General features: G+C 38.5%; 1 long non-coding RNA gene across 1 annotated transcript; it reads left to right on the forward strand.

The window, feature by feature from the left end:
* The first annotated feature begins 19,936 nt into the window (after nt 1-19,936).
* LOC140610077 (uncharacterized) lies at nt 19,937-35,912 on the forward strand. The gene is made up of 3 exons (XR_012011855.1): nt 19,937-20,043; nt 32,671-32,770; nt 34,873-35,912. It is a non-coding gene; the product is annotated as an uncharacterized lncRNA (long non-coding RNA).
* Nucleotides 35,913-66,766: the final 30,854 nt, after the last annotated feature.

The raw sequence follows: 66,766 nt of genomic DNA on the forward strand, positions 1-66,766 counted from the left end.
TTCTCTCTGTCCCTCCAAATTTGCTCTCCACCCTTTCTACCCTAATTTCTGCTCTAAGAGGCTAGCTGTATGAATGCCATCTGCAGGCTGTGGCACCCTATGCTTTCTGTTCAGGTTGGCCAACAGGAGGCCCTGCATAGCTGAGAGAAGGAGAATGAGGGTGGGGTATTTATTTCCTGGTTCTGGTGCTGTGAATTTGTCTTGGTTAACTGTGCTTTTAGCCACATGTCCTGGCCTCTCACAGGTTGCTGAGACCACTCCTATACAACTCACTCTCTCTTCCAGCTTGGGGCAATTCATCCCTCCCCTCGTCCTTGTAGGTAGTGACAAAATACTCCTATTCTTAGGTCTCTGCAAGCTCCCTAGTGGTTCCCTACACCCAACCTACAACTTTAAAGATAGCCTTTTTGCAAATAAGCCTTCCTCCAGGGGCTTTAACCTGACTATGCTATTTGTTTTCTGTTAGGCTCCTGCTTGATATGCAGGGATAATCAGATTAGCTACCTCCTGCTATTGGAATTTACATATAGGTAGAGCTTCTAGGACAGTATCTAGCATGTATCTGAGATTTGTATCAAGAAACTTGCCTGAGGTCACAGGTGTGATGCACCTTTCCTCGTCTCATCCATTCCAGATTTCAACTGGAAAGCTCCAGTAGATGGGGGAAAGCTGATTCTGCCTTGGGAATCAGCCAATGACTTAAATTAAGCCAATCAGCACGTTCCAAGCTCCTATTGGCCATGATTAGTCTAAGTGCAGGTATTTGACTTAATCCAGTCCAATCCGTGTGGCTGTCAGGACGTTTGTTGGAGATTCTGGAGCAAGATGTACTGATATGCTAAGCATTGGGTGTGGTTGCAGTAGGTCCAGCTAGAAGAAGCACTTTATCGCTGACCTGGTTTCAAATTGCCACTGCTTTGTGATGATAATAATAGATCCATTTTTGTTGCTTTTATTGTCATTTTAAAATTCTCTGCAGATAACATGCCCCCTATGGTCCGCACCGTGGTAGACCTCCCTTGCTCCCTGCTCTTTGTACACCAACGTACAGATGCTGTGTGCTCTGGGTGTGAGATGGACCCGCATTAAGCTGCTGCAGGAAACCAGTCTGAGGATGAAGCTGCACAAAGCAGAGGAGAACCTAGAAGGCAGTGGAAACAAAATTGGAGCCCTGCTCCAACCACATTCAAACCCCTCCCTGTCGCTGGACTTTTCCAATTATGCCGACCAATAATTTTCTTATTGTTGAGATTTTTTAAAAATCTTAAATCATACTGGATGGCATTTGGATTTGAAACCAGGCTTTTCTGGCTCTGGAGCTTGACAATATTTTCATCTATTCATTTCCCTCATCATTCAACTTTTATAGATCTAACTACACCTTGTTTTCCTTCAGATGAGGTTTTTCAAGATTCTTTTTATTCTGTGAGTTTCAGGGTGGAGGCTGAGCCTGTGCTGGAATCTCACCTGGTCACCTTACTGACCATGGGCAAATCATTCTCCCTCAAAATCTCTGCTCTTCCATCTGTTAGGAGGGGAGGTTGGGTCTAACATTCTGTGAGCATCCATGTGTGTGATGGAAACCAGTCTTGGAGTTGGTACAGCCTGCTTGGTCAGAGGCTAATGCAGGTCTGTGCCAATTAATAATAAAAATGAAACAACCCTGCTCATTACTATTAGAAACATGGACCATTTTTTCTACATTAATTTCCCTGAATTCAAGTTTCTTGAAATAGTTTTGCTCCACATTTTAGCAGATTAGTACATACTGTCTTGGAATATTCCTGAATCACCTCATATGTTAAAGTTTCAATTTGAGGGGCAAGATCCACTCTAGTTGTTTCAAGTGCTGCTATGTCTAATTCCCTTCCCAGACCTGTCACCTCCATGGCCCTTAGACACCTCCGAAGAACCTGTCTACACTGAACCTGGTTTTTTTCCCTCCCACTCTGCCTTCCTTGTGTGTTCAATGTTTCAATGAAAGCACCATCATTTGCCTACTTGGCCTAACCAGAAACCACGAAATCTTCCTTCATGCTTACTCAGTCAGTCCTGTTGATGTGGTTTCCTTAACGTTTCTTTAAATCTTGAATTCGTTTTCTAGAGCTGCTGTAATGAATAACCACAAACTGGGTGGCTGAAACAACAAAAATTTATTTTTGCACATTCCAGGAGTTTAGAAGTTTAATCATCAAGGTATCAGTAAGGTTGACATACTACATACTTCTGTCCCTTGGAGTTGGATGCATCACCCTCCTTGTACATGGATATGTTCATGTACATGGAAGTTCTCTGAACCCCATGCTATTTGGATTTTTAGGATTCTTTCTCTGGAAAATGGGGGGTTGGGCTTGAAAATTCTAAGCTTCTAATCATCACTTGGTCTTTCTGGTCACTAGCTCCCATCCAGAAGCCCCATTTGAGTCACATCATTAAAACAAAAGATGCTCCATCATCCAGGAAATGACAAGTGTTTGGGACCTCTGTGCCGGGAATATATTCTCTATTATCTCACAGTAGGAGATAAGTCCCCAGAGGAAGGGATCAGGTCTTTTATTTTTTTATTTATGTCCAGTGCCTTGCACAATGTTGGGCATTTAGTAGATTTTTTTTTTCATTTAGTAGATATTAAATAAATGTGTGAATGAAGGCTGACAGGATCATGGGAAAACATGATGCCAAGCACCTAGGAGAAGAAAGAAGTTGTATTGAATTGTGTCACGTTCCATCCTTTGTTATGCACGTGATTTTAAAAACCATATGTAATCAAAACTTGATGTGAGACTTCAAAGCAGATTAGTCATTCATTATTTAACAAACATTTATCAATTGATTATGATACATTTTTTGAGGGTACATTTTTTGTTCTTTTTAAATTCATATTTGCATTCCTAATGCAATGTCTAGCAGCTACATGATTTTTTCTATTAAATTAGACAAAGGCACAAATCAGTGCTATGAGCTTTCAGAGGAAGGTGAAGAGTAAGAAAAGAACAGCAGAGGAGGTGGCATCAGTGGAGCTGGATGCATAGTGACGTGGGGGCTGGGACTCTAGCAACAGAGCCGGTGTTGGCAAAGTTATGAAGATGAAAAGGCACAAAAAGTGGTGTCTAGTCCTGCTCAATGGAATTTAAGAACAAGAAAGTTAAAAATATGAGATGAGTCAGATCGTGGAAATCTTAGAATGATAAACCACTGGTGCTCTCTCAGTCTGATTACCTGTAGTGGAGGGTACTGCTTGCCTTCCCTATGTCTGTTCTCCCCTTCCTTTTGGTAACAGGACCTTGACGTTGAGCTGGGCAAGTTTTGTAGCATCATTTGCAGCTAGGGATGCCCATGTAAGTTCTGGTCAGTGAGATATAAACAAAAGGGTCTCATGACACTCTTGGAACTCTATTTAAAGTGGTGAGTGTGCTCTTGCTTGCACTTTCCTGCTTGCTGCTGCTGGAGTGAGGATCTAGGAGCAGGATCTGCTCTGTCACACTTGGAGGGTGGGGCTGATTTCTAGGTATCTCCTCGAGGCTGAATAAGAGGAGCCTGGACCTGGATGACTTCTTAGAGATGTCAGACTAGTCCTCAAATGACTTCCTCCTATGGGGGAGTTTCTACACGACAGAGAAATAAGCTTGTTTTCCTTTAAGGCTGTATTACTTGAGGGTTTTCTGTTTTGTATAGCTGAACCTAATTCTAATTGATACATCACCCAACTTTTAAGTGTTATGAATGTAGAGGAACCAAGATGAATTTTCCATGGACTTCATTTTTTTACTCCTAGACACATTCTCCATGCCTGGGTGTCTTCCCTTTTCAAAGCTATGACAACATGTTCATTTTTTTTTTTAATTAAAGTATAGCTAACATACAATGTTACATTAGTTTCAGATGTACAACATCGTGATACGTGATTTGACAACTCTAGATCTTATTCTATGCTCACAAATGTAGCTACCATCTGTCACTATACAATGCTATTACAATACCATCAACTATATTCCCTATGCTGAGACAAGTACATCTTTTTGAGGGTTCTCTCTCCCTAGGACTGGTTGTGGGATGGAACCAAGAGTCCTCAGCCTGCCCCACTCCTTTGCTGCCCTTGCAAATGAGCACATGGTCCTTCTCTTTTGTAAGGATGTTTGTAGTTAATCACTATGGGGAAACCAGCCAGGAAGTAATAAATGGGGCAGTTATCAGTGGTGTAATACCACTTTCATACCTTCAAGGCATGTTAATGGTCCTCATTTCATTGAAAGTTACTAGGGAATGTATTATTTATTGTATTTTGCATTAATTGAATACAAATTAATGTGTTTGTTTTAACAAATTACCCTGAAAATGAGCAGTTTAAAATAATAATTGTTTATTATTTCATAGTTTCTCTGGGTTGCGAATACAGGCATGGATGGCGGGGTGCTTCTGGTTCAATTCTCTCATGAGGGTGTAGTCCTCATGTGGCTGGAGCTGCAGTCATTTCAAGGCTCATGGGGGGTCTCAAGAATCCACTTTCATGTTCACTTATATGGCTGATAGTAAGCTTCTTTTTTAAAAAAATATTTTATTTATTTGACAGAGAGAGAAAGAGAACACAAGCAAGAGGAGGGTGAGAACACAAGCAAGCAGATTCCTTACTGAACAGGAAACCCACTGCAAGGCTCAGTTCTAGGACCCTCGGATCATGACCTGAGCTGAAGGCAGATGCTGAACCAACTAAGCCACTTAGGCACCCCTGACAGTAAACTTCTAAAGATCTATTTCTAAGTTCCCTTTTTAGGGGCCCCAGTTTTTCTCCATCTAGACCTTTCCATAGGCTGCCTGATTATTCACCTGTGAGAGTGGTCATCTGAGAGAGTACCAGAAAGAGACAAACTCAGAAGACAGCCTTTTTCTCACCTAGTCTTGGAAGTGGCATCCCATCACTTCTCTTGTATTTTATTTACTAAAAGCAGACCAGTAAGTCTGGTCTATAATCATGAGAAGGATTATACAGAATGTGATTATCAGGAAGTAGAATTGTTGAGGGAAATTGACTTATCTCTCTGCCCCATTCTTTAATTCCTGAAGATCATAGCTCTTCGGACATTCTCACGTCGTAAGAAGGCTCCTTTTCTGATTTGATGAACCCAATGTTACATGCATTCATTCAACAAATATTCCCTGAACACCAGTGTGTTTAGGACTGGGGATAGATTGGTCAGGATGAGACGTGGTCACTGCCCTCAAGTCCAGGGGAATGTCTCAGGCACCACAGCATATAGGAACTCATTATATCATGTTTCCCCATCACTCTGAGCATCTCTAGATAATCACACATTTTGTCTTTGAACCTCCAGCCTTAATCATCTATGTCTAGTGTGTCATTAAGGTGCTTCTGGACTCAAGTGACTGATTAGAAACTTTTCTTCCAGCCTGATACCTCCCACCAGGAATATAGTTGTAAGGGTTGGTAGGGAGATAACTTTCTGGAAAAGGCTTAGATTTTTCTTTTCTTTTTAATATTTTATTTATTTATTCATGAGAGACACACAGAGAGAGGCAGAGACATAGGCAGAGGGAGAAGCAGGCTCTCCGCAGGTAGCCTTGATGCGGGACTTGATCCTAGGACCCTGGGATCACGACCTGAGCTGAAGTCAGACACTCAGCAACTGAGCGATTCAGGTGCTGCAAAGGCTTGGATTTTAACCTCAATTTCACCCCTTACTAATTAAATGCTGTTGTGTATTCCATTTCTCTAAACCTCATTTTAGGGAAACCTGGGTGGCTCAGTTGGTTAAGCATCTGCCTTCTGCCTTTGGTTCAGGTCATCATCTTGGGGTCTTGGGATTGAGCCCAGAGTCAGGCTCCCTGCTCAGCAGGGAATCTGCTTGTCCCTCTCCCTCTGCTCCCTTGGCATCCTGCCTCATGTGCATACCTGGTCTCTCTCAAAAAAGTAAATAAAATCTTTAAAAAAAAGAAAGAAACCCCATTTTACTTTTTAATGAAATGACAAAAATACTGTCTACTCATAGGGTTGTTGTGAGGGTTACATGAAAAAATGTTTGCACAGTATTTGGCAAAGAGTCTGGAGCTTGGTAGGCAGTACAAAGATGTTAGTGATGCTGAATCATTACTTCGCTGTTAATTTTACTACTATTATCCATTTGGAAGTGGCAATCGACATAGGAAAAGAATGCATCCCCGGATAATTCAGTTCATCAAGTCCTGTTTGAGCTACCTCAAATCCTCTTGCCGCACGCAAGGCCGGGTATAAATAAATTAACTAATGAAGAAAAAGGGCTATGTATTTTAACTTGTTATAACTGTAATCCTTTTTGCAATTGGGAAATAATCTTTGGGTAAATAGAGAAAGTGGAACATGTTCAGAATAATGGCACTCAATCAAAATGGTCAAATATTTAGTATGCCTTGATCTTAGCCTCCAGGACCCTCAGAGTATGCCCTCCCTTTGTGGCATGCATTCCGGCTTCTAGATGCATGTCTTGCCTTTCCAGTGCTTCTTGCTTTAAATGTATTCGGAGTTTTCACACATGCTCACACGTCGGGAATGATGAACAGCAGTTTTAAGAACACATCGTAGAAATGCCAATTTCCAGATGGATTTGTTTTGCTACAAAGTTAGTTAACATTTGATTCATGAAATAGTGGGTGCAGAGGAGATGTAGCATGAGCACTTATACCCACGTAAGGTAAGACCTGCCAAAGCATGGAGGACCAAGAAGAACCAAAAAAACTGAAGCAAGTATTTGAATTATCTTCTGAAGGTAACTCATGAAAGCCACAGAGAGAAAGGGAAAGGAAACAACCAGACAAAAAGCGTGCAAACTAGTGAGCAAACCCTTTTTAACAATGAAGCTGTAAAATAAAGCTGTGAGTTGGTTCTGAGACTGCTTGTTTTATTCTCAAACGGTTAAATGTGTAGTAAAACAAGAGCCTTAAATCTATTTGACAATCTCTTTTCCTCCCCCTTCCCTTTCTTCCTTTTTAATTCTTTTTTTAAAAAGTAACATTTCGTGGGAAAGTCATGATCCAAGCACACATAAAAGCATTTAGAAGGAATCCTTATCTAGCAGACCCTTTCTGTATTTAGACATGCTCTAAATTAAGCCCTGAAAATGGGGGTATTTTGTTGCTTTTCCCAGTTACTCATAGACCGACTTTCTCTGTGAGACGCTCAGTAAGAAATGTTGTAATAATAAATGGATGATGCCTGGTAGGCAGACATTTTCTGCCTCTTCCAAATTTTTTTGTGTTCCATTTCTGTCTTCTTTTTAAACCCTTCTTTTAATATTTTTTTCTTTTTCAGTTGTCAAAAAATTGTATACACTTCCTGTGGAAAATATAGACACCCAAAAAAGTTAAAAGAAAGCACACAACCACTCATACCACCAGAAGATAAACATTGTTCATATTTCAGTAAATCTTTTTTTCCTCCATTGTACAAACAAATCAATATAAAAATATTTATTTATATTTATATTTTCTCTTTAAAAAACAGAGTCACACTGTAGATAACATTAACTTAGCTGCTCTTTTTTTTTACTTAATATTTTATCAACAGTTTTCTAAGTTCTTAAATATTTTCTCTGACACCTTTTATAATGGCTATAGACTACTATTCCATCATTAATAGGCACTTTTTTAAAAAAGCAAAGTATCATTTCCACTCCCTATTTAAAACATTTTTTTTCACTGCAATAATGCTTCCATGAAATCCCTGCAGGTGACTTTTTCACACATCGGTGATTATTTTCTGAATGTCTTCCTTATTTAAACTTGTACATGCACATATCGTTCCTCCTATTAACCAAGCTTCCTGAGATCAACATTCAGGTTAATCCATCTTTGTTTTCCTCAGAGTTCTTCAAAATGAGGAGGAATGCTTATCAAATGAAATAATTTCTTGATCTAAATTCTTCCTTAATGAAACAAGAGATAGCAAAATAGGAAAAGAGGTCAAGTTAGCCAATTTACGGCTGACTTGGGAGAGCAGCTTGTGCCTCAGTCTTCTGTCGTGTGGGCTATCTATGTGTCCCCACTCCCCCCTGCCCCAGCTTTCTCAGTCAAAAACATCTGGCTGCATTTTAAATTGATTCACACAATTTATTTCACCAGCCTCTAGGCCCCAAACTGTTTGTAGATATGCATCAGCAGCATCTCTGGTGGTAGTCAATGGGGGCTGTGCCTATGCATGGGAGAATGTAATTCTGCCCTTGAGTCATTATGTTAAAATGATTCCCCAACATTAAATTGTTTAGTGTGAAATAGGATTGTTTGCATTCCATTTACTCTTTAGTTTCTTAATTAGAGTGACCTCCAGCTTCAATCCACCAACTGTTGGATTTTATTATATCTTTCCAGGAATCCTTCCTGTAATAAGGTTAACTTTAAATACTGCATTTCCTCCAGGATGACATAAAATTCACTCTCCTTTAGAGAAAATAAATCCAAGTCTTTAATAAATGACTACAGACAGAATTCTAGGAATATTGGAGTCATGTAATTTTGGAAGCTCTGACCTTTGTTGTTGCATAAAAATAGTGCTTTCAACAGACTTGCCTACCTTCTAGGAGGCCCTGGGTGTTACAGCCTGTCTCTAGGGGATCAGACTCCTTTTACTTGATGAGGGCTAAAGAGCCCTTTTTAATGTTTTTTTCTTTTGAGTCCAGAAATCATTGCATGACCCTTCCTTTCTATACATTTCCTATAAAAGAAAATCAAAACACATTGGCAGGTCAGATGTTTGGGAACCATATTATATGGGTTGATAAAAACACTTGGTCTTTATATTTCTGCCTCTGAATTCAGCTTCACTGACACCCTCTCCAGTATTCAAGCCTACCATGTGATAGAGGCCCTGGGATGAAGTGGACAAAACAATTATCAGGACTTCTTCCTACCCCCAACAACCATAGTTTCTGACGGTCAGATAGCTTCAACTTTCTAACTGATGTCTGTAGCTCCCACCAGGTCTTAGCTCTTAAATTGGCCGTCCAGTACTTTATTAATCTCCTGACTTTAGATGTGACCTATCTCTTTTTCCTTGATATCTCCCTTTACTTGTCTATAAGCACTAGTTTCTTCCCCCACTGCCACCATGGAGAGTGATGATTTCAGTAGTGACCCTCCCAAATTCTGAAGTCCCATACAAACAGAAGCATTGCCATGTCTTTGTGTGATGTGGTCTTGCTAACCTATCACCTATCCTGTCGTCTACTTACCTTTGACATTTTATGTTTTGGTGACCAGGAGAGAATTCACTAAAAATTTAATCGAACAGGCATTTATTTGGCATTTCAATTTGGGAGACAGAGATTCAAGGAGAAACCCTATCTGTGTTCCCAGGAAGACAAAGAGGGGTCAGGGCTATAAAGGCAAAAGGTTCTAGAATATAGTTCTCAATCAGGTCCGTTAGCAAAACAGGAATAAGAATCGGTTAACTGGAACTGGTTGAGTCAATATGCAAATGAAGAACGGAAACTTTGTCAGATTGCATTGGCTCTTTCACAAATGAAGATTGCCAATGACTGGGATGCCTGGGTGGCTCCGTGGTTTAGTGTCTGCCTTTGGCTCAGGGCGGGGTCCTGGGATGGGTCCGAGTCGGGCTCCCTGCATGGAGCCTGCTTCTCCCCATGCCTGTGCCTCTGCCTCTGTCTCTGTCTCGTCTCTCATGAATAAATAAGTAAAATGTCCTTAAAAAAAAAAAAAAAAAAAAAAAGATTGCCAACGACTCAGGTGTTATGGTAAGTAGGGGGTTAAGTACAGGCTGAGGGCTTGCAGCTGGCAAAAAGTTCATGGTTCTTCTAATGAGGAAAGACATAAATTTCTCCTCCCTTGTGGCCCCCTGACCCTGTTTTCAGAAAGACTCTCTTAACCAGGCTTGCTTGATCCGTTTTGAAATCTTCTTTTATAGTTCAGTGGGGCAGGGGCCATTTGTGTGTATTCCTCCTTCTGCTTGCAGTTCTCCCAATGCTGGTTCTCTCTCATGCTTTTGTCATCTCTTTGGGGAAGCCTTCCTAAACCACCAAGTGTGACGGTCTACACATTTAACCATCCTTACACATAGGTACCAACTACTCAGAACAGACTCCAGTATTAACAAATAGTTTCCTTGTACTAGTGCTAACCAGGTGAATACCAGTTCTTACTGACCTGCCTATTTGATTCACAGCAATACTACAATCTGTAAATACTCATTTATGTATTTGCTCTTTCTATATATTTCCTTGGTAGAATGTGGTTTCCAATAGAGCAAGAATTTTTCTGTGTTTGTCACTATCAGGGAGGAAAAACTTTTTCTCTATCCTCTTAAATTCAGTGTTTGAGGGCCGTGAATTAAACTGCCAAAGCTTAGCATGAGAAAAGACATATTTTTATTCATTTATGGACGGGGGAGTTAACAGAAAAATGTGACTCACAAAATAGCCAAAGGCTCATACACCCACTTCATAAGGGAAAAGGGAGTGGGGAGAAAAGGCTTTTATGGAAAGAACAAATGAATTTCTTTAGGAAAAACAAATGGGATAACAAAATGGAAGGTTGGAAAGTTTGTAGTAATGTTTGTTTTTGCAGGTGTAAGTATTCCTCTCCCTTTTTTTCTGGCTAGTAACAACATCCCCAAGAGGCAAGTTATGGCAGTTTCACCCTCAGTTTTGTCTCTGGGAGTGAAGGTACCTCAAAGAGGAGATTTATGGCAGCCTCATATGATCCCAGAAGTTTAGAGAGGGGAAGCTTTAAAATAATTATTTCTGGATTTGTTGAATTTCCAAAAAATCACCATTTGCTTATGGTGGCCAGTAATTTATTGTGTTTGCTTGATCCAGGGATGTGTGTGTGTGTGTCTGTGTGTGCACATGCGTGCATGGTGGTAGTTGTGGTGGTGATGTCATCTATGTGAAACTTCAGAAAAAAATATTCATAATGCCCTAGAGAAAATAGATTCCTTAATTTTATAATTTAAAATACATGTATACATGTTTTGTTGGAAAGTTGGTAAATTCCATGACATGATGCAGATGTAGCTTGTAGGTAAGATTCTTGATGATGTGGGTCTTCTCTGGCATTTTCTTTTATTTTGCAGAATGAGATCACCATGGATGGGCAGCTACTGACAGCGAGGGTTCTGAGAATTCTCTAAGGGTCACTGAGGGTGACCCTACTGGTAGGTGGTTGGGTATGTGGAAGATGGAGGTCTTCTCAAGAGCCTGTGGAATGGGCCAAGTGGGCAGCTTCTCTCCTGGGCTCTGTCTCTATTTGAAGGGTTAATAAATGTGATGGCAGCTGCTGTCCCATTATCTACTGGAATAAGATTCTTTAAACTTTCTTTTCTTTAATGGAAACTGTCAAGCATACCCAGAGTACAGAGATTCATATCATGCACCTATATATACCATAACCCAGTGTTAACAATTATTTACATTTGAATAATCTTTGTTCATCTCTAACCTAACTACAATTCTCCTATTTCCCTCAACTCTCCTCACCAGATTATTTTAAAGTAAACCTCAGACAGCATATTCTTTTATCTATTAATACTTTAGATCTTTTTTCCAACAGACAAGCACACATTTAAAAAATTATGATTAGGGACACCTGGGTGGCTCAGCGGTTGAGCATCTGCCTTTGGCTCAGGGCATGATCCTGTGGTCCTGGGATCAAGTCTCACATCGGGCTCCCTGCATGGAGCCTGCTCTTCCCTCTGCCTACGTCTCTGCCTCTCTCACTGTGTCTCTTATGAATAAATAATAGAAATAAATATAATATATATAATATATAATATTTATATAAATATGAATATAAATAATAAAATCTTTTTAAAAATAAAAATAAATTAAAAATTATGATTATACTTATATTTTTGGTGGGTTTGTTGATTTGGTGTTTGCTTTTTTATTGTGACAAAATAACATAAATTTTTACCATTTTAACCATTTTTAAGTGTATAATTCAGTGGCATTAAATACATTCATATTGTTATGCAACCACTGTCCATCTCTAGAATTTCTTCATCTCTACAACCTGAAACTCTGTACCTGTTAAACAATAACTCAGCATTCTCTAATCCTCAGCCCCTGGCAAACACTGTTCCACTTTTTTGTCTGTGTGAATTTTGACTCCTCTAGATATTTCATATAAGTGGAATCATACAATATTTGTTCATTGTGATTGGCTTACTTTACTTAACATTTCTTTGAGTTTCAGCTAGTATAGCATGCATCAGAATTTCCTTCCTTTTGAAGGCTGAATAACATTTCATTGTGTGTTTATACTGCATTTTATTTGTCCATTCATCCTTTGATGATCACTGGATTGCTTCCACCTTTTGGCTATTGTGAGTAATGCTGCTATGAATATGGGTATAGGGGTATCTTTTCGAGTCGCTGCATTAAATTCTTTTGGGTGCATATCTAGAAGTGGAATTGCTGGATCTTATGGTGATTCTATGTTCAATTTTTGAGGGAGCACACAATTTAAAAAAATACCACCAGTTCTATTGCACAGCTAAGATTTTTAACAATAATTTTTTAATGGCAGAAGCTTCTCTTTCAGTTATTCAAGACACAGTACTGTAGTGGTTAACAGCTGAGTTGTCAAACCTGGCTACCTGGGACCTTAGGTAAATCACTGAAATATTCTGTGCCTCTGTTTCCTCCTTTGTGAAATGTGGGGGATAGGTCCTGAGTTAATATACATAAAGCACTACAGACAAGTGCCTGTTCATTTTAAGCACAGTCTGTACACATTGGCTCCACCATATACTTGTCAGGTACCAGTGTTTCCCATGAGAACTCTCATATGAGTCTGATTCTTGTTTTATGTAGATAGTCCAGAGCTGAATCCCAGAAATGAGAGCCTAACATTTGTAGGTAAAAGGACTATAAACCTAGACACACACACACACAAAAGTAAAATTTGGTATGAACTTTATTTAAAATCAGAGAAAAGAATCACAACAAATGACCAGAATCTTAGAGATTTAATTTTCTTTCTTCTGAGACCTCTTTGACCAGGTCATCCAAAATGCTTACAGGGGGTCCTTGTTGGTTTGAGCCTGGCTCCCCTTCTCACCAAGGGCTGTTGTGAGGTTTGAATGAGTTATTATATGTCATGTGCTCAGAACAGTGCCTGGCATAGGGCATGTGGTTTATAAATGTAAATTATGATATCTGGTGGGTCCATTTTCTGATAGAGAATATTGAAAGAGGAAGAGTTTAGAGAGGACGTTGGGGAAGGAAGTGGTCAGCCCAGTTTGAGGCAAGAGTTTGCAATGCCTTTGAGAGATCTGAGAAATGATATCAGATAGTGCTCAGTAAGTGTCTGATGATGGTAATGAGGATGATGATGATGATAGTGCTGATAGTGATAATGATGGTGATGGCAGCAACAACACTGATGATGACCACAATGATGGCTCTTGTCTATGGCTCAGTAGGTCTCTGTACTGACAGCCTTAGAATGGACAGACTGCCTGGGCACTCTGAGTGTGAGGGTAAGGAGTACTACTTACCTGATTTCACTTCAGAGAGGGAATGAATTCAGGAGGCAGGGAGCTGGATTCTAAACTGGGGCTTCCAAGTGCCAGGAGGTGGAGGTTTGTGCTGTGGGTCAGCCTGCATCCATGCTAGCATTCCTTCCTCCCTAGGCCTTAGGTCAGCTTCTTCAGATAAGAGTCCTCTGGTTTCTCAGCCTGGAGGTAAAATACTGGGGTTGGAGGGTAATGGCAGTTGGGTGAGATATAGCTTTGTTTGCTTGAGGATGGAGGAACTGGAAGGGAAGTGTGGGAGCCATGGTTGCTCTGTCAACCAAGTGCTGTACCACGGCAGCAGGGTTGGGAAGGGGAGGATGAGAGAGGGACCTAATGGAAATAGTCTCCCCAAAGATGATTTCAGTCAACCTCTCTTTCATTCCTAGCCTCTGCTGATCCTGGCTATCTTGACTATAGTTTCTAAGCTTCTTTTCTCCTTCCTCCTATGGAGTCTCCTCCTACACACCCTGCAGCTACTTCCCTGCTCCTTCTCCTTCATCCACCAATAGGCTTCCATCCTCTACTCATCGATCAGTTGTCCCAGTGCCTTATTCATTGATAGCCACCCCCCTTCAGTGCTTGTCTTTGTTATGGGTTCATTCTTTTACTATCATCTATTGGGTCTTGGCAGGGAGAGATGATGAATGCTTATGGTCAACCCTCTGATTCCAGTGGATGCATTTCTACAGATGTCTAAAAATACCCAGTACTCAAATATTCCATTTCTAAGAAAACAATCTATTCTCTGGTGTCAGAAGTGAAGGGCAAGACTATGTTGCTTGTAAAGAATTATCTAAATCAAATATGAGCAGTGACAGTTGTCCAGGGCAAGATTCTGTTATCATTAAATTCACTTCGCTGAAGTGAATTTTTGTTTATGGGTTTCACAAACATGGGCTCTAATTCCGGCATCTCTCAGGCCACTGAAGATATTTCAGTTTGCTCTCTGCCTTCTGATCTCTGCCAGCCTAAGACAAAGTTTCCTTTCTTTTAAGTCAGTTGATTAAAAATGCCCACGTTTTCCAAAAGCATGGGTTACCAGTTTTGCTTCCTGCTTCTACCACTCAGTTTTAGAACGATTGAGAACCTGGAATAGACCTGGAATAGACCCCAATCATTCACAGGCAACGTAGCAACACTGTATGGAAGTAACATAACTGTCCTCCAGACTGGGAACTACCACAAAAAGCTAGCAGACTCTAGCCCCCAAAGCTACATACTTCCTTTACTTGGAAGACAATATGTGCCACAAACAGACACTCTATAGGGACATGATGTAGGTGTAGCCCAGGGCTGACTGGAAACCATTGCTTTTGTGGGATCATTTCTCTAGAATTCTCTTAGCTTTAGTTAAACCTACTGGGGAATGTTTCTTCCTGGCTTTGTGTATTATTTTTGCATTTTAAAAAGCAGAAAGAAAAAGGGAGGGAGAAGCCTAATGAGGAATAAATAATGGAAAAGGGTGAAAAAAATCTTTGTTTGTAAATGTATCAGACCTTATAAACTTGTATAATCCATGGATCATTTCCGTGGTAGACTGTTACGGTTCCAGAAGAGCCATTGTGCTAATGTAGCAGCTGATGATCCTATATGGAGACTCTGCATACTAAATGCCCTTATGAGATTGGGAATGAAATATGGGAACTGAACATGGCCAATAACCATTTTTAAAAATAATGAAGTACTTTACCACCTCACTCTTCCATCAGCCCCCACCAAAATCACAAGAGCTGAGTCAATGTAATGAACTAATTGCCTGAAAATGTAATTAAAAAAAGAAAAGAAAAGAAAGAAAAGAACTCTGTATGTGTAGCAGGAAAAAAACAAAACCAAAATAGGGTTTGTGTTTTGGAACATAAAACATACTTTTGCACTTGGGGAAAATGAATGAGCCTAGCCACATTTCATTTCAGCCACTGCTCTTTAAGTCTTAGAATTAAATCATAGATGCCCTGGGTTTTAGAGAAGGGATGGAGGTGGGGACCTGGCTTTGCCAAGGCACTTTGGGCCTTAGTAGCAACACTCTGCTTGGTCATGCTGGAGAATAGACTGCCAATTGTGCCAAATTATATGATGCTTTTGAGATGTGCACAAATAGCCCATTACACTTTTCACAGCGTTCCTTCATTAAGCTCACAGAATTGTTTCTTTATGTTTTCCTCATAATAGCTTCAAAAAGGTCAAGAATTGCTTACTTGACTTTCTGATGCCCTTCAGGGAATTATGCTGTTAACCATTTGTGGCTTCTGCTCCTCCAAATTGACATTTGCTCTAAGGTTTCCCATTGGTTGTCAAGTTGTGGAGACTTGTCTTCTTCCTCCAACACCACACACACACACACAGAGAAGCCCTCAGCTCAGGACAGGTAATAGAAGGATGATTGTGGAATCCCTGCCAGTTGAGATTTTGCTTGACTTCCTAATCAAGTCTATGTCCAGCTCTGGCAGCATTTGGAAAGTGGTAGAGAGTGGTGGTTTGAGAGTGGATCAAACAACCTTAGTTCAAATCCAGATCTTTTGGATCCTTCCGAACTGGGTGACCTGGGGCAAGTCATCTCAGCTCTCCAGAACTCGATTTCCAAATGTGTAAAATTTGGGGATAACAGTAGTATGACCTCAGATAGTGCTTTCCTGGCATAAAGTAAGCATTAAAATGTTGACTCAAAACAAAAACCACTAGCCTTGGAAGCCTGCTGAGAGTAAATAAGCTTTGACTGGCAGCCTATGTACAGACCTCCATTACCAACCAGATGGTTCATGCCCAGCCCTCACACAGATCTGTAAGGAGACAGAAGCATTCATCAAATGCCTTCTATGTGACAAGAGCTTACATATGCTTATCATTTAATTCTTTACACATTCCTGGAAACCAGGTACTGTTATTACCATATTATGCATGAAGACATGGATACTCAGGGCTGAAGATAATAGCTGTTTATTGAGTGTTTACTATATACAAGGCATTCTCTTAGATACCCTCATCTGATTTCTTATCAATAGACATTTCGGTCATTTCCATTTTGTTGGTATTATGAAGAATGCTTTCATGGGCCTTCGTGAACATGTCTTCATGGGCATATGAACAGGACATTCTCCTTGGGAGTTCACACCCAGGAGTAGAACTGCTGGGCTGAAGGTATGTGCATGTTCAATTTTACCAGATAATAGGAAATTATTTCTTGAAGTGGCTATAGTAATTTATACTCCCACTAGAACATGTCAGCCTTCCTTGTTGAACCACATCCTCCCTTTTACTTGGTATTCTTATTTTTCTTAAGCTAACAGGTATAAAATGCTATTTTGGCCTTGATCTAGTTTTCTCTGATTACTAATAAGGTTGATCATCTCTTTTTATATTAATTTAAGGCCATAAGTGTCTCCATTTCTGTGAATTCTCTGTTCCTGTCTTTTCTGTTTCATTGTTTGCTTTCTTTTATTGATTTGTAGAAGTTCTTGATATTTTTTCCATACTAATCTGTTGCCTGTTGCAATAGTTAATTTTACGTATCAATGTGACTGGGCAAAATAATGCCTGGGTTGCTGGTAAAATATTATTTCTGGATATGCCTATAACGGTGTTATGTCTGTAATGGATATGTCTATAAAGTAGGGTGAGTGGGCATCATCCAATCCTTTGGGGACCTGAAGAGAACAAAAGGTGGAGAAAGGGTGAATTTGCTCTGTTTGAGTTGGAGCATCTGTCTTTTCTTGCCCTCAAACACCTGTGCTCCTGGTTCTCACACCTCAGGCTCAGACTGAATTATGTCACCTGCTTCTCTGAGTCTCCAGCCAGCAGAGGGCAAATTGTGGTGCTTCTCAGCCTCCATGATCATGTGAGCCAATTACTCTAATAAATCTCATACAGATATAATCTCTTTCCTATTGGAGAACCTTGACTAATACAGTGGTTATATCATTGCAAATATTTTCTCCCTGCTTATGACTTGCCTTTTCACTTACTTTAAGGTGTTCTTAGCATAAGTTCTTAGTTTTAATGGGGTTGAATTTATCAGCCTTTTTTTTTTTAATGATTAGTGTTCTTTGTATCTTAATAATTTCAATCCTCTCTATTTCCTTCTGGCATTTAAGTCTTTGCTTTATCTGTAATTGACTTTTGAGTATGATTAGAGATAGGGACCTAAAATCATATTTTTCTATTATGGGCAACTGGTTTCTGCCAGCTTAATTTATTGAATTATCTCTCCCCCGCCCCTAACCTCTCCCCTGACTCTGCCATATTCTCTTTCTCATATATCAAATTTCCATATGTATTTCTGGGCTCTCTATTCTGTTCCATTGGTCAGTTTGTCTATTCCTGAGCCAATACACATGGTTACTATGATTTTATAATAAATCTCTATGTTGTAGAATTATACCCACTCTTTCTCTTCTTATGAAATTAGAAAATTGAAAAAGTACAGAAAACTCCAGAGAAATTAAAATGTAGTTATAATTTCATAACTCTGATGCAAATTTGGTACATATTTTCTCTATAATATACAATACACACTCATGAAAATATACACAAATACATATATTTTATGTTTATACATATATACCCACATTCATTCTTTTTTTCTTTAAAGATTTTATTTATTTATTCATGAGAGAGAGAGAGAGAAAGAGAGAAAGAAGCAGCAGAGACACAGGCAGAGGGAGAAGCAGGCTCCATGGAGGGAGCCCAATGTGGAACTCCCAGGTCTCCAGGATCACACCCTGGGGTGAAGGTGGTGCTAAACTGCTGAGCCACCTGGACTGCCCCCCACATTCATTCTTTAACAAATGTGAAGAAAATACTGTTTACCTCCTACAGTCGAGGCTCTATGATGAAAGCTTTATTGTTGCCAAAGCTGAGCAAGTAGTTAGGAAATACGATAACGTTTAAGATACTAATAATAACGTTAGAAGGAAATTTGCTTTAAATTTGACACTTAGTGTGATTCCTTGTTTTGGTACCTCAGTCCAGGAAAGCATTTATTTTGAATCCCCAAGCTTTATTACTGCCCTAAACTAAGAAAATAAATCTCTCTCCATCCCTAAAGTAACACACTTATCCGCCAAAGCAAACAACTATCTGCTTGTTTAATAAAACAAGAAAATATGGTATATTACATTTTTAAAGAGTACTTTTAAAATACCTTGACCTTAAAACCAGACTCGTGTTTGAATCCTCCATGTGTGACTATTACCTTTTTGACCTTGGACAAGTCATAGAACTTCTTGGGGTCTCAGTTTCTTCATCTTTAAAATGATGATAATATCTACCTTGCAGAGTTGCCAGGGGCATTAATGTATTTTTTAAAAGCCTCATAAAATGCTTGCCAATATTTGCTTTTGAATTTTTAATCACCTTTTATTTTATTACAAAAGTAAGATGAGCTTCTTGTAACATTTTTGAAAAGCACAGAAAGGTATATTGTGAAAACTAGAAATCCCTTCCCTCTGAACGTATCCTATTCTCCCTGTCGTCCCTGCCAACTCCCCATCGATCTCACTCTTCTGAAACAACAGCATTAAATTATCAGAACATGTGATTATTAAGAACATTATAAGATTCCATAAAAGATGAAAATCCTTGAGATCCTATGTAAACATCACATAACAGGCAAGCTAAAAATGTCCAGAACATGTCCCTTTAAGACAGCTTTTATTTTATTTTTTTTATTTTTATTTTTTTTTAATTTTTATTTATTTATGATAGTCACACAGAGAGAGAGAGAGAGAGAGAGAGAGAGAGAGAGGCAGAGACATAGGCAGAGGGAGATGCAGGCTCCATGCACCGGGAGCCCGACATGGGATTCGATCCTGGGTCTCCAGGATCGCGCCCTGGGCCAAAGGCAGTTGCTAAACCACTGTGCCACCCAGGGATCCCCGACAGCTTTTATTTTAAAGTTTTTCTAACAGCTTAGAAACAAATGAACAAGTAGAAGTATTCAAATTAAGAAGGAGATTAGAGAGTGTTTGAAAACTGAGTGAACATTTGATTATGGATATTTATTATTTTTAAATTTTTTTGTTATAATGATAGTGCATTCTTACTAAATATCAAATAATTGTTAGGTGTATAAAGTTAAAAAAACCCACTCCCCAAAAACAACCATTGGGAGCAGTGTTGATGTCTTAACTTTTATACTCTTGATCCACCACACCTGAAAATGTCTCAGCTTAATTGCATAGCTTTGCTCCTTTAATTTTGCTTTGGTTAGCTTAGTCATTTCATTAATTCATTCCTTTATTAAACATGTACTAGGTCCCTTTTCTGGGCCAGGTCCTGAGCAAGGTGCTGGAGACTTCTGAAGTGTTGGTCCTGGTGCTCTCATCCCTAGTGGATAATTACAGTGTTGTGTCATAAGTGCTTTATTATTGTCAGTTAGTGCAGGATACTGACCATAAGGGAGGGATACCAAATGCAGGTGATCTGGGAAGGCTCCCTGGAGGAAGTGATCTCTTAGTTGAGAATTGACAGCTGTATTGACATTAGGCTGTTGCAAGGACCAGAGCTTCGGGCATGATAGCACATTGGAGGTTGGTGAGAAGCTAGAAGGAAGAGCACAGCTGTATAGGAGTGAGGGCTGAGGATGTCAGAGATGGGTGAGGTGAGAAGGTAGAAGAAAGGGGTTCAATCATGAAAAGCTTGTATGCACACAGGGCAATGGGACCCATAAAAGGATCATGAGGAAGGGAGAGAGCCATGCTTGTATTTTATGAGTTTCTGTCTGCCTGCAGTGGGAAGGAAGAAGTGGAGGGGTGAGCCGAGACGCAGGGCAATAGGAGGTAGTGTAATCACCTAAGTGAGAAATACTGGGGATCTGGAGTAAGGAAGTGGCTGTAGGTGGGAGAAGGAGAGATTTCAAGAAGAGAGGGGGTCTTCTTCATTCAAGGAGAACTGATAGCTGGAAGAGGTCCCTGAAAGTAAAGCCATCTAATGCAGGGATCAATTTTTTAAGTAAATAGTGAGAGCAAAAGATGAAAACTCTAACTTGAAAAGTTTAACTAAAATTGTTTTTAAATCTCCATTTTAATATAACATAATTATTTATCATAATTATGAACTAATCTTTAAGATAAAAAAGCATGTCATGATTTTATTTTTTTTAATTTTTTAAAAAATTTTTATTTATTTATGATAGTCACAGAGAGAGAGAGAGAGAGAGAGAGAGAGGCAGAGACACAGGCAGAGGGAGAAGCAGGCCCCATGCACCGGGAGCTCGATGTGGGATTCGATCCCGGGTCTCCAGGATCGTGCCCTGGGCCAAAGGCAGGCGCCAAACCGCTGCGCCACCCAGGGATCCCTTTTTTTTTTAATTTTTAGCATGTCATGATTTTAGAAGGCATAATTTTCAACACAAATTGACAAAGTGACATCTTTCACTTCATTTTAAGTTTTGCAGCAAGTTCATAATAAATAACATTTTCAGGGAAATATTTGGTTTTTGTCAATTTTCCCACGGGTATCTTATTTTCATATTCAGATCATTTTCTTTTTTGTAGTGCTATTATGTCATCCCCTTATGGTTTTAAACATTGAAAAATAACTGACAAAAAACATTATTTTAGTTTCAGGTGTTCAACAAATGACTCCATGTTTGTATATACTGCAAAATGATCACCACGATAAATCTAGTTAGCATGTTTATTATACATAGTTATACATTTTTTTCTTGTGATGAGAGTTTGAGATCTACTCTCTTATCAACTTTCAAATATGCAATATAGTGTTATTGACTATAGCCACCATGTTGTATATTACATCCCAATGACTTACTTATTTTATAAGTGGAAGTTTTTGCCTTCTGACCCACTTTGCATATTTTTTTCAGCTCTTAACTAGTTTTAACTAGGCTGATTTATCATTTGCCAGAGACTTTGCTTACACTTGGAGCACTTCTCCTAGATCACTTTTATTGACCTCAAGAAACTTTGCATCCTTTAGGAGACTTTCAATTTGTCTTTGCTATTGATTTGCTTTTTTTTTTTTTTTTTTTTAGTAAGTTCTACTCACAATATGGGACTTGAACTCACAACCCCAAGATCAATAGTTGCATTCTTTGCTGACTGAGCCAGCCAGGTACCCTAATAGTTGATTTGTTTTGAATTCACAGTTTAGTATGGGTATTTGCAATTGATAAGAAATACTTAAATCAAATTATTATAGATATTATAAATGGTAAGTTCTTTGGTAAATATTTTTGGGTTATACTTTTCTGTGCAACCTGTTGGTTGGGTAATGAGAAAACCCTGTAATTATCTGTCACCTACTCACCAGGATCATGCCCCAACAGGGAAATGTGAAACAAAGTTCTCCTTAGGAAGAAGGAAAACAGATAAAGTCTTCATCTTCTAGGACTAAATCCTTTGTGTACATCAAAGATGCAACAGAGGAGAACATGAAATGCCTTCTTCAAATTTCTCTCCCATACTTGTTCAGCTGAAAGTATTTTCTCAGCAGTGCTCACATCAAAGGCCATGAGATTTGCTTGAAGGATCTCTGTCACTCTCTGGAAGAAAGCCCATATCTCATTACCAATAAGAGCATCATCTTAGCCACTGATGTTTTCTGAAGGAAAAAAAAAACAACACTTTTTCTTCTTCGATGGGAACATAATATTTTCTTCACCCACTTCCCAGTCCCCCTATCCACCAAAAGATCCAAGGATATCCTGAATTATGTTAATATTTTCATCCTTATAAAGATTTAATTGAATGGGCTATGTGCATTGATCCTGAGTATACATCAGGATCTTTTGATTAATGATGCACTGGTTGATTATCAAATTATCTAATTCTCTCCCTTCCTCCTTTTTCTCCTGATTTTCTTTCATAATTGTGTATTGAGTACCACTGTGTGCCAGGCACTATACTGTATGCCTGGGCTCCAACACAGACATCATCCCAATACAATGGGAAACATCATAGGGGAGTGACCAGATCCAGCTTATGTTGATTAGCAGTATTGCCCTCACTCTGAATCTTTATTCCTCCCTTATAAGGCATGACATGTAAGGAAACAGTGGTTTTCATAGAAAAGCCTAAGGAATGCTAGCTCTAGCCAGACATTTTATTCCACCTTTGCTATTTGACTTCTCATTTACTGTCCTTTGTTTGATAGGGATCTTTGTGAATGACAGCAGTTCCCAGGAGCTCACATTGGAGTCAAAGTGACCCTGAAAACATGGTCCTGTGTGAACAATCCCAGCCACTTGGAAGGCACAAGGGCCTGTGTATGCCTGGGAAAGGCTCAGGGGATATTTTAATCACATCACCTAACAATTATTTCTCTAAAAGCAATCCTCAATACTCAGAGTTTTTCCACACCCTTCTCTGCTCATTGTTTTCCTTTCTTTTCTTTTCTTTTCTTTTCTTTTCTCTTTTCTTTTCTTTTCTTTTCTTTTCTTTTCTTTTCTTTTCCTTTCTTTTCTTTTCTTTTCTTTTTTTTCTTTTCTTGGTCACAGGTGTGCCAGCCCAGCATTTTTGTGCTCCCGGGTCTTTCCCTTCCTGTCACACATACATCTTCATTCCTTTAGGAAAGCACTTCAGCTCTGACATGGATGCACCAATCTTGCATCCTCACAACTGGCACTTAACAACATATTCTTCAAGAGAGTTAAGAACATGCCCTATAGATAGTGACCTTATGGACAGACAAAGAGAGATGCTCCATCTAGTTTGCAACCTTGTCCCTAGTGTCTTCTCCTCATTCATTCATTCATTCATTCATCCATCCATCTATCTCATTCACTGATATTGTGAGGTGCTGTTAATTCTCCCAATAGCCTGAAACAAGGGCTTGGGTGCAAGGAGTTTATTTGGGAGGTAATCTTAGGAAGCAGGAGTGAGGAATGGGGAGAGTGAGCTGGGAAGGACAAAAAAACCAGTAAAGATACAGTATTGACTGGTTATTACTGTTGACATTGGAGCCAAATCTCTAGGGGACTTTCTGAGAAACCATGTGGAATGCCCCTCAGAGCTGTCCTTCTGAAGGATGCATGGGTGGGACATTTATCCACCAACTTCTCTCCCCCTCGGATTGAGGGTCAGTCTTCAAGGTGGTCACACCCAACCTTCTGAGCTAAACCCCTGCAGAGGGATGTTGTTAGCAGGCTTGGAGCTGCCCACCACAGTAGCACTGGTGTCAGAGAATGGCTGATGGCCTTGGGCCTGGGGCTCCACCAGCAACTTCTCCAGATAGCACTCACCACAGAGGTGCTGTCGTCATTCCCTTCTGCTTGGTTCCTCACACAAATTAACAAACTTCATCAAGGCAAGGATAATTTCTCTATCTTTGTTTCCAGGGTTCCCAGCAGTGCCAGGCTTGTGGGATATGTTGAGGTCTCATTTCCTGAATGAATGAACTAATGAAATAACGATGCCCTGAAACCAGAAACCTGAGTTCTAGCCCCCCTTGGGTCACTCCTTCCTGTGTGACCTTGAATATATCAAAACCTTGCATTCTGGGGTCTGGGTTCTTAGGAACTTACAAATCTGTGTTTTAAAAAGTCTCAATATCGAAGTATTATTGGAAAAGGAGAAAATTTCCCATCAGTGACTGACCTGGGAATAGAATATTGTTCTCTAACTGGCTCTCCCTCAGTCTAGGTTTAGACTGCTCTGAGGTGTAAAGATGAACACTGTTGAAGCAGTAAGGGTATGTCACAAAGTTAGTTATCAGAAAAACATTTTGTTTTCTGCACAGTACATGGCTTAGAAAACCTTCACTAACACTCTCATGTGAAGAGTGATAAAATGCTAATTTCCCACAGATTCATTATCACCATGAAATGAAATTTCGGAACACATCAGAGGTAAGTATAATGTGCAAATATAGAATTCAACAATTCAAGTTTTAGCTGCCTCATGTTTTTTATACCTCTGTCAACAGGACGCTCATTAAAGGCTTTTTCCCATTATCTTACTTGAGAAGAAAACTGAAGAGAATATTATAATACTCAGAATGGAAAGATGTTCTTTCAGTTAACCCTTTATGAAGAGAACCCATCTGTTTTCATTATTTTTTCCCTGATCACAAATATGTATTGTGCTTGGTACTCCAAGGTCTTGGATACAATCTTCACAAAAACCATATTTAGTTGTGGAGCTTATAGTTTGGTAGGGATGGACTATATTAATTATTTAAAATGAGCATCAAATTACATTCTGAAATAAACACTTCTGGGAAAGAAATGTTATTTTATTAGACCAAACTACAATGGAAAGCATATGGTCTGGGATGTTAAAGAAGGTTTCCCCCCATAAGTGGGATTTGAGTAGAAACTCTGCTTACTAGAATGAGTAAGAAAGTGAAAGGCAGGACAGCATGTGCAAAGATCCAGTGGCAAGAAAAACATGATGCTTTAGAAAAACTGAAAGAAGGCTTGGGAAGCTGGCTTGTCCAGAATGGGGAGGAGTGTGGTATCAGTGAGGCTGGAGAGGTGAGCCCAAGCTAGACTAGTCAGGCTTTCAGAGCAGGCTAACCATTCTGGTCTAAGAGCAACAGGAAGCTTTTGCACAGTTTCAGCAAAACCTGGTGGTGTGATTGGATCTGCATATTTTTTAAAAGGCCTCTGTTTCCATATCCTTTTATATTTTCTATAATTAAATGAGTAGATTGAGCAAAAACATTCATTTTTTCCTGAATTATGGTGATAATTGCAGATCCACACACACCATACACACACACATACCCCTTGTTTCTCCAAAAGATGTCAATCTGATTTGCTTCAGTATTATCAGTGTTTCTCCTTGTCATTTGGGTAACATTTAGTTTGTACTTCTGGGTGGACTACATTTACCCAATGACTAAATTCCATGCTGGGGTGTCATGGGGAATAGAGAGTCCTATCCCCATATATTAAGTGTGCAGGTGAAATTGCCCTTCACTGTTGGAAAGGATGAGAACAATAGCCATTGCATCAACAAGATAGGTCCAAAATGAATTGTCTGGTGATATCTGCAGGGCCTCCCTAAACTATGTCTATAACATCCATTACCTTCCCCAAATTTCTTAGCATATCCAAAAATGGATTAAGTTGCTTTGACAAGCTCTATTTTTTATGAACCTCTTTGGCTATTACTTACTATGTTATTTTCCTCAAGGTGCTCATGGACTGATTTATGATTTCATTTAAGGTTTTGACTGGTAGTTTGGATACGCTAACTAGCCCACCTTTTCCCGGATCTGCTTTTGGCTGCTTTATCTCCAACACTAAATCAGCCTGCTTAAATTTTTCTGCTACATAAGTCTCCACGACAAACACTAGTATTGGAAGTACGTCCTGCCTTAGCCGGTTCGTTGAATATGTTCAAATGAATCTCATCCAGCTCTGCTGATTTATAAATATTTAAATTGTATAAGTATTCTTTTACCTGCCTCTTATTAATTCTGTTTCTTGATATTCCCAGAGACTCATTAATATTTATCTTATGGAGCTCCTGCTTCCTCCATTCTCGTGTTAAAGGCAGAGACAAAATAGTGGTTCCATATTCACTCGTCTTTGCATCTTTTATAATATGTTCTCACTCCTGGTTTAGCAAAAGTAGCCTTTATTTTCTTGGGCATAACATCCCATTGTATTTTTAAGAGGCTTTGACATATTTTCTTGCTTTTTTTGCTTCTCTCATTCTGTTTTTCAGCCTTCTCCTGGAGTTATATTTTCTTCATACTGGGTGTTCTTTCCCCTGAACTCTACATACAATTGGATTTTTGCTTTTTTTCTTCCAAAAGGAAACATTTATGCTGTAAGCCTCCTCTATCAGAATATGCTTGTTGGTTACATAATAGCACCCACCAGCCACTTGTGTGTTCTTTTTCTAGAGGATGTACTTGAATGCCCACACCCATGTTTTTCATTTCAATGGATCTACACAAGTAGCAATCATTTAGTTTCTGAAAGATGGTTGGATGTAGTCCATTAATTTCGGAGCATGTCCAGAAAATTGATCTGAAACAAACAGTGAGTGAAAATGTGAAACTAAGACAAGGGATTTCCAATTATAAGTACAAAAAAAAAGGGGGGGGGGCAAGTTCAGGAATATACCTTATAAGAAACACACTGGAAATGTTAACATTTTAAAATATGTCTTCAAAAGTGCACATACTGTTTACCACAATTTAAAAAAAAAGGCACACTCTGTACCACTGTATTTATGTGAGTTTCTAGTATAGGCCCAGCTGAAGTGTGGTGGATAGAAGTCACAATAGTATTGGCTGAAATGGGCCTGAGGATGCTGGAAGTGATCTGTGTCTTGATGTGGCTAATGAGTCCACAGATGTGTGCATATGTATGTATGTAAGAGTTTATCAGCTTGTACACTTGTGGCTAGAGCACTTAAAATTAACAGACTTTACTGCATATTAAACCTCAATTAAAAAGTAAAACAAAACAATGGATGGGTTTACAAAGGCAGTTAGCAAAAGCTGAAATAAATACTTGTATTAGTGTGTACTGTATCTGAAGCTATCTGAAATATTATTTTAAAAATTTGATTTATACTCACATAGATTTGTTTTTGGACACACCTGTTCAGTAGGCTGGCAGAATGAGAATCACCATGGCTACAATCTCCTGAGTGCCTGCTGTGTGACAGGCATTGTACCTACAGTTTGTCATCTCAGTTTAGGAAAAGTGATATTTTTCCCATTTTCCGTATGAGGACATGGAATCAGAAGGATCTTAGGTAGTTGCCAAAAAGCACATAGCTGAAGAAAGAAATTAGAGACTTAAACTCAGATTTCTAAAACTCTATAGCCTATTTATGTTCTCCCACTCTGTGTGGCACCCAGACATCCTAGATGGTTATGAGTTGTTATTTTTATTAGTCTTTTTTTAACTACAGGCAATGTATATCTGCTGTGTATAGCTTTTAGATATTACTCTATTGTTTTAGGAAATAAGTAATGTAGATATATTGAAATGAGTTATAAATAGTATTAGCTGATGTTTATTACGTGTCTAAAGTGTGCCTCATCTTATCCCAAAGCATCACCTAATTTAATAAGCACAGAAAGTCTGTGAGAGTCAAAGTATTTATTTCCCCCATTTTACAAATGAGGATGCTAGGGCTCAGGTTGAAAGATCAGATAGTAAGTTTCAATCTGTTGGTAGTGCGATTTCAGAGCACACACCCTTTACCGGTCCATTATATTGTGTCTTAATGATTCCTGAAGAATGTAACTGAAAAAAGAAATAGACTGATCAATTTTTTAAAATCTGAAAACAACTTACAAGAACAATAAACATGAGTAGAAGGAATATTTGTCAGATTTGCATCCATTATTAAGATGAATTTGAGAAGCAATATTGGTTTATTGGATCTTTCTGCTGTTTGGAAAGCTTATAAACTTGAGTTCAGCCATTGGAGGCTATTAGACATTTTGGTGAGAGGTCACACAATTGATGCCAGTGCTTCTGGGAGCAGCTGAAAGCCTGGGTTTCCAGCTCTGCATCTCATCTGTCTATGGACTCATCATTTAAGTAGACAGGTCCAAGATATCTAGTCTTCTCTCTTGACTTGCTTTAATGCCCATTTCTGGCACTTTTTAAAGCTATCTTGGATCATTTTATTTGTGTTCTGATATTCAACAGGTATTTTCTTAAGTGCAATAAAATCTGTAATTAATTAATAAAATTCCTGTAATGAATGTCTCTAATCTCTATGGAGACTTATGCTTTTGGTCCCCAAAGAATTTCTGTACAATTTCATACACTGTCAGATTATCATATTCTTTTGTTACCCAATTACTGCATCTTTATTTTTTTGCCACTTTTCTCCCTGAAGATTTTGAAGCTGTTCATCACAAGGACTTCCTAGCCCTTCTTTTTTATTTTGAACAGAAAAGTTTGAGAGTAGCATAACGACCAACTTTATACACTCCATCTAGATCCATCAACTGTTAACATTTCACCACATTTGCTTTTAAAAATCTCTCTATATATACATATGTGCATAAATGTGCATGCATGTGTATGTGTGCATGTTATATGTAATACAGTGATTATACATAGGACATTTAACCTTAATTTAAGATCATTGTCTAATATTCTGCCCATATTCAAATATCTCCAAGTGTCCCAATAATGTCCTTTATAATTGCTTTTATTTTTTCCTCCAGTCCAGGATTCAATTGAGGATCCCATGTTTTATTCAGTTACCATGTCTCTACTCTCTACTTTCTCTAATCTAGAACGGTTCCTCAGACTTTTTTAGTATTTCATGAATCAACATCTCTGTTATAAACGTCTTTATTTTGCCTTCTAATTCCAAGCATGTGGTTCTGGGTATAACTACTCATCATATTCCTGATTTGTTTCATGAATTATTCCATGGAGGCCTGCTAAGGTAAAATATTAAAATAATTCTTATGGGGGCTCTGGATGGCTCAGTTGGTTAAATGGTTGACCCTTTGGTTTCAGCTCAGGTCATGATCTTGAGGTCATGGAATCGAGCCCCGAGTGGAGCTCTATGCTCAGTGTGGAGTCTGCTTCAGATTCTCTCTCCCTCTGCCTTCTGCTCACTCTCTTTCACTCTCTCCCTCTCTCTCTAAATAAAATCTTTAAAAAAATAAAATAAAGTAATTCTTATGTATTTTGGAAAAGATGGAAATAATTTAAAAATACACCTTAGAGCTTCAATGTTGTTGAAGTTGTTTGCTCAGTAAACAAGTTAGCTAAACTGAAGGACACAGAGAAGAGATAACTTCATTCTCAGCCTTTAAGAAACTCAGTTTCTAATCACAGATGCATGTAAAGTCCCTTGTCAGGAACAAATGATTTTGGTGTTTTGTGCCAGCCTAAGTTTTAGAAGGAAAGCAAAGTTGCAACCAGCCCCTTTATTGCTAAAGTCTGCTGAACTGTTGGAAGCCAGGGATACCACAAATGGCATGCTGAGGAGGAAAAGAAATTGAAATGCAAAGCGTGACTAATAATAAAATAGTATTCTTCCAAAAGTTACCATTGTGAACATTTCTATCACCATCATACGCAATTTCCTTTGATAGCAGAATGAGCCTTTAAGGAAGCAACTTGGGGCTTCTTGCAAAGCAAAGAAATTAGCAATTGTTCAATGACTAAAAGGACAGTTGTATGAGAAGTTGCCATAACAACATGATGAAGTTGTCCCTGTGGTTTAATTTCATTCACATTGAATTGGTCTGGATGTCATGTTTTAAAATATGAGTCAATATTTAAGGAGTTTTGAAGAAAAGATGTAAATATTAATTGTATGGACTGGGTTCTCTTTTGAATGCAAGCCTGCCAGTGGGAGAGCTCCCGATTTACTGTCCTCATTTCTCCATTAAAAAGAAGCATTTTCCATGAAGCAGTGCTGAAATGCCCTTTCTGGAAATCTACTTGCACTGCACAGAGGATGTGATAAACTATCATGCATAGCACACATTGCCATCACCTTCTCTCAAGTATTTCATGGAAAATGGGGACTTCAGGGGGACATGGCAGGATTTAGCCTGTCTGGATCTTTGTGGTTTGGAGAATACATTGCGCTGAAACTGGGACTACCTTTGAATGCTTAGCAGTTACTTATTTGTTAATAACTGCATATGAAGGCAACCTTCTGTAATATCTTAAAAGCATAGGCTCTGGAGTCAGATTGTCTAGATCACAACTCTGCCTTTGCCACCAGCTAGTCTTGGGAACTTGGGCAAGTTTAAAATTATTCTAATTCTCCATTTCCTCATCTGTAAAATGGAAATAATCCTAGTCCTCTCAGCTATAAAAAATGGTAACATAGAATTTTTTTGTTTTTCATTTGTTTACCTCACTGATCCATGTAAAGAGATGGATGTATTCCCTGGTATGGAGTAAGAACTCTGTAGTAGTATCACTGTTGTTTTGTTGTTACTTCTGTTATTATTGTCATTTTTATTATTATTAGCACCAATTAGATGTCATTCACTAGGCAGTGGTAGGGCTTCAAAGGTGAACCATAAATCCTAGCACTGAAGGGAACATCTAAATCCTGGGGAGCCGACATATAGTTTGAGTTACCAGGCAAGAAAGGGCTGAAGAAACTGCTGGATGTGTCCACCTATGGAGTATCCTTCCCTGAAGCTCCAAACAAGAACCCCATGTGATGGAAGTCAGGTCCCTCTGTCAGGCTGTACCAAGGCAGGGTGCATGTTGGCACCTCCCTGTTCTTGCACAGCTCTGCATGGCTGCGCTTCCTGCTAAGTGATATTTACCAACTTACCTGGCTTTACTGGATGATAGATGTATCACCACTTGAGTACTTTACACTTGTTTGCAATTGGTAAACCAAGCTGCTATAGCCAGCATGACGTTCCATCTACAATCCCACAGGTGGAATGAATGATTGCATTTCTTAATTTTCTTAAATCTTTGCTTAAGCTTTCTTTTCTTTTAAAAAAATGATTTTATTTACTCATGAGACACACACACACACAAAGAGAGAGAGGCACAGACACAGGCAGGGGGAGAAGCAGGCTCTATGGAGGGAGCCTGACGTGGGACTTGATCCTGGGTCTCCAGGATCAGGCCGGGGTTGAAGGTGGTGTTAAACCACTGAGCCACCTGGGCTGCCCTAAGCCTTCTCATCCTGCAGAGTGAGTCTAATTTTAACCTTGACCGTTATTGGGACACTTTTCTACCCCGTGTTCCCTCCCCACTACCCTCCACCAAGTGTGGGTCTCACATGGCCACAAAGAAAGCATGAGATATCATTCTCTGCTGCTGCATGACTTGCTTAGGTTTGGGGCACTGGAATCAGGGCAGAGGTGGAAATTGGGAGCCTAGATTTCAGCCTGTTTAAGCACTCCAGAGTAATTCCCCCTGAGATCTTGGTGACTCCAGAGTTCTGACATGGTTGGGCCAGCTCCTTAGAAGATCCTCAGCATTTGTCCTCTTCCCCATCTTCCCTGAAAATACCTCCCTCCCTCTTCCTACAACCTTTACTTATTCATGAGAGAGGGAGAGAGGGAGAGACACAGGCAGAGGGAGAAGCAGGCTCCACACAGGAACCTGATGTGGGACTCGATCCCGTGACCCCGGGATTACGTCCTGGGCCGAAGGCAGGCACTAAACCTCTGAGCCACCCAGGGATCCCCTCCTACAACCTTTAAAGGTACTTTTCTCTCTCCACTAGCTCCAGAAAACCCATTAATAATCAGTTCAGTGACTGGGTTTCCACATAAGACAGGAATTACTGCTGACTTCAGACCTCCCCTGAGACAAGGAAGCCCAAAGTCTAGTTCTCTGAAATGAGAATCATAAAAATATAGGAAGAACCTACAGAAGTGAATACCATCGCCAGATTGCCCTGCAATTTTCCATCACATTGAGTAGTTTAATTCATTTGCTTGATTTCCTGAGTGCCCACTCTATGCCAGGCAATGCATTGGGTACTGGGGGCACTGGAGTGAACTAGGCACAGATCCTGTAGTCATAGACCATCTAGAAGCACAATAGCAGGGACACCCTGGGCTGGGTCCAAATCCCACAGGTGCTGGAGACCAGAGCCGGCTGCCACTGCCAACTTGGCCATATTATTACTTAACATTGATGAAATTCATGGTTGCTTTTTTTTTTTTTTTCCCTTGGACACACCTTTGGAAGCAAAGCTCATGAGGACAACCATTTGGAAAGTCACAAAAGGTTGTTATCAGGGCTGAGGAATGCCACTTTTAAATGGTGTCACTGACTGATTTTCCCTACCTCTTGACAGGAGTCTAGCTTTTCCTAGAGTTTTCTTGGAGGATCTAGAAGAGGCTAATTCTTAACCAACGTCTTATTTCTCACCTAGAGGCCACTGAAATACTGATTGCTTGTGCTAAATTATGTTTGAATGACTTTTTGCCCCTTTCTGGTTCATCCAGCAGAGTTTTGTTTCTCCAATGAAAGTTTGAGCTTCTTTTTTTTAATTTTTATTTTTTAATTTTTATTTTTTAAGGTTTGAGCTTCTTGAGAGCATATTTGCTCTTATATGAACACTTCAGGAGGAGAGCGATTAGCATTTGTTTCCAAGTTTAGAATTCAGGTGATTGCAATTTTTATACGTTTTCATGTACAGTATACCAGGTCATACATGTTACATTTAGCTCCCTTGATCAATATTGCCTGTTTTGGCTGTTTATACCTAAATTGCCTTTCTATGCCTGACTGATGATTTCATTTTACTTTTCAGTAACTGCTCAAGGAAATATATAAGGAAGTGACTTAACACAATTGGCATGCAGTAGATGGCTTGGCTCAGTTTTTTAAGTGGGAATTCAGAAGAGGAAGAGGTAAGGAACAAACCAGCAATAATCCTTAGCTTATCCTTTTTTTATTTATTTGTAGCCTAACTGGCACATAGTTTATTTGTAGCACACAATTAGTATGTTTGATGATTAATGAAGGAAAACAGGGATGCAGTCTACTACAGTGTATAAGAAGGTAAGTTTTGGGATTCAAGGGACCTTATTATGAGTAATTATTCTGCCCCTTTCTTGGTGGGTGATCTTAGGCTGGTCATCGTACCTCTCTGGTCCTCAGCTTCCTGATCTGTGAAATGACAGTGTATTCCTGTCTACTTCAAAGGGTTGCCAGGAGGGCGAAATCAGGTAGTGCATGGAAAATGAGTACTCAATCATTATTATCCATTAGGATGTCTTTATATTGCCTCTTGGACATTTCACAAGGTTCTCAGAGCAAAGCTATGGAATCCTAGAATATTCAACATGGACTGGATACTTTGGGGCTCTTAAGGAGATATTTAAACCAGCTGATTAAAAGAAAAAAGACCTTGGTTAATGTGCATGATATTAGCCTTTCTGCCCTTTCCTTCTCTTGCCCTGACATATGAAGGTGAAGTAGACAAGCTTGCCCTCTAACTCTCTTCCATGTATTTTTTATTATCCTGGTGAATATTTTGTGACTTCTTCTACACTACTTGTGATGGTTAGTTTTTTGTGTCAACTTGGCTAAGCCACAGTATCCAAGTAGGTGATCAAAAGCTAATCTAGATGTTGCTGTGAAGTTATTTTGTAGATGAGATTAACATTTAAATCAGTAGACATTCAATAAAGCAGATTACCCTCCCCAATGTGAGTGGGTCTCACCCAATCAGTTGAATATCTTGAGAGAAAAAAAGACTGACCTCCTCTGAGGGAATTCTGCCTCTAAACTAGACTCATGCTGCAACATTACCCCTTCCCTGGGTTTCCAGCTTGTCTGCCCTGCCTATCTCCCCTGCAGATTTTTGACTTGCCATTCCCCCAAATCATAGGAGCTAATTTCCTAGAATAAATTTCTCTGTATACATCTTATTGGTTCTGTGGAGAACCCACCTCCACCTCTATCTATTTTTAAGTCTGATTCCAACTAGGCAGGCTTTTTGTATGTTAGAGAGAAGGGAAGAGATAGGGCATGAGTATGGCTTATGTTCCACACACCACAAATATGGCCATATATCTGTATCCATGCAACCGAACCTTTGCTTCACTTTCAGAGCTCTGTGTGATGCTTGATCATCCAAGATGACAGAGTCTCAAGGGAAGATGAAGTTCAGTACACTTTCCTTCATAAGGCATCCTAGTAAGAATTTCAATGATATGGGTTGGAGAAAAAGATTTTCTGGTTAATTAGATTAACCAGAATGTGTCATTCCTGAAGCAATCTGATTAATCCATCCCTTAATATATTTTGAAGAATATTCAGGAGAGACTTTGAGAATGTTTAAAGGAAATTCTAATTTTGAAATCACAAAAGCTAAGCAACAAACACATTTTTCAATATGGCCCTGTTTAGTCTATCTTCTAAAAATCTGACCAATTTCTTCCATTTCAGATTTTACTCTAATAACATTAATTTATCACTTGCTTTTAAAACTAATTTTCCAACTGGCTTTCTGCACGATGATTTAAACTATATTGGAATGGCTTACATTTCAAGGTAGGTTTAATATTTTCTTCAGAGGCAACATTTGTGATTGGGTAAGTTTGTTGAACTTTTACACATCTCGACAATCCAACACCCACTTACTTAGGTTTCATATGGTGTGGTTAGCACTTTGATTAACATATTTCTTAGCTGCTTAAAGCATTATGTATTTTTGATATCTAACATATTAAAATGGGATTCATTGTGCATTAAGTTAATGTAGCTTAATAGGCTATGATATTTGCTGGAAAAAAAAAAAGGAAATCGTGCCTATCTTTTAATTTCCTCCTGAGCTGTGCATGGAGTTTCAATAAAATACTTTGAAATTTATTGGCAAAAACACTCCCTTATAGCCTGCTTTTATTTTGGGGAAGTTTACCGGAGTATTGCTGAATTTAGTGTGCCAACATGACTACTCTTACTTATTATTGACTTTCATCAGTATTTTCTGCATGGGCTCTCCTAGGAATGGATCTTCCGATTTTAGATGCAAATGGGATGAAGCTAATATCTGCTTGACTGGTGGCTTATGTGTAGAGTTGGAAGAAATGCTGGCTGATGTATGTTACAATCACGGAGGCAGCCGTGGTGAAACGCAGTTGGGGAGCGAAGAAGATTATGTCTTAGGTTGAACAGAAACAACCCAGTGAGGAACTACTCAAGTGAATATAGGATTTCCTTAAAAATAGAAATCCGATCAAGATGGAACAAAAGATGCTGCACTTCTGACAGAGTAAAGATACATGTTTTACATTCCCAGCTCTCCAGGATTATTTATTTTAGGATAACATGCTTTTTATGGAAGCCTTGAAGCTAAATACAAAACAAACTACACTTCCCATGCATCTCTGTTCCAGATAGCTTCTCCAATCCCTCTTGGCAGCAAAAACACTGATTTTCCTAAGGGTTTGGCTCAATAAAGGAGTAAGGTAAAACTGGCAAAGACAAGTGAGATATTCAAATCTTGTGCCACTGTGAAGGATTATGGAGAGAAAAATCTCATGTTTAGGTTTCCCAAGTTGTAAAGAGATGAGTGTAAACAGGAAAAGAGTCAGCCCTTCCAACAGACACTGAAGTAGGCATATGATATGTGCTCTTGACAGACTCTATTTGGCTTCTCTTTAAAAACTAGGTTAAATTGGAGAAACTAATTAAAACACATAGAAACCTTTTATTTGCTTCACATTTTTGAATTCACATTTTGAATTCATCACAAGAAAAGGAGTTTTGTAACTGTGTGGTGATGGATAACTAGACTTATTGGGTGATCATTTTGCAATGTATATATATACCAAATCAGTATGTTGTATACCTGAAACTAATATAATGTTATATGTACATTGCACTTCAATTAAAAAAAAAAAAAAAGAAAGCTCTATCTTGATACTGAGTATTGGGCACTCCCTTAAATATTGCTCCTAAGATGAGCACTTCACTTACCTCCCTTTAGTCTTGCTATATCTATATCTCTCCTTGTCAACTACCTTTGGGAAGAAAGCTCCATATGGTGAATGGAGGTATCTATTTACCAACTACTGTCCTCATTGGTTAAGATCTCTCCACTGGAGGTACTAACTTCCTGGCATTTCTTTCTTTTATTATTATTATTATTTTAAAAGATTTTATTTATTTATTCATGAGAGACACACAGAGAGAGAGAGAGACACACACACAGAGACAGAGGCAGAGAGAGAAGCAAGCTCCATGCAGGGACCCTGATGTGGGACTCAATCCCAGGTGTCCAGGATCACGCCCTGGGCCGAAGGCAGGCACTAAACCGCTGAGCCACCCGGGCTGCCCTCTTTTATTATTTTGAAATATTTTATTTATTTATTTATTTGAGAGACAAAGAGAACATGTGGGCTAGAGGGAGAGGGAGAGAGAATCTGAAGCAGATTCTGTACTATGCGCAGAGTCCAACACAGGGCTCGATCCCATGACCTCAAGATCATGACCCTAGCTGGAACTAAGAGTGGCTACTTAACCAATGGAGCCACCCAGGAACCCCCTAAATTCCTGGCATTTCTGAATGCCTTGCTCAAGAACTACTTAGGCTCCTCTGATATGGGAGAAAACTCCCAAGCAGAAGACACAAGTTGGACACATGAGATAGGAAGCTGTCAGTATATATGGAGACCATGCACTGCAGTTGGGGTGGACCAAGAGGATTCAGAGTGAGGGATCCCAGAGCAGCCAATGGCCAATATCAAGACACATTGCCTCATTTAACTTTCTCAATAATGCCATGAGAGTTGGTACTAGGGAAAAGCAAGTGAGTGCCAAAAAAACACAGTAATCAAGATAAATCATACTTTAGTGCAAGAGTTTAAAAACTCAAAATTAATGCAAAAAAGCATGCTAATGAAAAATAGCAACATTTTATTTTATTTATTTATTTATTGGGTGGGGGGAGAGAAGAGAGCATCCACAAACAGTAGAGGGAGGGGCAAAGGGAGAGAGAGAGAGAATCTTGAGCAGGTTCCACTCCCATTGTGAGCCCAACCTGGGCTCAATGCTATTACCCTGAGATCATGACCTGAGCCGAAACCAAGAGTCAGATACTTAACCAACTGAGACACCCAGGCGCCCCTAAAATATTAAGATTTTTTAAAAAGACAGAATTGATCCCACACTTGCATAATCCTACCTTACTTGATTCACTCTAATGCTGTCACTGGTTCTAATGAAACTGTATTTACAAAAATAAGTGGCTGTAGATTGCCAATCTGATTTCTTACAATATTGCATTAAAATATGATTTATCTGACTATTGAGTTTTCAGTGCCCTCTTAAATTTTGTTCTGGAAACTAGTGCTCCTAGCCTTGGTACTAATATTATCTCCATCTTCCAGATGAAGAAGCCAAGGCTCAGCCACACAAAACAGACTGCTGTAAGTCATTGGCAACCCAATGACTCCAGAGAGAGCACTATCAGCCTCCAGTGCAGACCTCTTTCCCAATCACTGCCCTTTTGGCGACAATGTCAAGGAAGTGTAGAAATGATGCACGGTCTTCCACTTCAGGCCACCTTCCTAAACCTTCTCCTATTTTAGGTAAATTGTGGTTTGTAGCTGCACAGCTTTATTGGAAAAAGTACAGTAGAGTTAAGCTGAGAAAGATGTAACTGGAAGCATCTGGGTGGCTCAGTCAGTTAAGCATCTGCCTTCAGCTTAGGTCATGATCCTGGGGTCCTGGGATCAAGCCCTGCATTGGGCTCTCTGCTCAGGTAAGGAGTCTGCTTCTCCCTCTCTGTCTGCCTGCTGTTCCTGCCTGATTGTGCTCTCCCTCTCTGTCAAATAAATAAATGAAATCTTAAAAAAAAAAAAAAAAGATGTAACTGGCTGCTTACCACATTATATGTGGATACAGCAAACTGAAAACTTGCCAGTTACATGAGTTTATTGACATGTCACAGCTGCATGTGTTTATTTCACAACCTTAGAGTAAAACCTGTGAGTATGTGTTTGTCATAAAAAGAAAAGTTGGACATTTCATAATTTTTCAATATCTAATAATTGCACATGAATGTACCTGAATTTCCATTAGCTAAATGGAGTTGCCAAAAAGAACTAATGAATATTGCATGGTTGAGTTCTGTCACTTTTTAAAAGAGAAACTGGACATGAAATCATTTCTTTTAATACAGAGACAAAGACAAGTGACTTTAGAATTTAATGAGAGCTGCCAGATTGGAAAGCTTGCTTCTACAGCCTGGCTTCCTCTCCACATGGACTTACAGAAGGCTCTCAATATGGGTTTATGGATTGATTGACAGCCTAGCTGATGGCCTGTTGGACATAGAGCTTTAGGATACAAAGCAGGTAAATTGTCCAGGTTGGTGTAAAACAACTTATAACACATCCAGCTCTTTTGTTTTTGAATCCTCACAAATGATGAAAGTGTGGGCCAAGTGTTTTTCCTACTGAAAATATCAGAGATACTGCCATAAAATTCCAACAGACTTGGAGAGAACTATTCTGGAATTTCTGGTCTGGCTGTTTTCATTATAAGATTTACTATGGGTGGTTACCAATTCTTTTCTTCCTCGCTGACCATACCATGCCATTGTTTTCCAAATGGCTGATGTAAAAACATTTCCCTCCTCAAAGTCAGGCAGAGATATTTTTATGTTGCCCATTTGGATAGTCATTTATTTGCCTCTTTACTTAAAAAGATTCTACAGGCTCATAAGACAACTGCTTTTGTTATGTCTCTACTGGAGATGCCAAAGGGGACAGATGTTCACCAGGTGACCACAGATTGTGTTTAAGACCCAGCTCCTTAGAAGTGGCAGAGCTTTTGGTCATTATTCATTAAGTTTCTAAAATTAATTTGAAATGTTGGCCATTAAAGGGACAGAGAATAAATGAATTCTAATACATTTTAGGAGCATAAAATTAGAATGGTGTGGCTTGATTGACAGCAGTCTAATGTTATTAGCAATTCCTTCTTAGTTGAAAAAGGGAGGGCGCATGTTTCTTCTAAGTCACAATCTTCATTTTCGTACTTTGTAAATTATTGAGCATTCTATTAGAAAAATAATGAGGAGCTGCAGATTAAATAGTAAAGCCATAGTTAGTAAAAAAATGCCTTTGGATAATTTTGACCTCGGGAATGTGATAATGGGTGCAGATTAGAAATAGACTGGTTGATTCCTCATCTGAGTTCTTTTTTTTTACCATAAGATGCGCCTAACTCTAAACTCAATACAAGAACAATAACCCTATTCCATGCCCTGGAATTAAGGACATTATAAATGTATAGGAAGTGTCAGAATCAATTAAATTATCTGCTGAATAACTACTGTGGGAAGAATATTGTGCTATGATCTTGAGAACAAAGGAAATAAAATACAAGAGCTCATCATTGTCAATGGAGAGCATACTATCTGGCTGGGGAAATAAACAGAAGTATGTAGTTCAAGTGCAATTCTATAGAGTGGTAATATACATGGGTAAAATGAAGTGCTAAGTTGTATATTGGAGATAACCTGATAAAAATGGTATTATTTAAAGGTACTTCTTGTGATAATCATTAATTAATGGGATTAAATGGAAAGAGTAATTGTAGGGGTGCCTTGCTGGCTCAGTTGGTAGAGCATGTGATTCTCAACCTCAGGGTCATGAGTTCAAGTCCCACATTGGGCATAGAGCCTACAAGAAAGAAAGAAAGAAAGAAAGAAAGAAAGAAAGAAAGAAAGAAAGAAAGAAATTGTAGCCAATCAAGAAATAGGAAATATGATGTGATATGATATACACTTAAAATGTGTAGGGCATGTGCTACTAACTCTGGCATTTCTTTCTCTACAACCCTTTCAGTTATCTTTATCTGTGGTCATTAAATGTTGGCATTCATCAAGACTCAGTCCTGACTCATCCATCTCCTTTTCTGTCTTTACTTCCTCTGTCAAAAAAAGCTCATTCATGACCCTGGCTGAAATGACCTTTCATAAACAGATGTTTCACAAAGTTACATTTTCAACTCAAATTACTCCTCCAACTCCAAACCCATGTACCCACTGCTTCATGGACATTGATTCTTGGATGTTTCAAAGGATAAAAAAAGCATGTGTACTAAACCAGGATTATGATTTGATTTCCTTTCAAATATACTCTCCTTCCAATGTTTGCTATATTGGGAAATGACCCCAACATCTATCTGACTTATTCAAGGCAGAGGCAATCCAGAAAACTGGAGGCAATTGCTGATGCTACCATCCTCCTAACTATGCTGGCCAGTTCATCAAGACTTGCCAATTTCACCTCCTATCTGTCTTGCAAATCCAACCATTGCTCTTCACTGTACCAAGTCTATGCTCTGTTCCCTTGTTTGTCTCATGGAATCCTGTTTCTTCCTTTCATAAAACCTAGTCGGTAGTTAGTAAATGGCTGTTTCAGGCTCAGCTAGCTGCCTACTCATTCGTTTCCACCTTTTTCCTTAGTAATAAAACTTAAATTTCGCTCAGGTATCTGTCCCTCCCTGTGTAACTTAGTAGAAGATGTCTGTATTTTGATCTCTTAGTAAATCTCTTTCTAATGATTGGTTAAGGGGTTGGCCCATAACCAAGTTTGGGACAGGACATGAAATAGAATGTGTGCCAGGCTGGCTGGGGAGATAGTATTTGTTGTTGTTGTTGTTAAAAAGAGGATTTAGAAGAAAGTACTCTGTTTTTGGCCTCTGCTGACCAGGATGGGTTGCCTGGAACAGCTTGTTATCTGCTTCCAACCTAACGATACAGACCAGAGAGAGAGGTGAGTAGCACTGAGACATCTGCAAACAAGTGGAGTCACCTTATTGTCAACCTTCTCATGAGAAGTGGCACACATCCATATTGTTTTTGCCAATTTGAGGTGGAGACTTTTCTGCTACTCGAAACTGTAGCTATCTTAATGGACACAATAATTTCATTCTCAATTGCATGATTGTTTGATTAATAAAAAAATCAGTTTCTACCTCCTTCGCCAACTAGCCTGTTGTCTATGTCTGATTAGCTCACTGTTGGATTCCTTCTTAGAGGTGTATGTCTGTATACAGTAGGAATTCAGGGACTATTTGATGAATGAATGAATGCCCTACTCATGGATCTAGTAGGCAAAGATGTAACCAGAAAGTAAGGACACAAAATGATGTTTGATCAATGCCAGTCACTGGTAGAGGGAGCTTGAGAGAGAAATAAACCAGGATGTTCTGGGTGACTGCAATGACCCTTGTAGAGGAGATAAGCTTTGAGGAGATCTTTAGGCACTGAATATGGACAGGCAGATAGACAGAAATGGTGGTAGTGGGGGAAAAATACACAAGGAAGGGATTCAAGGGCAAGAGAGTGCAATAGAATGAGCGCATTTTGTTCAGTGCTACAGCTTGAAATCTGGAAGACCTTGTGATTTGATGACAGATATCCCTGAAAGCAGCATGTGGAGTGTGGACTCATTCTGGGATTGGAGAATTCTTAAAGATTTTTGAGCAGGAATGTGTCCCGATGGTATGCATCTTGCTGGTACTTAACTCCTGGGTAGGGGTGGTCCTCCCTTTACAATCTTCAATTATAAGAGAAAGAGAAAGCCCTGTGTCCATGATTGTATAATTATGCATACAATGGGTAATGGAATTTTTTTTTAAAAACTTTCATTTTTAAGCTTTTTAAAAGCATGTCTCTCTAGTTGAAATTGAAAGAATAATTGCATACACAGTGTCTTACCTGTAGGCAGATTTCATAGTCATTCATTTTCAAATATCTGATGTCAGTAATTTAAGTAAGACTTCCAGGACATTATTCCTCTGTGCTACAATGTCGGCTACTCAATAATTTCAAATTGATTCATTGCCATACCTAATGGAAAAAAATCATTTTAAGCACTCTACCCATTTTCCCTGAGGGAAAATGCCTGGGGCGCCCACCTTTCAGTGGTTCTTATGATGTCATGACTTGATTTCACATACCTCTTCAATGTGTGTTTAAGGGATTTAGAGTAGAGCTTTAAGTCTCTGTGAATGCTAGTTAGGAAAACCCAGTATCTATGAAAGTTAAATTGTGCCTTGAAAACAGGAATTCCATAAATAAACTTTTTGGAACGATTCATTTGAAGTACTTATAAATCTTTGCTAATTTAATTTTGCTAGTTTTAAGACTTCTTAAAATTTGGAACTTGGTACATACTCTTTTAGAAACATTGCACGTATTTGTATATATATGAATATGGTTATATTCTGAGCCAATGCTGATTAATCAAAAAGTTGTTTGAAACCTAGAAATGAGGGGTGTCTGGGTGGCTCAGTTGCTTAAGAGTCCACATGGGGTATGGAGCCTACTTAAACAAACGTAACATTCTAGAAACTGTACCCTGTTTATTTTAACTATTTCTCAGACCTTTATTAATTAGATTGATTTTTTCAGTTAAAAGTACCAGAATGGGTATTTGGCTAACTTAAGTCCCCCAAAAAGGAGAGGGAGGGTCTGACAACCCAGGGGAAAAACTGAGGCCTCAGGAGGGGCCAACAGGGGTGTTGAAGGACAATAGTGAGGTTTAGGGGATGCAGGGAAGAGTGTGATCCCCTGAGAACACTGTCATAGGGATAAAGATGCTCCATCTGTCTTCAATCCCTTTGTCCCTTGGCTCAAAATTCAAATTCCAGGGAGAGACAAAGGATGAATTAGCCTAGCTTGAGTCTGCAACCCATATCTTCCCACCAAGCCTAAAGGCAATGGGAATGGGTCTTCCCTAAGGGAAATCCAGGGGAATTTATATTACTTACAGCACCTCACATTTGGACCCTTAGAAGTCATTTTTCTCCAAATTTGTTTCTCTCAAATTCAGCCTCCATACTGGCTGCCAGAGTAATTCTCTCCAACTGGCTATTTTCCTTCCTGGTTTAACACTGCAGCGACTCCTTGAGGATCCTGTTATTTTCTGGTGTCACTTCTTACCTCTCTCAGCTTGGACCTAATGCTCCAGCCTCACCAACTATTTAATGCTTCTCCAGCTTAGCACTGCCCTGCTCTTTCCATCCTCTGGGTTCCTGTCCCCATGTCCATCTATCACTGGGTTTTTTTTTTTTTTTTTTTTTTTTTTTTAATTTTTTATTTATTTATGATAGTCACAGAGAGAGAAAGAGAGAGGGGCAGAGACATAGGCAGAGGGAGAAGCAGGCTCCATGCACCGGAAGCCCGACGTGGGATTCGATCCCAGGTCTCCAGGATCGCGCCCTGGGCCAAAGGCAGGCGCCAAACCGCTGCGCCACCCAGGGATCCCCTATCACTGGGTTTTACACATGGGATTACAATGATCAGCTTAAGGGCTTGTTTCCTGCAGCAGAATTATATCTCATTCATTTTTTTTGTATCTCTAGGCATTGACAATACCCGGTTTAATTATTATTTATATTATTTCTCAATCAATTTTGCTGTATCAGTAAATGAATGAACACAATGTGTTTTTCTTTGATGTTCCCTTCCAGATAACTATGGCGAAACTTGACAACTATAGTAACTATTATCTTCTTAAAAGTTAACTAGCTTCTAACAGTGCTGTATTATTGTTCACCCAATTCCTTAAGCTAAAGGGCAATTTGTATTTGGGAGCCCTATTTTCACCATGAAAAGAGTCCTATTTATTTATGTTTCCTTACTATTTTAGAAGTATAGAGATGAAGAGGTACATTTTCATAGTGAGATATATATTGCTAGGTACTTTCCTAAAGCAGAAATTGGAAATTCACAGGGTGACTTGGAATAATTTAGATTATCATAGGTATTATTTTGCTCACTCGGTACCAGTAATTTCGTATTGCTCCTCTTCTAGAACATTTACCTCCCTGCTCCCTGCCTCTTTCTTTCTTTCTTTTTCTTTTTTTTCTTTTGCTACTACCAGCACATTGTAAACTCTTGTGAATTTGTTATCAACTCTCACTTCCAAATCCTCTTAAGCCTTTCACTCTTTAGAAGAATTCTCAGTTTATGTTTGTGCTTCATAGTATTTTTCCCAAAGTGCATTGTTTTATGTTCTTGTAAATTGAACTCATCACACTTAAACTCGTGTGCCTCTCCAAGGTCTCTAGATTATTCTGTGCTGTGGATCTATCTTTTCACTGTTTATGATTTTCTGCAAATAAGAGTAATATGCAATTTATTTTGCGCTTCAGATCATTAATAACGATATTAAATAGCATGTGCTTCAGTTTTTGCCTTCTGGCATCCTGCTTTTCCCAATTTGACTCTGGCCTGTTAACAGTTATTTTTTATTCTGTCAGGTTTTTCTTCTTGTTAAAATATTATTATAATGTTTTTTTAGAACAGAAAGCAGCTTGTAACTTTTCTTGATTTCAACACCAAGGAACAGATAGCCAAGATAAATTATGTCAAAAGACATCTTACTTGCCCCTGGAACATGTGTCTGGGGGGAGTGCCAATTGCTTATTATAATATTTATTGAGAGTATACTATATGAATAATAGTAGCTAACACCAGTCAATCAGAAATCAGCTTTTATCTCCTTAGCATTTCTTCTATCCCTCCATGTTATCACAGCCTTTGTTCAGGAAACAATTATTATATGCTAAGATTCATATTGCAATCTCCCCAACTATCTCCCTGATTTCAACCTGGGCCTCAAAATTCATTCTCTACAATGCAGACTGGAATACTTTATAAAAACATGAATATGATCTCGTATCTTCCCTGCCTTTAGTCCTCAAATGACTCCCAGGAAAAATTCCAAAGTCCTCAACAAGCATCCAAGACCCTTATCCTGCACCTTTTCCCACTTCCTCCTCTGAATTCCATACTCCATGGAATTCATCTTCTGTTCAACAGTGTTGAGTCCTTTGAATGAACTATTTCTTAATTACCCATGGCTTGTGATTCTCTCACCTCCTTCTTAAAATGTTCTGTTTGAAAAAAATAAAATAAAAATAAAATAAAATGTTCTGTTTGGCAAGACCTGGATCATGTCCCCACACTTGGAAAGGGAGTGGGATCTGCCTCACACAAAATGTAGGGCCTATGAATGAAGAAAGAGTAATTTTCCTGAATGAAAATAAGGGCCCTGTTGCCAGAATAAGAGGAAGTGGATGCTAGTCAGGAAAACACAGTTTACATCCATCTAGCATCAACCATCATGGACATGGAATACATACGCAGTAAATGATTTATTTTATTAGGGATAATGAGCATGAAACTGATATCATCTAGGGCTCTTTATCTGAAAATCTCCAACTACCCAAACTGATTTATCATTTTGATTAACCTCTTCTTTTGAATAATTTTGAATAACCTCTTTAACCAGTGACTTGAATTTCACTTAATATATAGAGAAAGTGATCAAGGAAGAGGTTAGGTGATTGAAAATCATTAAAATGTCTGTAAGGAAGAAATTTAAATTTTCTTTGCAACAGAACATCTTTGAAGCAGTGCATTATTCATATAGAATATTACAATTCAGAGAAAGTCTTAAAATCCCTTCTTAGCTGAGGTACAGGTACAGCTCTCCTACTTATCTGCTTGAGAATTTATCATTATGATGAGACAAGTGTCATGAGTCAACTGGACCCAGAACTGTGAAATCCAGTCAGTCTGTTTTGCCTGAGTTCATCCTAACCCAGGTGGAGGTTATCTAAATGGATGTGGTCAAGGTACTTTGTCATTTATCACTTGAAAATGCTCACGCATCTAAGGAAGTTCTTAGCTTCATTAGCAAATCAAGTGAGAACTGAAGTTCACTGAATCTATCTAACCATCCCACCTTTATGCAGGATAAATTTAGGTTTGGGGCTTTAAATGTCCTGCAACAATCAGTTGTGTGGATGAACCATGGGCCATTAACTAAGTTTTATCATAAATCCTGACATCTCTAGATGTGCCCTGTGTTATTAGGCTTTGAGGTTATTGTGCTCTAGGACCAATACAAAAACAGAAACAAAAACACATCCCAAACTTTATTCTGACCTTGAACAATATAGAGAATGAAAATGTTTAGGGGTTAAAAAAAGACATGAGCATAATGTCTATGCTCAAGTGAGGTATTTCAGCATGGTCAATATTCTTAGACCCTTGAGCATAGCATGAACAATGGCTTCCTCTGGGCTGATTCTCACTAAAGTAGCATTTATTCTGCTTTCATGAATAATCAGTTGTATTGGCTAGTAAATGAGACAAACAATTGTTCTTGAAGTTATTGGCATCTCAGCCCAATCTCTTCTAGCCAAGTCTACATTCTAGATTTGAGTATCGGTGGAATATTAAGAGCCCAGAAAAATTCAAGCAGGTTGGAAAAATACCACTTGCTTTATAAGGAATAAAGACTGGTTGCTGATTCTGGATTTTATAGACATTAAAAAGCTGAAGCATCATCTATTTTTTTTTTAAAGATACTGTTTTCTTTTCTTTTTTTTTTTAATTTTTATTTATTTATGACAGTCACAAAGAGAGAGAGAGAGAGAGGCAGAGACATAGGCAGAGGGAGAAGCAGGCTCCATGCACCGGGAGCCCGACGTGGAACTCGATCCCGGGTCTCCAGGATCGCGCCCTGGGCCAAAGGCAGGTGCTAAACCGCTGCGCCACCCAGGGATCCCTTGTTTTTTATAATTTGTGTAAAGGAGTTCTCTGATTTTTATTACATTGTAACAAACTCTCCCGAAATTGAGTAGCTTAAAATACCCACTTAATTTGACTCCCGACCAAGTAGGTCAGGAAATGGAGGACTGATTTGCACAGTTCTTACTTGGGCTATCTTATGAGGTTACAGTCAGGTGTGGGCTGAGCTGTAGATATGTGAGCAGGACATCCAAAATGGCTTGCTCACATGGCTGCAGTTATGTTAACTATCTGCCTGTATATGGCATCTTCAGTATGGTGGTCTCAGGGGTCAGATCTTTTACATAGCGCTTGGCTTTGAGCATCCCAAGAGAAAAAAGCAGAAGCTATATGGCTTTTTCTGACCTAACTTCAGAACTATGTAGCCTCCCTTTCACTGCGTTCTGTGCTTACAAGTCACTGAGATCAGTCCAGATTCAGAGAGAGGGGACAAAAACCCCTCTCTCTCAAGGGAGGAGTAGGAAAAAGTTGTACACATGCTTTAAACCATTGCAAAGTGTCTCCAAAGGGCATGTGGAAATATCTTCCTCTTGTTGCTCAAGGTAATTTTTGGAGTATCTTCTATCCAGAAACTTTAGCATTCTTCACAATACTGGGAGTTATGGAGACATGATTTTGCCCTAATGTTCTTTGTTTAGGCCCAGCATCAAACAGCAATGTATCATTTCCCTTCTGAAGCAGAGCCAAAAATTTTATCCCAACTGCCGTAGGAGGACAAGAACTGAAAAGCATTTGGATCCGACTCAAGAAATTGGGATGTTAAATCCACCTGTAATGCAAAACCAATCTTACCTAGCGCTCTGTAAATTCTCCCCTGAGTTTGACAAGATTTTATTTTTAACCTAGAAAATGAAAACCCATTTGAACTACCTTGTTCTTGAATAGTCACATATTAAAGATAAATATGAGGCCATGAATGATATGTTGTCTGCTTTGTAAAATCAAGAGAATACAGATTGTGCAGTCTTTTTTTATAAGCAATTTCCTTCTATAGACCTTTAATACTAGCAAATCTGTAAAGGTCTATTGCTGACCTAGATTATCCTATAGAAAAATGAAATCTTTTCAAAGTCAACATTAAAATTCACATTATTCAGGGCTTTCTTTTTCATGGTTTATCTTACAGCAAGCCTATAGGAGCAGTTTTACTTCATGTACAATAGTATCACTGCTGGCTTTAGCCTGGTTGGCCCTGTGGTGTTATCTATTATACAGAAGAGGTTGCTACTTCATTAATAAACTGATAAAGGGCTCGACTATCTGCCCTCAATTTCATTTCTCTCCTCTGAGAGACAGTCTTTCAGATATGATACAGTTTGTTAATGCTATTCAACATATGATGCTATAGTACCTGCTTCTTCAAAATTATAGTGGTGGACTGTTACTGGTTCTAAGCAGACTAAATCTCAGAGCAGACACAAGAGGATTTTGTTTTAATGGCATCCTAATGAATGATGGGTTTTATATTATATTTATATTTATTTATATTAAATTCTGTTGTTGCATTTGTACCTGTTGAAAGAAAAATAACTCTTGACTTGGTAGAAGTAGAAGTTAATTTATAATAACTATAAAAATTACTTAATATTGCATTTTTTTCTGTTCCTCGGGCCAAAATACGGCTGGCAAATTCTTCCTAAAGTCCCATTAATGTACTTCCTTCTACCATGTTGGTTAAAAACCAAAGCAAAATTAAACAGTCCTATTTTAAGAATGATCTAATATTTTGAAAACATAGTGATTTTTCTAATTGCAAGGGTAATAATTGAAGCAAAAAGGAGACAAGAATAGAAATAATAACTTCTTATCTCATTGCCCAAAGGTTATATGTTTATATCCTTTCAATTAATTTCTCTAAGGTATGGATATACATTCACACACATACTTATGTATTATATCTGAATAAGTAACGCAGCCTCATAGTTCAAAATTCAAAAAATAAAATGGTGATAAAACAAAACAAAATCTTCCTCCTTTGCACTTCAGCTGGCCAGTTCCCTTTTATAGAGGCTCCCACTCTTCTCTATTCTTTCTTCTGGCAGAGATATTTTAAGTAGATTCAAATAGTTATCTGCATGTTTTTTCCTTTTTACCCCATCCAAATGGCAGCTTAATATTCAGACTGTTCTATGCCTTGTCTTACAGTTCTAAGGCTAGAAATCTAAAATTGAAGCGTCAACAGCATTGGTTCCTTCTGAGGGCTATGAGAAAGAATCTGTTCCAGTCCTCTCTTCATGGCTTGTTGATGCCCATCTTTTCTCTATACCTCTTAGCTTCGTCTGCCTTCTATGTGTGTGCCTCTGTGTTCAAATTTTCCCTTTATATATGGACACCCGTCATCTTGAATTAGAGCCCACCCTAATGATCTCATTATGACTTGATTACCTTGTAAAGACTCCATCTCTAAATAAGATCACAATCTGAGGTCCTGGGGTTTAGGGCTTTACCATATGAATTTTGAGGAGAACACAGTTGGACCCATAACATCTGTTTATATGTCATTTTACTCATAATAAAGTATATTTGGGGATAAATTTCTAGAATTTGATTAGCTGAATAAAAGGTTATGTGCATTTGTGGTTTTTATAGACCTTGTCCCACTTCTCTTCATAAAAGTTGCACTAACTGACAACTCTCCTGAGCAATGGATGAGCATACCTTCTCCCATAACCCCTCACCATATAATGTGTTATTGAACTTTGAGTCTTTGGCAATCTAATACATAAAAATGGTTCTCAATGTAGTTTTTATTTATACTTCTAATAAATGCATAAGCATAAGTACTTTTTCACATTTTAAGTATAAGTTTTAAAACTATGAAGTTAAACCACAAATACCATTTTATAACTCTTTCAATTAAGCAATATATAATGGGCATGCTTTCATATTATGCAACATTTTTCTTACAACAGGAAAGTTATATGACTTCATACTATCCCACTGAATGTTTGTATCACAGTTTATCTAATTCTTCCTATTGTTATACATTTATGTTGTTTCCAACATTTTTGCTACTAAAATAATGCTAACTATAGAGAAAAATCGTTGTGGACAATTAGGATAGAAATTAACATTGTCTTTCTGGTAAATAGTTTTCCAAGCTGAATTAATAATTAAATGAGTCATATCAATGCCTCACATTTTAACCCTCTCATTTCCCCTACAAATGTATTTGCCTGTGATTTCAAGAAAGTTACTTCTCAGCAGAAGTTGAACTTAGATTTTTTTCTGTACTATGTTTTAATTTTCCTGTAATGAAATTAATGTCTCTGAAATCAACTGTACCATGTACTTACATCATATGGTAAGTATGAATGAATGATATTACTATGGCAGAACAGTTGGAAATATATTTTTTGCACATCTAGGGGCTTGTATCTCTCAATTTACAGTTGATCCTTGGCCAACATGGGGGTTAGGGGTGTGAAATGCCCACGTAGGTCAAAATCCACATACAACTTTTGATTCCCCAATAACTTAACTATTAATAGCTTACTATTGACTGGAATCCTTACCAATAACACGGACAGTTGACTAACATATTTTGTATGTTATATGTATTATATCCTGTATTATAATAAAGTAAGCTCAAGATAAGAAAATGTTATTAAGAAAATCATAAGAAGAGAAAATATCTATTGTATTGTACTGTATATATCGAAAAAAAATCTACATGTAAGTGGACTCATGCAGTTCAAACCTGTGTTGTTCAATGTCCAATTACATAGTTTATATCCATTTGCTGAATTAGACAGGATTACAACAACCAATATTTACTGAGTGCTTGAAGTATATTAACTCATTTAATTTTTTCAACAAAGACAGGAGGACCAATGGGAGGACATTGTAATAGATAGCTATCACTACAATGATGCCCGGTAACAAACCACCTTAAATAAATCTCAATTCCTTACAACAACAAGCATTTAATCTTGTTTTGCTTATGGCTCTACAGTTGGCTATGATTCTGCTATGCTTGTCTAGCATCATCTGACCTTTTTACAATCTACATGTTGAGTCCAGATTTACTCCTCATTTCTCTCATTTCCCCCCAATTTGAACCAGCTGGTAGCTCTAGAATGTTGCTCTCGTAACAGAAAACAAGAACGTAAGAGGCAAGCCAACCCATGTAAACACATTTGTGGCCTCCATTCACATTTCCTTGGCCAAAGCAAGTCTGTCAATGACCAAGTGTGATATCACCAAGGCAGAGAAATATGTTTTATTCAAAATGGGAGAGAGATGTAAAATTATGCACATAATTATATCACAGGAGAGTGAAGAATTGGGACCAATAATTTAATCTCTCATAGATACCTTTGAAGAATGGATGAATAAGTGGAAAATTTCAAAAGCTTTATATCAAGACCAAAGCCATTATTTCTTTGTTAACATTGTTTCTGAAATCCTATATGGCTAAAAGCCCCATAAAAGATCTTAATTTGAGAGGTAGTTAATTTGAGAGGTTCAGTTAGGACCTGAAAAAAGATCCAAACATTTGAAAGAACAGCTCTAGTTATACACAGATTATAATGTACTGGAGAAGAAAATAAGGCATTTGCATAAGTAATTCCGTGGCAAGATATAAGATGATGAGTGTCCTTCAACAACCAATTGCAAATAAAAAGGTAGAGGGATTTACTATATAATAATTCTTGGTTTGATCTTAAGTTCTTTAGTAATGAAAACAGTAGAGGAAATTGCCTAATAGCTAAGTTGGAAAAAATTGTTATTTTCCAGAAATGCTACAGATGTACTTTTATTATGCATATTTTAAGAGGAGACTATAGGAATTCCACATTTTTAGAAAAACAGATTAATGTGTTTCTTAAGCCTTCTGTCTTTCAACAAATTGAACAGTCTCGAGTGTCAAAAGGAAAATGTGAAAGGTAAAAATATGTTACTATGAAGAATCATATCAATAATAATATAAAACAATGAGACCCATTGTTGAGAATTTTTTTTAAAGATTTTATTTATTTATTCACGAGAGACACAGAGAAAAAGAGAGGCAGAGAGAGAAGCAGGCTCCATGCAGGGATCCCAATGTGGGACTGGATCCTGGAAGTCCAGGATCATGCCCTGGGCCAAAGGCAGGTGCTAAACCACTGAGCCACTCAGGGATCCCCCATTGTTGAGAAATTTTAAAATCCCTTTAGTCTTTAACTGAATTATGAACCGTGAAGTTAGAGAAACAAATAATAAAAACTCTCCGGAAATAATTCATTTTGGATCACTGTTAGAAATTAGAGAAATCATTCACCTGTAGATATAGGAAACCAGTCTTGATATGAAAAACAGTTATAGTAGCTTGAGAAAAAAAATTTTAACAATAATCTCAAGTTTTATTGCATTGTTTTGACCTAATTATCTGAAAGATCACTTTACTGGTGAAAAAAATCTATTGAGGCTAAGATTGAGTGCATTTTCACATAGCTTATTTCAGAAATTGAGACAGATTTTTTTAATAGAACATTATTTTACCTTTAATGATATAGATGTTTGAATTAATTTTTCCCAACAACTTACTAAGATTTTTATAGCCTATGTGAGAGTAATAGAGAATGAGATTGGTAAGCAATGGTACCAGTAAAGTCATTATAATGTAAAAGAATTTCACCACAGGAGGAAAATTTGGGGCACAGCTGAGATGAATGGTTTTCACATCAGTTTGATATACTCTAACGTGCTAACAAGGATGCAGAAATAACCTAAATGGATGAAGATGATAATATAACAATTTAGGTTCTTGATTACTATGTTATTAGAGGATTGTGAGATATTTTGATAAGATACATGTTTAGGGTCAAAGTTCACATGTTCATTGGGTTATTCTTTTGGGTGGAAGAGCATGTCGCATGCTCTTTCGACTGAGCCAACCAGGCCTCCCTGCCATATATTTTTCAGACAATTAAATATGCAGCTATTCTAGGCAATAATCAACTGCCATGATTAGAAGTGCTTCCAGAGGTGTAAGTGTAGGATGAGTAAGTACTGTAAGTTCAATAGAGAAGAGGGTAATACATCTGTGAAATAATCAGTATATTAGCCATCTATTGCTGTATAACAAATTATTTCAAAATGTATCAGCTTAAAACAACTAACATTTATTATCTCCCAGTATCTGTGGGCTGGAGATTAGTGAGCAACTTTACTGGGTGGCTCTGGCTCAGGGTCTCTCATGACATTTTTTTTTTTTTTGTAAATTTTTTTATTGGAGTTTGATTTGTCAACATATAGTATAACACTCCTCTCATGACATTTTAATGAAGATGTCAGTCAGGGCTGTAGTCATTTGAAAGCTTAACTGTAGCTGGAAGATTCACCTCTAAGATGGGTTATTTACAGAAGGCCTTGTTTGTCATTTGGACCTCTCTGAAGGGCTGCTTGAGTGTTTTTATGACATGGCAGCTAGGTTCCTGTGGTCGAAGGGATCCAGATAGAGCAAGATGGGCGCTGCAATGACTTTTAAGCCCTAATCCTGAAAGTCACACACAAGTACTTCTGCATATCTCACTTGTTGGAAGTCAGTCACTAAATTCAGCTCATACTCTAAGGAGGAATATCAAAACATTGTGGACAAATTTTAAAACTGTAACAGTCTATGGAAAGTATAATTTGATGCTTTTTTTCCCCTCTTTCAGTTTACTGTTATTGTCTCATGAGCCTAATAAATGAAGTGATAGGGTTTAGAGGGCAATGAGTGTTTAGGAGAGCTGAATAGAGTTACTTCTTTAATAGCAGGAAGTAAGAAGATGGTAAGGGCTAGAGTTTCAATTTGGAAAAACAACTGAGTCTTCAGTGTCTACGATTAGAGAATCAATAAGTTATTTATTTACATACAAATATTTAATAAGTAAAATTTAATGAGACAAGATATGCCTTTATTGTTGATCTAAAAATAAAATTAAAACAGTTAAATGAGGACAAGGGAAGCCCTGAGGGGAAAAAAAGGCTTAAACCATCTTATCCAGGAGAAAGATGAGATTATCTGTCACACATAGAGTGGCTTTGCAAAGTTGTATTTGAGAGATCACTAAGGTAGGGAAGAAAATCCATAGTTTAAATGTCTCAAAGAAATAGAAATCAGGGGCTGCTGGGTGGCTCAGTTGGTTAAGCATCTGCCTTCAGCTCCGCTCATAATCCCAGGGTCCTGGGATGGAACCCTGTATCAGGCTCCTTGCTGGGCAGGGAGACTGCTTGTCTCTCTCCCTCCGCCTGCCACTCCCCTTACTTGTGCTCAATCTCTGTCAAATACATAAATAAAATCTTAAAAAAGCAAAAAAGAAATATAAATCAAATATTGATTAACTGTGCTAATTGAGGATATTTGGATTATTCCCACTGTTTTTCCATTTAGCCCTGGATATTATGATTCAGAGAATCCACAATTCTTTTTCTGTTTGACTCATGTTCTGGGATCATTATCAGGAGATTGCTTTCTCTGGTTATGTGTTAATTAAGGGAATTGGAGTGGAGGTTGGAAGGTACAATGTAACACAAAAGGAAGCCAGTCTGTCCTTACTATTCACTTCAGATTTGCACTTGTCTCATTCTGTTTTCCATAAATTGGGATTGGTGGAGAAGGATAGTGATGATATGTATAGGATCTAAGTTGCAAAATGTTTTGACATCAATAAACAACATTCCGGGGACTCCTGGGGCTCAGTGGTTAAGTGTCTACCTTAGGCTAAGGGTGTGATCCTGGGGTGGCGGGATGAGTAGCACATTGGACTCCCCACAGGGAGCCTGCTTCTCCTTCTGCCTGTCTCTGCCTCTCTCTCTCTGTCTCTCATTAAATAGATAAATAGATAAAATTTTAACAACAACAACAACAAAAGGAACATTCCATAATCATTGAATAAATAAACACTAGGGGAAAATCTAGAAAGGAAAAAAAATAGATATTCTAAAGAAAAATGGTTCAATTGTATGACTTTGAAAAGGCATGTAATTTTAAACTTTTTCTTCTCAGTTTGACTTGAGTGTGAAACATAAGGGAGAGAGTGAGTGCATAAGAGAGCAAGTAAAAATAGAAAGATTGCCATTCTGGATCAATTGAGATTTAGTTTTCGAAATGAAAAAAATATATATATTAAGAAGTTGTAATAAGATGCTAAGGAAGAAACAAGTAGACTAAGACTGCTAGGAAGGAAAATGTGGACTCTACACCAGTAGGACTGACCTGGGCCTATTGACTTTTCCTATACTGCCTTCATCTGCACGTAGGGGAACCCTGCCTGGGACTTTGATAATGGGTCTCTTAGCCACAAATTTAGTGCATAAAGGCATCCAGTGGGAGGTAAGATCTATTTTTGTGGTGCTAAAGCATTTGCATTAGTGTGCCTTAATTGTGTTTGCAGTAAAATTGAATACTATTTCCAGAGTGGGAAATCAGCTGAACGATCATAAATAATTGGTCCAGTGAGTGGCAGAGCTGTCCAGTCAACATCATTTTTGTGGTCAGTGGTGTTTAGGGAATGCCCACTGGGTGCCTGGCATGAATGAAGCAAAGGCCACGATTCCTAGAGAATTACCAGGCCTGATTTCCACTGTGCTCCACAGTGCTTTGCTCTGGGAGCTCCTGATTCTTTTGTGTCACAGCTACTTGCAAAAATAACCTTCTCCACTCCTGGTCCACTCCCTGCTTCCTGCTTTCCTCATCTGAGAAGTGTAATTCCCCCTGCCAGCTACACCTCAGGGTGTGGGGCTGGTTCTGTTCTCCCATGGTGGGAATGAGAGGAACTTGAGGTCATTGCAGGAGGTCTTTACACTCTGACCCCGAGTCTCTGTCAGGGCCTGTGAACCACTGCATGGTACTTCCTTTAGCTTTGGGATGCCAGGGAGAGTTCCAATGGAAACCAGAGCTTCAAATCCAGCAATCATCCTCTGTGTCCCTCTTTCCTTCATGCCCCATATCAGACCAGCAGTGGGTCTTGTTGCCCTTCCAAACAGATTCCATATCTGACTATTTCTATTGCCAGGGTTGTCCTCCTACCTTTTGCCTGGACTGCTAGAATAACCTCTGCTTTCACTCTTACCCTCTTACATAGTGGCCAGAGTGACCTTTACAAAACCAGATAAATTATCTATCGTCTATCTATCTATCTATCTATCTATCTATCTATCTATCATCTATTTATCTATCTATCTCTATCATCTATCTGTTGGTTTCATTAATCTAATTGCTTTAAAAACACCTTGAATAAAGTCCAGACTCATCTGGACTTCTGTTGACCTGAAGTACTTGTGTGTAGACTCTGACTCCTGCCTACAGCACCTTAATAACCTAGTCTCAAGTAATTATTCCTGTGCTGAGAACAAGCCAAGCACATTCTACCTCATATCTTTTTTTTTTTTTAATTTTATTTATTTATTCATGAGCGACACAGAGAAGAGAGAGAGAGAGAGGCAGAGACACAGGCAGAGGGAGAAGCAGGCTTCATGCAGGGAGCCTGACGTGGGACTCAATCCCGGGTCTCCAGGATCAGGCCCTGGGCTGCAGCCACCTGGGGTTGCCCATACCTCAGATCTTTATGTGGGCAATCCCCCTCTGCCTAGAATGCTCTTTCTCAGCTTGTATGGCTGGTCCATCCTACCACTGAGATCTGTGTTGACATCACCTTTTCAGCTAGTCCTTTAATAAAAAACACCACACTATCTAAATAAGATTGACGTGCTGTGCCCTTGCTCTGCTTTAATTCCTTCAGTGTTCATCGCTACTGAAGGATATATTACATGCAGTTTTCTCCCACTGCCCGAAAATGGAGCATTCTTTGAAACCTTTCCTAAGCCTCAATGGTGTAAAGTGGAGAAGCAATCACCATTAATTTGTATGGAAAAATTTGAGGTCTGTTCTCACACCCAAAAATAGCTTCTGTCAGGTTTTTCTAATATCTTAAGACACATCTTGCTATTGGATGCACAGTACATATGGAGGTAAAGCACAGATGCTCATAGACACAGTTCCAAGCTCTTGGCGATTTGACCCTGAGATGCTGCGTGTACTTCCCAGGGAGGGAGCTTGGTGGGTCACTCTCAATGTGAGGGTGTGCGCTGTTTCTATAATAGCTCTCATTCTCCCTGTAATACAAATGCTGAACACTAGTTTTGTTTTTTGTCTTTTTTTGTTAAAGTGAAAATCCTCTTCAGATTTCTTTTGGTTGGTGAAAACAGGTACTAAAATGAGTCTTTGGTAAGAGCCAAGCGGTGTACTGTGAACTTTTGCAAAGCGGAGAGTACCTGTGTTTGTTTATTGTCTGTCTCCCCAGCTAGAATGTAATTACCATGAAGGCAGGGACTTGGTTTTGTTCCACTGAATCCCTGCTACCTAGAATGGTGCTTCAAATATCGTGGACACTGAAAAAAATATCTATTAAAAATATGAATGAACAAATAATTACTATGATAAAGTTGCTCTATCAATCACAGGCTGCTACTGTCAGGTTTTATCTCCCCATATGATCTCTTTACACCGTGACTTTGAAACTCCTCCCATTGAGTGGTAGGGTTTATGCTTCCCCCGCCTCTTGAAATCTGGACAGGATTGCAATTGCTGTGGAAGTGATGCTATGTGACCTTTGACTAGGTCATAAAAAGGTGATGAAGCTTCCACCTAGTTTTCTTTGGGTCACTCTCAGAACCCCAGTGTGGTATAGTTAGAAAGCTCAAATAATCATACAGAGAATACACAGCTAGGTGTTTTGGCTGACAACCTCAACTGAGAGTCCAGATATAACCAGCATCAACTGTCAAGACATGTGGGTCAGGAAGCCTTAGAGTAGCTTCAGTGCTCAGTCATCGAGTAACCCCCAACCTTTGAATCTTCCAAGATGAGGCCCCTGAAGAGACAAGCCGTTCTCACTGTGCCATTTCTGAGTTCCTGAGACACAGAAACCATGAGAGACAATTAATTGCTGTTTTATGTCACTTTTTTTTTTTTTTGGTTTATTACACAAAAATACACAGCCAGAAAAACAAATGAACAAATAACTACCCAATCTCTTTCCACTTTTCCTTTGAGGTTAAGATGGGAGACGTTGGAAGAACCATGCGGACTCAGAGATAGAAGCTACCACTTGATTACAGCAAAATAATGAGATGAAAGGAGCCTGGGTCCCTGACACTATAGAGCTGTCATATTGGTTCTGAGTGAAGGGAAATGTAATTCTGTCTTGTTTACACCTTTGTTATATTTCGATCTTTGTTATTCACTGCAGCAGCTAGAGCATATATCCTGTCTCATGCAAAAAGCACCACCACAGGGCACCTGGGTAGCTCAGTGGTTGAGAGTCTGCCTTTGGCTCAGGTCATCCTGGGATCGAGTTCCACATCATACTCCCTGCAGGGGACCTGCTTCTCCCTCTATGTCTCTGCCTCTCTCTTTATGTCTTTCATGAATAAATAAAAATTTTAAAATCTTAAAAAAAAAAAAAAGAAGCACTACCACTACCATTTTGTTGACTGCTTACTCTGTAGTATGCACAGTGCTGTTCATGTTATCTCATTTGATCGTTGTTACAATTGTATGGAGGTGGCTAGTCTCATTATTCCCTTTTTGCTGAGGAGTCAACTGAGCTCAGAGAAGTTCAATAACTAGCCAAGGCTTCAGAACTAAACAGAGCAGGGGTGGGACTTAAAGGCAAATCAAAGAGTCTTTAGGGCCTGAATCCTTTTATTTTATTCTTCTGTCTCACCTGAATTCAGCTCAAGCTTTCTCTTGGAGAAATGGGGAGTAAACCCATCAAGAGAAGGGGCAAAGGAACGAACTGTCTGTAATAGTCACTTTGGCAGGGAAAGGACAGCTTATATGCACTATTTTTTTCTTAGCCATTGTTGTACATGTGAATAACCATGCCTTCTTCCAACCAGAACAGCAAAATATGTAAATATACAAGTAATTGCCTCAATATAAATATCTCTACCTTTTCTTACCACATGGTGTGGTTGGTGTTTTGCATATATGCAAAGGTGAAATATATATATATAGAGAGAGAGTTACATATGTGTGCATACATGTACATTCCTACGTACTTCCTACGTACTTCCTCTCTCAGTGTTGCCCATTGCATCTTGGGTTGCTGTAACTCAGTAGCTGCTTACAATCCAAAATCTAAAAATCAACAAAACCTTCTTATAATGCTTGTTTGTAGATGATGAAGCACAAATGAAAATAGTATGTATTCTTTTTGAAAAAGGAAACCCCAAGAATTCTATTCATGCCTGGGAGATATTATACGTAATACTACCTATGTTGTTGGGAGAGAGCCACATAATCTCAGTTAGTTCTCACAACAATCCTAAAGGTAAGAACTATTATCCTAGTACAGATTAGGGAGCAGAGGCCTAGAAAGGTCAAATGCTTTTCTAAAGGGCACACAGGTAGAAGTGCTGTTTGCGTGCAACAGGATGATGAGGAAAATGCTGTTATTGCTTTTCAGTATGAATGAATTTGTATCAATTCATATTTTATTTATTGATTGGCAAGAGGAAAACATTGAAGATGATATCTTAATTGCAGTAAGACACAAGGTTAAAGATGTTCTCGCTATTTCTTTTTAAAGGTGGTAAAAACTACCTATGATTTAGTTAAGTGAAATCTACATGGTAATGCTATCTTCCAATGTTTGAAAGTTGCAAATTATATGGAAGTAGTACAAGGAATATCAAAGTGAATTATGAAATGATATAAAATAAAGAAAAAACCAGTTATGTTCTGGAAGGGAAATTCTTATTTGCTGTACCTAATTAAGTAGTCTTTGAAGCAAGAGCTAAGAGAGTTGGGTGGTTGAAGGGATGTCAAATGGAACTAGACTGCAATAAAAATGAGAAAGGGTTGCAAGATCCATTCCCTCAGATGAGCAGGGGATTTATTCCTTGGCTTTCCTACCTCTTCTTTCTCAGTTTTTGTGGTTCTATCCAGAGACATCAATGTTTCGTGTGAACTTTTGCTTACATTTGGCTAGAATGCAAGATTTTCATTCCTTAGTTTTCAATAAGGGGATTGTGGAAGAGTACTCCCAGACTTTTCCATGTCATTCTCACCAGGTGTACAGTGTATTTCAGAGATTCACAAATTCCCTCTATTTTTCACTGAGCCCTGGGATGAAAAGAATATGAGTTGGCTTTGTAAAACCTGTTTATGGAATTATCTCAGTAACAGATATCTGAATAGATACCAGATATCATTGTCTGTATGCTCAGTTAAAAGAGACTGACTTTCTTTATTACATCTTAGCTCAGGCTGCTATAACAAAGTACCATAAATGCGGTGGCTTAGAAATAAAAGAAATTTATATTACATAGTTCTGGAGCCTAGAAGTCCAAGATCAGGGTGCTAACTTGTTTGGGTTCTAGTGAGGCTTTCTTATGGGGTGCAGACTGCCAACTTCTTATATCCTCATGTGACAGAAAGAGAAGGCTAGAGAGGTCTTTAGAGTCCTTTATATGAGGGCACTAATTGCATCCATGAAGACTCCACCCTTATGACCTAATTACTTCCAGACAGCTCCACTTCTGAATAACATTGGGAGTTAGGATTTCAACATGTGAATTTTGGGAGAAACACAAACATCTAGTCCATTTCATTCTGTTTCTCCTTGGTTCTAACATGTGTCCAAGCATTAATGGGACCAATCAATTGTTTATAGAACAATAAAGAACAGTTATGGACCCCGTGCAAAAGATAGTTTACTTGAACCAACTATTGCATCATATAATTTGTGAAATAACCTATAAAAATTTGAATTTCACTAACACTGGGCTTTAAATCAAGGTCAGCAATAGTCCAAAGTAAAAAGGAAAGCTGGCAGAAAATTGCTGGCTTCAAATTACTCAAAGTACTGAAACGATTTTGGAGAAAAATATCATGCTAAACATTTCTATAGTTAAAAAATTTTAGGCCCACACTTTCCAAAGTTTGTTCTATAAGAGAGAATAAGTTACAGGTTTAGAATGCTACAATTTTGAGTCATTTGGAATTTATGGGCTTCTAAAGCACATAAGGTTATTAAAGTACACTTATAAGCAAGACAAGTCCTTAAAGAAGTATCAAGCACTAAAGTCATTCACCACACTTCTTCTCAAACAAATCCTTGTCTTGAATGGTTCTATCTTATGACCTTTTAGTAGGTCCCCACCAGGAGGTGTCCAAACTACTTTGCCAGCTTTTCCAGTCTCCTGGAAAGAGAAAGGTAGAAACTTTCTAGCTTGCAATATTATTTATTGAATGTCAACTATAAGCTATCTGCAACAAGAGGCTTTAAATATTAAGACACGACTGCTGTCCTCAAGGAATATTCAGCTCTTTAGATGAGCAAATTAATCAACTCTGGTTACATTAGTTATCTGTTGTTTTGTAGCAAATTGCTTCAAAATTTAGCAGCTTAAAATAATAAGCATTTTTTATCTCACTTTTTTGTGGGTTAGGAGTCCAGGCACAGCCTAGCAGGGTGGTTCAGCTCAGAGTGCCTCATGAGGTTATAGTCAAGTGTCTGCTGGGGATCCAGTTAACTAACTGAAGGCTTGAATGGGGCTGGAGGATCTGCCTGTAATCTCTCTTGTGTGGCCATTGTCAGACCTCAGTTCGTTGTTGGTTATTGGATGGGTTGCCTCAGTCCCTCAATACATGGACCTCTCCATAGGCTGTCTGAGTGCCCTCACAACATGGCAGCTGGCTTCTTCCAGAGTAACCATCTTGATGTGATGTACCATCATTTCTGCTGTATTATACGTGAGGTAGATTCCTGACCAACCTACATGTGAGGAAAGGCAGTCTTCAAGACTGGATAGTTGGAAGTAGGGATTGTTGGGGACCATCTAAGAAGCTAGCTTCTGAAGGTGTTTTTCTAAATGTATATTTTCTCTCTTTTTAAAAAGATTTAACTTATTTGAGAGAGAGAGTGAGTGAGATATGGAGAAACAGAGAGAGAGAGAGAGAGAGAGAGAGCACCAGAATGGGGAGGAGCATAGGGAGAGGGAGAAGCAGACTCCCCGGTGAGCAGGGAGCCCGATGTGGGGCTCAATCCCAGGACCCTGGGATCATGACCTGAGCGAAAGCAGGCACTCAACCGACTGAGCCACCCAGGTGCCCCTAAATATGTTTTCTCTTGGATAATATCATTGCCACCACCCAGTTTCTTAGTGTAAACACTTTGGACTCAATATCTAGATGCTCTCTCTTATTTACTAATAGTATCTTATCAATCCCATCAATCGTGAGGTACAGAACCTACTATTTTAATATCTTTTGCATCTTTCATCCTTATTATTGCTTTAATTCTCGCCCTTAGCATCCATTGCAAAGGCATTTTCAATGATTGTCTCTTGTTTTATTTCTCTTTTAAGTAGGTTGAATTGTATGGAACTGTTATTTTTGGAGTCAATTTTGGCAGTGTATTTGTCAGCTTGGGGTACCATAACAAAAATACCACACACTGGGTGGCTTAAACCACAGAGATTTATTTTCTCATGGTTCTGGTAACAAGAAGTCCATGATCAGAGTGCTAGAATGGTCAGATTCTGATAAGGATATCTTCCTGGCTTATAGATGGCCACTATTTCACTGAGCTCACATAACCCCTTCTTTGGGCACATGCAGAGAGAGACAGTGAGAGAGTGAGTGAGATAGAGAGAGTTCTGGTGTTTATTCCTTTTCTTGTAAGGGTACTAATACCATCAGGAGAGCCCCACCTTCATGATTTCATCTAAATTTAATTATCTCTCAAAGGTCTGGTTTCTAAATATCATTACATTGAGTGTTAGGGCTTTAACAGATGAATTTTGATGAAAAGATTCAGCCCATAGCAAGCAGTTTCAGATGATTCAACCTAATACTTTTTAGCAAGAGTAATACATGGTCATGATAGTAAATCAAAAATATGGAAAGATGAAAATAAAAATCACTAACATTTCCACCACTTAGGGATAGACAGCAATTACATTTTTATATATTTCCCAATTTTTAAATGTATATGAAGACTAAGCTCATACTCTATGTTTGATTTTGTGTTGTGCTTTTTCATTTAACATTATTCCTTGGGCAATTTTCCGTGTCATTGAATATTTTTAGAAACATTTTAAATGGCAGTACACATTTCACATATTTAACCATTATTTTTTGTTGAACATTAAAATTCTAATTTTCAGAAATAAGGCTGTAGGAAGGAATATCACTAAGCAAATACTTGTCTACATCTCTATTCTCTTGCTGTAGATTCCTAGAAATAGGATAACTAGGTCAAAGGACATGAACTCCTTGTATTGAACTTTCAAAAGCTCTTACTTGATTTACATATTGCGAATAGCTTTGGGGAAATTTACCCATTTATTATACCATGGGGATGTTTATTATTACTACTACTGCTACTACTACTTTAATTTGGTAATTTGACAGGCCAAAAAAAATTATCTAGTTGTTAACAGTGACCTCCTCATTGATCTCCTTCTTGGAGTTATATTCAGCTCCAATCAAGCCTCCACAGTGTTTCTAGAGAGATTATTCTCTAAAATTCAAATTTCATTGTATCACTTGCTTGCTAATGCCAATCATTTGCTCCCTGTTGCTGAACAGGTCAAGTCCTACATGTAAAAGAATGTTTTATTGGCATTTTCTTTTTTTGATTTTTTTTTGTTTGGTTTTGTTTTGTTTTTTTATTGGCACTTTCTTAATATGGCTTTTGCCTACATTTCTAGTCTCGTTTTTTAACCCTCCTCCCTTTCTCCTCTCCAGTAATGTGAAACTGTTTACAGTTCTCTAAAATGCCTTGTTTTATAATTCTTTTCCTTTTCATTTGTGTTCTGTCTTGAATGCCTTTCCCTCTTGGTTGGCAGCACTCGTAAAGCCTGTTTAGAGAGAAGGCAGGAGATGGATGGGGTGTTCCATTCCTAAAAATGAGTTTTACTGTGAGTGGCACTATACTGGGTCTTCTTACCACTGTCCCCATGGAGATGTGTTCCAGTCCTTCACATGGTAACTACACTCTGCTCTCTGTAAAACTCTTTTATCATGATGTGGCTTCTGACAATAATTTCTTCCAAGTAGCTTCCATATAATTTTTGTTGATTCTCCCTGGCTGCATAATGCTGCCCTTCATAATGTCAAAAGATATATTTCAGTTCCAATTTGCCTGATTCTGTCTTCTTAAACACTTCTTGAAGGCACCCTGAACTTCTGTAAAACTTGCAATTTAGTATCTAACATGGTGCTGTCACTTTGTTATGCATTGTTAAGCATTGAGTGTCAAAAATGCTTTTGAGGACACAAAATAAATTGCCAGTACTCAAAATAATGGCAGAAAGAGAAGTGAAAACATGTACAGTTGACCCTTGAACAACGTAAATTTGAACTGTTTGGGTCCATTTACACACAGATCTTTTTCCTCAATAAATGCAGTACATTACTATAAATGTATTTTCTCTTCCTTATGATTTTCCTAATAACATTACCTTTTGTCTAGCTTAGTTTGTTGTAGGAATACACTATATGAAACATAGAACATATAAAACATGTGTTAACTGTTTTGTTATTGGTAAGGCTTCCAGTCAACCGCAGGCTATTAGTAGTTGAGTTTCTGGGGAGTCAAATTTATTCAGATTTTTTATTACACAAGGAGTTGGTACCCTTAACCCCTGCATTGTTCAAGGATCAACCATTTTATAGAACACTCTCAACTCAGAGGTGAATGATTGTGTGCAATAATGGAGGACTCACATTCATTGGCCAAGATTGGCATATGCTGCTGTGTCAATGCTTGCTAGCTGTTTGCCTACCTAAACATCCCAGACATGAGAAAATGTTAGTTGCTTATAGTACACTTTATTGTATTGTCATTACAAATGTATTTACATATTTCTAAAGACATTAATTAAAGATATCATAGGGAAAATAGTTTTCCTTTTTAAAGAATGAGAGTTGAATACAGTGTTGTTCAACATGGTGTTATATAAATCAAGTCGCATTTGTATTTAAAACGGTACAGGTATTAACCCCTCTAGGAAATCTTTTCTGACACTTCCCATCCTTTGGGTCTCCTTTTATATGATTGATTTGTATTGATTTGTGATTTGTTGAAAGGTTGAGATGATTCATGATAAATTGCAAATATCATCATCATGACCGTACTTTGATTGAATCAAGGAATTATAGAACTGGATGGCATCTCAGATGTCATTTCGTGTAACCTCTCACATTATGTCTGCTAGGATGGCTCTCATTGTTAAGAAAGTTATCCATCACACTGTATAGAAAATTTCTCTGAGTGACAAGCACTGGTTGGTCTGAGTTTTAACTCTACAGAATGAATCCAAACTCTTTTTCAGAAAATAGTCCTTCCCATGGTTGAGTCCAGCAGGAATATCTTGTCTTCTCTTTTCCAAGCTAAGCATCTCCAAGTCCTCAAATGACCGGAGTGTGCTTCATGCACAGTTTTGATGTGGGTAGAGCAGAGGCTGGTGTGGCTCTGGTTCTGAGAATTCCCAAGTTACAAGTAAATGGAAGACTATTATCCCTTTCATTTAACTTTCTTATTCTGGATAGTTTAAGAGTGTATCTGTTAGCTGAACTTTATGAATTAGCCATGACTCCTTTGGCTGCAAGTAACAAAACCCTAATTCAAATGAACTTAAGTAAGAAAAGGCTCATTCAACTGGCAAATCTAAGGGGTGGCTTTAGGCAAAATTGGATTCTGTGATGCAATGCCAGCTGGGACTTTTCATCTTTTCATCTCTCAGCTCTGCTTGCCCCTGTTTGACTTAATTCCTCAGTGGGCAGAGTAGCCAGCAGCCCCACATTATAGCTTGTTATCAGAGAAAAGGAGGGACTATCTCCTTTGGTCTCTCTCAAAGAACACCTGATGAGAATGGCTTAGCTTGGGTCATGTGCCCATCCCTGGCCAAGTACATTGGAGTGCTTTGATCCAGCTTATTTTCTGTGAACCACCCTCTGCCCAGTCCCCCTCTGGCCCCTCCCACCACCCGCAGGCCCTTCACCCTACCTTGGTGGAAGAAACAAATATGATCAGCTCCATCTGAGCTACTCAGATTGAGAAGAATTACTGTGGAATGGGGTCAAGGTTGGCTACCCAAAGAGGTGATGCTGGGAAAATAAGCATATGTATACCAAGTTACTTAATAGGTTATTCTAAAAAGGCTGTGGCTGAGACATTCAAAGTCCGAAATGCAAAAATGTAATGACTGGCCAAAAACATATGCAGTGGTCAGATGGAACACCTTTTTGTAATATGTAGGTCATTTCCAACTCAAAGTTTTCCCCGAGGTGCCTTACACAGTATCAGAACTCAAACCATATTTTACCGTAATATTGAAAAGCTGCCTACAATGTGCTTAAGTTAATATTTTGAAAAAGTCACTTTCCTCAGAAGCACAGTATATTGGGTTATAGTCATAATGCTCACTTGCTTACATGTCCGAGTTCTACTTCATTGTTTGAGGCAAGGTCATACATTCTGTTCCATTTCTAAATCTATTCTGATTTGAAAGATTCCCTGTTGTGAGACTCTTCTTTATGATATTTAAAAACTACATGGAGAGATGGAAGCTGAGCTAGATTAAAGTTGTACAAATCTGATTAACATCATCTGCTCTGTTTCAAAGGTCAGGTGCACTCAACGAATTTACTTTGAAATTATTTTGTTTATTTTGTGGGCATATACATCATGAGCTTTCTAAAGGTCAAAAGTAGAGTTTGTTCTTGGATTCTAAAGCAATCTGATTTCCATTTACAGTATGCTTTGGTGACCCTAAATGCAGAAGCCAGCCCAGTTAAGTCATACTTCCAGTTTGTGTTTGGTTTAATTTTCTCACGAAGAAAATCCCTGCTAGATTAAGGCAGTGCTGAAATACCATTTCCCCTAAATTACTTTTATTTCCAACTAGATTCATGGGAGAACACTACTCATAAATGACACCTGAACTGTGAACACTGGTTTCATGCCCACTCTGTTTTCAAAGATGTGTAAGCATCTTTGTCAGCTAGATTCTTAGCTGGAAACCAGAGCAAAGGTCAGAAAAGTTTGGCTTCATGGGTTTTATTAAAATTTACCTGGTAAGGGTCTGGAAGCTTTATTAATTGATGTGTATAAAGTTGCTGTGTGTTTCATAGAGAAGAGACTCCAACAAATTATACAGTCTTATTTACTATTCAAAAAATCAAAGGTCTAGTTATATACAAAGTATTTTTATCATTAATTATTTTAAATGACTATTTTTCCCTTCTCATATATATTTTACCACGATAAAAAGAAAGTCTCTCAGA

Source organism: Canis lupus, chromosome 19 (genome assembly GCF_048164855.1).
Source record: "Canis lupus baileyi chromosome 19, mCanLup2.hap1, whole genome shotgun sequence".
NCBI lineage: Eukaryota > Metazoa > Chordata > Mammalia > Carnivora > Canidae > Canis > Canis lupus.